The sequence below is a fragment of the Triturus cristatus genome, chromosome 8 (genome assembly GCF_964204655.1).
Source record: "Triturus cristatus chromosome 8, aTriCri1.1, whole genome shotgun sequence".
Classification (NCBI taxonomy): Eukaryota; Metazoa; Chordata; class Amphibia; order Caudata; family Salamandridae; genus Triturus; species Triturus cristatus.
The window spans coordinates 54,664,249-54,720,464 of record NC_140591.1 but is presented as its reverse complement, the minus strand read 5'-3'; the positions used below and the strand labels follow the sequence as shown (position 1 = coordinate 54,720,464).

The 56,216-nt window shown below is 38.5% G+C and overlaps 9 non-coding genes across 9 annotated transcripts; all 9 read left to right on the top strand.

The window, feature by feature from the left end:
• Nucleotides 1–11,080: 11,080 nt before the first annotated feature.
• TRNAF-GAA (transfer RNA phenylalanine (anticodon GAA)) lies at nt 11,081–11,153 on the top strand. The gene has a single exon. It is a non-coding gene; the product is annotated as a tRNA-Phe (tRNA).
• Nucleotides 11,154–32,591: 21,438 nt separating this feature from the next.
• TRNAF-GAA (transfer RNA phenylalanine (anticodon GAA)) lies at nt 32,592–32,664 on the top strand. The gene has a single exon. It is a non-coding gene; the product is annotated as a tRNA-Phe (tRNA).
• Nucleotides 32,665–33,760: 1,096 nt separating this feature from the next.
• Nucleotides 33,761–33,833, top strand: TRNAF-GAA (transfer RNA phenylalanine (anticodon GAA)). The gene has a single exon. It is a non-coding gene; the product is annotated as a tRNA-Phe (tRNA).
• A 4,591-nt stretch (nt 33,834–38,424) lies between these two features.
• On the top strand, nt 38,425–38,497 carry TRNAF-GAA (transfer RNA phenylalanine (anticodon GAA)). The gene has a single exon. It is a non-coding gene; the product is annotated as a tRNA-Phe (tRNA).
• Nucleotides 38,498–39,593: 1,096 nt separating this feature from the next.
• TRNAF-GAA (transfer RNA phenylalanine (anticodon GAA)) lies at nt 39,594–39,666 on the top strand. The gene has a single exon. It is a non-coding gene; the product is annotated as a tRNA-Phe (tRNA).
• A 1,675-nt stretch (nt 39,667–41,341) lies between these two features.
• On the top strand, nt 41,342–41,414 carry TRNAF-GAA (transfer RNA phenylalanine (anticodon GAA)). The gene has a single exon. It is a non-coding gene; the product is annotated as a tRNA-Phe (tRNA).
• A 1,094-nt stretch (nt 41,415–42,508) lies between these two features.
• TRNAF-GAA (transfer RNA phenylalanine (anticodon GAA)) lies at nt 42,509–42,581 on the top strand. Its single transcript has one exon. It is a non-coding gene; the product is annotated as a tRNA-Phe (tRNA).
• A 1,675-nt stretch (nt 42,582–44,256) lies between these two features.
• Nucleotides 44,257–44,329, top strand: TRNAF-GAA (transfer RNA phenylalanine (anticodon GAA)). Its single transcript has one exon. It is a non-coding gene; the product is annotated as a tRNA-Phe (tRNA).
• A 6,904-nt stretch (nt 44,330–51,233) lies between these two features.
• On the top strand, nt 51,234–51,306 carry TRNAF-GAA (transfer RNA phenylalanine (anticodon GAA)). Its single transcript has one exon. It is a non-coding gene; the product is annotated as a tRNA-Phe (tRNA).
• Nucleotides 51,307–56,216: the final 4,910 nt, after the last annotated feature.

Sequence of the window (56,216 nt, the reverse complement as noted above, 5' to 3'; positions counted from 1 at the left end):
GCTGAAATATCTCAGTTGGGAGATCGTTAGACTGAAGAGCTTAAGGTACCTGATTCAATCCTGACTTTCAGCACAGTGCGAGGGGATCCTACATTCTTGCAAAATATTTCTTGAAATCAGCTCTAGTTTTTTTCTTTATTTCTCAAAATATTTTATCAACTGATCAACAACATGATAACTTCAACAAAAAGTTGTCTTTCTGTCCTCCTTCTAAACTTGCTTCCACCTCTCTTGCCATCAGCTTTGATGACGAATTTATCCCATTTTATACTTTTTTCAAAGTAAACTCTTGTCTGCATCAGCTTTCACTTCTCCTTGAACAAAGTTGTCAGTATTGAGATGACATAGCTTACCTACTCAGGCGACATACGTCTGTGTAATACAGTGCTGGTCCACTGAGAGTTTTAAAAGAAAAACGACCTAACATTTATCCCAAAAACGCTACTCACCCATTTCACCAGTTAGCTGCTGAACAATGCAGGACACATTAAAACACAGCTCTAACCTCAGATTGAAAATCCAGGTTCTGTATCTCTGTTCTGGGATTGTTCAAAAAAAGAGGCTGAATACTATAGCTGCTGGCAGGCCGAAATAGCTCAGTTGGGAGAGCGTTAGACTGAAGATCCAAAGGTCCCTGGTTCGATCCCGTGTTTCGGCACATTTTGAACTTCTGCTTTGCATGCCACAAAGACTATTTGGAGTCAACTCATATTGACTTTGTTTATAATGATCAAAACCTTTTATCAAGATAATCGACAATACAATTAATTCAACATATTATTTACTTTCTGTCTTTCTTTCAAACTTGCTTCCACCTCTCTTGTATTCAACTTTGCCTCCCTTATTTCCCAATTCTTCCTTTAATTGAAAGTAAAGCTTTGCCTGCATCAGCCTCCAGTTCCCCTTATACAAAACTGTTAGTAGTCAGATGACCTAGCTTGCCGACCCTCGCCATATAGGTCTGTGTTTCTGAGTATAAGTCCATTCATAGTTTACAAACATCATCTAACTAACTTGGCTCCTAAAAAGGAAATTCACCCATCAGACCAATTTAGCTACTGAATAATACTGGACAATTTAACACATAACTGCACATGCAGATAGAGTGACCAGGTTCTGCATTTTTCTTTAACAATTATAAAAAATACAACAGAAAGCCAAAATTGCCAGCTGGATGAAATAGCTCAGTTGGGAGAGCAGTAGACTGAAGATCTAAAGGTCCCTGGTTCAATCCCGGGTTTAGGCACATTTTGAACTTCTGCTTTGCATGCCACAAATGCTATTTGGAGTCAACTCATATTGACGTTGTTTATAATGATCAAAACCTTTTATCAAGCTGATCGATAAGACAACCATTTCAACATATTTTTTACATTCTGTCTTTCTGTCAAACTTGCTTCCACCTCTCTTGTATTCAACTTTACCTGCTTTATTTGCCAATTCTTCCTTTAATTGAAAGTAAAGCTTTGCCTGCATCAGCCTCGAGTTCCCCTTATACAAAACTGTTAGTAGTCAGATAACCTAGTTTGCCTACCCTCGCCATATAGGTCTGTGTGTCTGAGTATAAGTCCATTCATAGTTTACAAACATCTTCTAACTAACTTGGCTCCTAAAAAGGAAATTCACCCATCAGACCAATTTAGCTGCTGAATAATATTGGACAATTTAACACATAACTGCACATGCAGATAGAATGACCAGGGTCTGCATTTATCTTTAACAATTATCAAAAATACAACAGAAAGCCAAAATGGCCAGCTGGATGAAATAGCTCAGTTGGGAGAGTGTTAGATTGAAAATCTAAAAGTCCCTTGTTCAATGCTGGGTTTCGGAAAAGTCTGAGAGGTTTCTTGCTTCTCACAAAATATTTCTTGGTATCAGCTCAAGTTTTTCTTTCTTTATTTATCAAAATATTTGATCAACTGATCGACAACATGATCAATTCAACATAGAATTGTCTTTCTGTCCTCCTTCTAAATTTGCTTCCACCTCTCTTGCATTCAGCTTCGACTACAAATGTTTCCTATTTCATGCTTTTTTGTAAAGTAAACTCTTGTCTGCATCAGCTTCCACTTCTCCTTGAACACAGATTTCAGTATTCAGATGACATAGCTTACCTACTCAGGCCAAATACCTCTGTGTAATATGGTGCTAGTCAATTCAGAGTAAAAAACAAAAGCTACCTAACCTGGATCCGAAAAATGCTATTTACCTATTGCACCCGTTAACTGATGAATGATACAGGACATCTTAAAACATAGCTCTAGCATGAGGTTGAGCATCTATTTTCTTGGGAAGTTTAAAAGAAAGGATGAAGACCCAAACTACCAGCAGGCCGAAATAACTCAGTTGGGAGAGGGTTAGACTGAAGATCTAAAGGTCCCTGGTTCAATCCCGTGTTTCGGCACAATTTCAACTTCTGCTTTTCATGTCACAAAAGCTGTTTGGAGTTAAATCAACGCTCTTCTTTATCAAAACCTTTTATCAATCTGATCAACAACACAATCAATTCAACATATTATTTACTTTCTGTCTTCCTTTCAAACTTGCTTCCACCTCTCTTGTATTCAACTATGCCTCATTTATTTGCAACTTCTTGCTTTATTTTAAAGTAAAGCTTTGCCTGCATCAGCCTCCAATTCCCCTTATACAAAACTGTCAGTAGTCAGATGACATAGCTTGTACACCCTGGCCATATAGGTCTGTGTTTCAGAGTATAAGTCAATTCAGAGTTTAGAAAAAAAAATTCTACCTACCTTGTCCCCTAAAAAGGATATTCACTCATCAGACCAAGTTACCTGCTGAATGATACTGGACACTTTAACACATAACTATAAACGAAAATAGAATGACCTGGTTCTGTATGTATCGTCTACAATTATTAATAATACATCAGGAGGCCACAGGGACTTGTTGGCTGAAATATCTCAGTTGGGAGATCGTTAGACTGAAGAGCTTAAGGTACCTGATTCAATCCTGACTTTCAGCACAGTGCGAGGGGATCCTACATTCTTGCAAAATATTTCTTGAAATCAGCTCTAGTTTTTTTTTCTTTATTTCTCAAAATATTTTATCAACTGATCAACAACATGATAACTTCAACAAAAAGTTGTCTTTCTGTCCTCCTTCTAAACTTGCTTCCACCTCTCTTGCCATCAACTTTGATGACGAATTTATCCCATTTTATACTTTTTTCAAAGTAAACTCTTGTCTGCATCAGCTTTCACTTCTCCTTGAACAAAGTTGTCAGTATTGAGATGACATAGCTTACCTACTCAGGCGACATACGTCTGTGTAATACAGTGCTGGTCCAGTCAGAGTTTTAAAAGAAAAACAACCTAACATTTATCCCAAAAACGCTACTCACCCATTTCACCAGTTAGCTGCTGAACAATGCAGGACACATTAAAACACAGCTCTAACCTCAGATTGAAAATCCAGGTTCTGCATCTCTGTTCTGGGATTGTTCAAAAAAAGAGGCTGAATACTATAGCTGCTGGCAGGCCGAAATAGCTCAGTTGGGAGAGTGTTAGACTGAAGATCTAAAGGTCCCTGGGTCGATCCCGGGTTTCGGCACATTTTGAACTTCTGCTTTGCATGCCACAAAGACTATTTTGAGTCAACTCATATTGACTTTGTTTATAATGATCAAAACCTTTTATCAAGATAATCGACAATACAATTAATTCAACATATTATTTACTTTCTGTCTTTCTTTCAAACTTGCTTCCACCTCTCTTGTATTCAACTTTGCCTCCTTTATTTCCCAATTCTTCCTTTAATTGAAAGTAAAGCTTTGCCTGCATCAGCCTCCAGTTCCCCTTATACAAAACTGTTAGTAGTCAGATGACCTAGCTTGCCGACCCTCGCCATATAGGTCTGTGTTTCTGAGTATAAGTCCATTCATAGTTTACAAACATCATCTAACTAACTTGGCTCCTAAAAAGGAAATTCACCCATCAGACCAATTTAGCTACTGAATAATACTGGACAATTTAACACATAACTGCACATGCAGATAGAGTGACCAGGTTCTGCATTTATCTTTAACAATTATAAAAAATACAACAGAAAGCCAAAATTGCCAGCTGGATGAAATAGCTCAGTTGGGAGAGCAGTAGACTGAAGATCTAAAGGTCCCTGGTTCAATCCCGGGTTTAGGCACATTTTGAACTTCTGCTTTGCATGCCACAAATGCTATTTGGAGTCAACTCATATTGACGTTGTTTATAATGATCAAAACCTTTTATCAAGCTGATCGATAAGACAACCATTTCAACATATTTTTTACATTCTGTCTTTCTGTCAAACTTGCTTCCACCTCTCTTGTATTCAACTTTACCTGCTTTATTTGCCAATTCTTCCTTTAATTGAAAGTAAAGCTTTGCCTGCATCAGCCTCGAGTTCCCCTTATACAAAACTGTTAGTAGTCAGATGACCTAGTTTGCCTACCCTCGCCATATAGGTCTGTGTGTCTGAGTATAAGTCCATTCATAGTTTACAAACATCTTCTAACTAACTTGGCTCCTAAAAAGGAAATTCACCCATCAGACCAATTTAGCTGCTGAATAATATTGGACAATTTAACACATAACTGCACATGCAGATAGAATGACCAGGGTCTGCATTTATCTTTAACAATTATCAAAAATACAACAGAAAGCCAAAATGGCCAGCTGGATGAAATAGCTCAGTTGGGAGAGTGTTAGATTGAAAATCTAAAAGTCCTTTGTTCAATGCTGGGTTTCGGAAAAGTCTGAGAGGTTTCTTGCTTCTCACAAAATATTTCTTGGTATCAGCTCAAGTTTTTCTTTCTTTATTTATCAAAATATTTGATCAACTGACCGACAACATGATCAATTCAACATAGAATTGTCTTTCTGTCCTCCTTCTAAATTTGCTTCCACCTCTCTTGCATTCAGCTTCGACTACAAATGTTTCCTATTTCATGCTTTTTTGTAAAGTAAACTCTTGTCTGCATCAGCTTCCACTTCTCCTTGAACACAGATTTCAGTATTCAGATGACATAGCTTACCTACTCAGGCCAAATACCTCTGTGTAATATGGTGCTAGTCCATTCAGAGTAAAAAAAAAAGCTACCTAACCTGGATCCGAAAAATGCTATTTACCTATTGCACCCGTTAACTGATGAATGATACAGGACATCTTAAAACATAGCTCTAGCATGAGGTTGAGCATCTATTTTCTTGGGAAGTTTAAAAGAAAGGATGAAGACCCAAACTACCAGCAGGCCGAAATAGCTCAGTTGGGAGAGTGTTAAACTGAAGATCTAAAGGTCCCTGAATCAATCCTGGCTTTCGGCACAATTTCAACTTCTGCTTTTCAGTCACAAAAGCTGTTTGGAGTTAAATCAACGCTCTTCTTTATCAAAACCTTTTATCAATCTGATCAACAACACAATCAATTCAACATATTATTTACTTTCTGTCTTCTTTTCAAACTTGCTTCCACCTCTCTTGTATTCAACTATGCCTCATTTATTTGCAACTTCTTGCTTTATTTTAAAGTAAAGCTTTGCCTGCATCAGCCTCCAATTCCCCTTATACAAAACTGTCAGTAGTCAGATGACATAGCTTGTACACCCTGGCCATATAGGTCTGTGTTTCAGAGTATAAGTCAATTCAGAGTTTAGAAAAAAAAATTCTACCTACATTGTCCCCTAAAAAGGATATTCACTCATCAGACCAAGTTACCTGCTGAATGATACTGGACACTTTAACACATAACTATAAACGAAAATAGAATGACCAGGTTCTGTATGTATCGTCTACAATTATTAATAATACATCAGGAGGCCACAGGGACTTGTTGGCTGAAATATCTCAGTTGGGAGATCGTTAGACTGAAGAGCTTAAGGTACCTGATTCAATCCTGACTTTCAGCACAGTGCGAGGGGATCCTACATTCTTGCAAAATATTTCTTGAAATCAGCTCTAGTTTTTTTCTTTATTTCTCAAAATATTTTATCAACTGATCAACAACATGATAACTTCAACAAAAAGTTGTCTTTCTGTCCTCCTTCTAAACTTGCTTCCACCTCTCTTGCCATCAGCTTTGATGACGAATTTATCCCATTTTATACTTTTTTCAAAGTAAACTCTTGTCTGCATCAGCTTTCACTTCTCCTTGAACAAAGTTGTCAGTATTGAGATGACATAGCTTACCTACTCAGGCGACATACGTCTGTGTAATACAGTGCTGGTCCACTGAGAGTTTTAAAAGAAAAACGACCTAACATTTATCCCAAAAACGCTACTCACCCATTTCACCAGTTAGCTGCTGAACAATGCAGGACACATTAAAACACAGCTCTAACCTCAGATTGAAAATCCAGGTTCTGCATCTCTGTTCTGGGATTGTTCAAAAAAAGAGGCTGAATACTATAGCTGCTGGCAGGCCGAAATAGCTCAGTTGGGAGAGCGTTAGACTGAAGATCCAAAGGTCCCTGGTTCGATCCCGTGTTTCGGCACATTTTGAACTTCTGCTTTGCATGCCACAAAGACTATTTTGAGTCAACTCATATTGACTTTGTTTATAATGATCAAAACCTTTTATCAAGATAATCGACAATACAATTAATTCAACATATTATTTACTTTCTGTCTTTCTTTCAAACTTGCTTCCACCTCTCTTGTATTCAACTTTGCCTCCCTTATTTCCCAATTCTTCCTTTAATTGAAAGTAAAGCTTTGCGTGCATCAGCCTCCAGTTCCCCTTATACAAAACTGTTAGTAGTCAGATGACCTAGCTTGCCGACCCTCGCCATATAGGTCTGTGTTTCTGAGTATAAGTCCATTCATAGTTTACAAACATCATCTAACTAACTTGGCTCCTAAAAAGGAAATTCACCCATCAGACCAATTTAGCTACTGAATAATACTGGACAATTTAACACATAACTGCACATGCAGATAGAGTGACCAGGTTCTGCATTTATCTTTAACAATTATAAAAAATACAACAGAAAGCCAAAATTGCCAGCTGGATGAAATAGCTCAGTTGGGAGAGCAGTAGACTGAAGATCTAAAGGTCCCTGGTTCAATCCCGGGTTTAGGCACATTTTGAACTTCTGCTTTGCATGCCACAAATGCTATTTGGAGTCAACTCATATTGACGTTGTTTATAATGATCAAAACCTTTTATGAAGCTGATCGATAAGACAACCATTTCAACATATTTTTTACATTCTGTCTTTCTGTCAAACTTGCTTCCACCTCTCTTGTATTCAACTTTACCTGCTTTATTTGCCAATTCTTCCTTTAATTGAAAGTAAAGCTTTGCCTGCATCAGCCTCGAGTTCCCCTTATACAAAACTGTTAGTAGTCAGATTACCTAGTTTGCCTACCCTCGCCATATAGGTCTGTGTGTCTGAGTATAAGTCCATTCATAGTTTACAAACATCTTCTAACTAACTTGGCTCCTAAAAAGGAAATTCACCCATCAGACCAATTTAGCTGCTGAATAATATTGGACAATTTAACACATAACTGCACATGCAGATAGAATGACCAGGGTCTGCATTTATCTTTAACAATTATCAAAAATACAACAGAAAGCCAAAATGGCCAGCTGGATGAAATAGCTCAGTTGGGAGAGTGTTAGATTGAAAATCTAAAAGTCCCTTGTTCAATGCTGGGTTTCGGAAAAGTCTGAGAGGTTTCTTGCTTCTCACAAAATATTTCTTGGTATCAGCTCAAGTTTTTCTTTCTTTATTTATCAAAATATTTGATCAACTGACCGACAACATGATCAATTCAACATAGAATTGTCTTTCTGTCCTCCTTCTAAATTTGCTTCCACCTCTCTTGCATTCAGCTTCGACTACAAATGTTTCCTATTTCATGCTTTTTTGTAAAGTAAACTCTTGTCTGCATCAGCTTCCACTTCTCCTTGAACACAGATTTCAGTATTCAGATGACATAGCTTACCTACTCAGGCCAAATACCTCTGTGTAATATGGTGCTAGTCCATTCAGAGTAAAAAAAAAAGCTACCTAACCTGGATCCGAAAAATGCTATTTACCTATTGCACCCGTTAACTGATGAATGATACAGGACATCTTAAAACATAGCTCTAGCATGAGGTTGAGCATCTATTTTCTTGGGAAGTTTAAAAGAAAGGATGAAGACCCAAGCTACCAGCAGGCCGAAATAGCTCAGTTGGGAGAGTGTTAGACTGAAGATCTAAAGGTCCCTGGTTCAATCCCGGATTTCGGCACAATTTCAACTTCTGCTTTTCAGTCACAAAAGCTGTTTGGAGTTAAATCAACGCTCTTCTTTATCAAAACCTTTTATCAATCTGATCAACAACACAATCAATTCAACATATTATTTACTTTCTGTCTTCTTTTCAAACTTGCTTCCACCTCTCTTGTATTCAACTATGCCTCATTTATTTGAAACTTCTTGCTTTATTTTAAAGTAAAGCTTTGCCTGCATCAGCCTCCAATTCCCCTTATACAAAACTGTCAGTAGTCAGATGACATAGCTTGTACACCCTGGCCATATAGGTCTGTGTTTCAGAGTATAAGTCAATTCAGAGTTTAGAAAAAAAAATTCTACCTACATTGTCCCCTAAAAAGGATATTCACTCATCAGACCAAGTTACCTGCTGAATGATACTGGACACTTTAACACATAACTATAAACGAAAATAGAATGACCAGGTTCTGTATGTATCGTCTACAATTATTAATAATACATCAGGAGGCCACAGGGACTTGTTGGCTGAAATATCTCAGTTGGGAGATCGTTAGACTGAAGAGCTTAAGGTACCTGATTCAATCCTGACTTTCAGCACAGTGCGAGGGGATCCTACATTCTTGCAAAATATTTCTTGAAATCAGCTCTAGTTTTTTTCTTTATTTCTCAAAATATTTTATCAACTAATCAACAACATGATAACTTCAACAAAAAGTTGTCTTTCTGTCCTCCTTCTAAACTTGCTTCCACCTCTCTTGCCATCAGCTTTGATGACGAATTTATCCCATTTTATACTTTTTTCAAAGTAAACTCTTGTCTGCATCAGCTTTCACTTCTCCTTGAACAAAGTTGTCAGTATTGAGATGACATAGCTTACCTACTCAGGCGACATACATCTGTGTAATACAGTGCTGGTCCACTGAGAGTTTTAAAAGAAAAACGACCTAACATTTATCCCAAAAACGCTACTCACCCATTTCACCAGTTAGCTGCTGAACAATGCAGGACACATTAAAACACAGCTCTAACCTCAGATTGAAAATCCAGGTTCTGCATCTCTGTTCTGGGATTGTTCAAAAAAAGAGGCTGAATACTATAGCTGCTGGCAGGCCGAAATAGCTCAGTTGGGAGAGCGTTAGACTGAAGATCCAAAGGTCCCTGGTTCGATCCCGTGTTTCGGCACATTTTGAACTTCTGCTTTGCATGCCACAAAGACTATTTTGAGTCAACTCATATTGACTTTGTTTATAATGATCAAAACCTTTTATCAAGATAATCGACAATACAATTAATTCAACATATTATTTACTTTCTGTCTTTCTTTCAAACTTGCTTCCACCTCTCTTGTATTCAACTTTGCCTCCCTTATTTCCCAATTCTTCCTTTAATTGAAAGTAAAGCTTTGCCTGCATCAGCCTCCAGTTCCCCTTATACAAAACTGTTAGTAGTCAGATGACCTAGCTTGCCGACCCTCGCCATATAGGTCTGTGTTTCTGAGTATAAGTCCATTCATAGTTTACAAACATCATCTAACTAACTTGGCTCCTAAAAAGGAAATTCACCCATCAGACCAATTTAGCTACTGAATAATACTGGACAATTTAACACATAACTGCACATGCAGATAGAGTGACCAGGTTCTGCATTTTTCTTTAACAATTATAAAAAATACAACAGAAAGCCAAAATTTCCAGCTGGATGAAATAGCTCAGTTGGGAGAGCAGTAGACTGAAGATCTAAAGGTCCCTGGTTCAATCCCGGGTTTAGGCACATTTTGAACTTCTGCTTTGCATGCCACAAATGCTATTTGGAGTCAACTCATATTGACGTTGTTTATAATGATCAAAACCTTTTATCAAGCTGATCGATAAGACAACCATTTCAACATATTTTTTACATTCTGTCTTTCTGTCAAACTTGCTTCCACCTCTCTTGTATTCAACTTTACCTGCTTTATTTGCCAATTCTTCCTTTAATTGAAAGTAAAGCTTTGCCTGCATCAGCCTCGAGTTCCCCTTATACAAAACTGTTAGTAGTCAGATAACCTAGTTTGCCTTCCCTCGCCATATAGGTCTGTGTGTCTGAGTATAAGTCCATTCATAGTTTACAAACATCTTCTAACTAACTTGGCTCCTAAAAAGGAAATTCACCCATCAGACCAATTTAGCTGCTGAATAATATTGGACAATTTAACACATAACTGCACATGCAGATAGAATGACCAGGGTCTGCATTTATCTTTAACAATTATCAAAAATACAACAGAAAGCCAAAATGGCCAGCTGGATGAAATAGCTCAGTTGGGAGAGTGTTAGATTGAAAATCTAAAAGTCCCTTGTTCAATGCTGGGTTTCGGAAAAGTCTGAGAGGTTTCTTGCTTCTCACAAAATATTTCTTGTTATCAGCTCAAGTTTTTCTTTCTTTATTTATCAAAATATTTGATCAACTGATCGACAACATGATCAATTCAACATAGAATTGTCTTTCTGTCCTCCTTCTAAATTTGCTTCCACCTCTCTTGCATTCAGCTTCGACTACAAATGTTTCCTATTTCATGCTTTTTTGTAAAGTAAACTCTTGTCTGCATCAGCTTCCACTTCTCCTTGAACACAGATTTCAGTATTCAGATGACATAGCTTACCTACTCAGGCCAAATACCTCTGTGTAATATGGTGCTAGTCCATTCAGAGTAAAAAACAAAAGCTACCTAACCTGGATCCGAAAAATGCTATTTACCTATTGCACCCGTTAACTGATGAATGATACAGGACATCTTAAAACATAGCTCTAGCATGAGGTTGAGCATCTATTTTCTTGGGAAGTTTAAAAGAAAGGATGAAGACCCAAACTACCAGCAGGCCGAAATAGCTCAGTTGGGAGAGTGTTAGACTGAAGATCTAAAGGTCCCTGGTTCAATCCCGGGTTTCGGCACAATTTCAACTTCTGCTTTTCATGTCACAAAAGCTGTTTGGAGTTAAATCAACGCTCTTCTTTATCAAAACCTTTTATCAATCTGATCAACAACACAATCCATTCAACATATTATTTACTTTCTGTCTTCCTTTCAAACTTGCTTCCACCTCTCTTGTATTCTACTATGCCTCATTTATTTGCAACTTCTTGCTTTATTTTAAAGTAAAGCTTTGCCTGCATCAGCCTCCAATTCCCCTTATACAAAACTGTCAGTAGTCAGATGACATAGCTTGTACACCCTGGCCATATAGGTCTGTGTTTCAGAGTATAAGTCAATTCAGAGTTTAGAAAAAAAAATTCTACCTACCTTGTCCCCTAAAAAGGATATTCACTCATCAGACCAAGTTACCTGCTGAATGATACTGGACACTTTAACACATAACTATAAACGAAAATAGAATGACCAGGTTCTGTATGTATCGTCTACAATTATTAATAATACATCAGGAGGCCACAGGGACTTGTTGGCTGAAATATCTCAGTTGGGAGATCGTTAGACTGAAGAGCTTAAGGTACCTGATTCAATCCTGACTTTCAGCACAGTGCGAGGGGATCCTACATTCTTGCAAAATATTTCTTGAAATCAGCTCTAGTTTTTTTTTCTTTATTTCTCAAAATATTTTATCAACTGATCAACAACATGATAACTTCAACAAAAAGTTGTCTTTCTGTCCTCCTTCTAAACTTGCTTCCACCTCTCTTGCCATCAACTTTGATGACGAATTTATCCCATTTTATACTTTTTTCAAAGTAAACACTTGTCTGCATCAGCTTTCACTTCTCCTTGAACAAAGTTGTCAGTATTGAGATGACATAGCTTACCTACTCAGGCGACATACGTCTGTGTAATACAGTGCTGGTCCACTCAGAGTTTTAAAAGAAAAACGACCTAACATTTATCCCAAAAACGCTACTCACCCATTTCACCAGTTAGCTGCTGAACAATGCAGGACACATTAAAACACAGTTCTAACCTCAGATTGAAAATCCAGGTTCTGCATCTCTGTTCTGGGATTGTTCAAAAAAAGAGGCTGAATACTATAGCTGCTGGCAGGCCGAAATAGCTCAGTTGGGAGAGTGTTAGACTGAAGATCTAAAGGTCCTTGGTTCGATCCCGGGTTTCGGCACATTTTGAACTTCTGCTTTGCATGCCACAAAGACTATTTTGAGTCAACTCATATTGACTTTGTTTATAATGATCAAAACCTTTTATCAAGATAATCGACAATACAATTAATTCAACATATTATTTACTTTCTGTCTTTCTTTCAAACTTGCTTCCACCTCTCTTGTATTCAACTTTGCCTCCTTTATTTCCCAATTCTTCCTTTAATTGAAAGTAAAGCTTTGCCTGCATCAGCCTCGAGTTCCCCTTATACAAAACTGTTAGTAGTCAGATGACCTAGCTTGCCGACCCTCGCCATATAGGTCTGTGTTTCTGAGTATAAGTCCATTCATAGTTTACAAACATCATCTAACTAACCTGGCTCCTAAAAAGGAAATTCACCCATCAGACCAATTTAGCTACTGAATAATACTGGACAATTTAACACATAACTGCACATGCAGATAGAGTGACCAGGTTCTGCATTTATCTTTAACAATTATAAAAAATACAACAGAAAGCCAAAATTGCCAGCTGGATGAAATAGCTCAGTTGGGAGAGCAGTAGACTGAAGATCTAAAGGTCCCTGGTTCAATCCCGGGTTTAGGCACATTTTGAACTTCTGCTTTGCATGCCACAAATGCTATTTGGAGTCAACTCATATTGACGTTGTTTATAATGATCAAAACCTTTTATCAAGCTGATCGAAAAGACAACCATTTCAACATATTTTTTACATTCTGTCTTTCTGTCAAACTTGCTTCCACCTCTCTTGTATTCAACTTTACCTGCTTTATTTGCCAATTCTTCCTTTAATTGAAAGTAAAGCTTTGCCTGCATCAGCCTCGAGTTCCCCTTATACAAAACTGTTAGTAGTCAGATGACCTAGTTTGCCTACCCTCGCCACATAGGTCTGTGTGTCTGAGTATAAGTCCATTCATAGTTTACAAACATCTTCTAACTAACTTGGCTCCTAAAAAGGAAATTCACCCATCAGACCAATTTAGCTGCTGAATAACATTGGACAATTTAACACATAACTGCACATGCAGATAGAATGACCAGGGTCTGCATTTATCTTTAACAATTATCAAAAATACAACAGAAAGCCAAAATGGCCAGCTGGATGAAATAGCTCAGTTGGGAGAGTGTTAGATTGAAAATCTAAAAGTCCCTTGTTCAATGCTGGGTTTCGGAAAAGTCTGAGAGGTTTCTTGCTTCTCACAAAATATTTCTTGGTATCAGCTCAAGTTTTTCTTTCTTTATTTATCAAAATATTTGATCAACTGACCGACAACATGATCAATTCAACATAGAATTGTCTTTCTGTCCTCCTTCTAAATTTGCTTCCACCTCTCTTGCATTCAGCTTCGACTACAAATGTTTCCTATTTCATGCTTTTTTGTAAAGTAAACTCTTGTCTGCATCAGCTTCCACTTCTCCTTGAACACAGACTTCAGTATTCAGATGACATAGCTTACCTACTCAGGCCAAATACCTCTGTGTAATATGGTGCTAGTCCATTCAGAGTAAAAAACAAAAGTTACCTAACCTGGATCCGAAAAATGCTATTTACCTATTGCACCCGTTAACTGATGAATGATACAGGACATCTTAAAACATAGCTCTAGCATGAGGTTGAGCATCTATTTTCTTGGGAAGTTTAAAAGAAAGGATGAAGACCCAAACTACCAGCAGGCCGAAATAGCTCAGTTGGGAGAGTGTTAGACTGAAGATCTAAAGGTCCCTGGTTCAATCCTGGGTTTCGGCACAATTTCAACTTCTGCTTTTCAGTCACAAAAGCTGTTTGGAGTTAAATCAACGCTCTTCTTTATCAAAACCTTTTATCAATCTGATCAACAACACAATCAATTCAACATATTATTTACTTTCTGTCTTCTTTTCAAACTTGCTTCCACCTCTCTTGTATTCAACTATGCCTCATTTATTTGCAACTTCTTGCTTTATTTTAAAGTAAAGCTTTGCCTGCATCAGCCTCCAATTCCCCTTATACAAAACTGTCAGTAGTCAGATGACATAGCTTGTACACCCTGGCCATATAGGTCTGTGTTTCAGAGTATAAGTCAATTCAGAGTTTAGAAAAAAAAATTCTACCTACATTGTCCCCTAAAAAGGATATTCACTCATCAGACCAAGTTACCTGCTGAATGATACTGGACACTTTAACACATAACTATAAACGAAAATAGAATGACCAGGTTCTGTATGTATCGTCTACAATTATTAATAATACATCAGGAGGCCACAGGGACTTGTTGGCTGAAATATCTCAGTTGGGAGATCGTTAGACTGAAGAGCTTAAGGTACCTGATTCAATCCTGACTTTCAGCACAGTGCGAGGGGATCCTACATTCTTGCAAAATATTTCTTGAAATCAGCTCTAGTTTTTTTCTTTATTTCTCAAAATATTTTATCAACTGATCAACAACATGATAACTTCAACAAAAAGTTGTCTTTCTGTCCTCCTTCTAAACTTGCTTCCACCTCTCTTGCCATCAGCTTTGATGACGAATTTATCCCATTTTATACTTTTTTCAAAGTAAACTCTTGTCTGCATCAGCTTTCACTTCTCCTTGAACAAAGTTGTCAGTATTGAGATGACATAGCTTACCTACTCAGGCGACATACGTCTGTGTAATACAGTGCTGGTCCACTGAGAGTTTTAAAAGAAAAACGACCTAACATTTATCCCAAAAACGCTACTCACCCATTTCACCAGTTAGCTGCTGAACAATGCAGGACACATTAAAACACAGCTCTAACCTCAGATTGAAAATCCAGGTTCTGTATCTCTGTTCTGGGATTGTTCAAAAAAAGAGGCTGAATACTATAGCTGCTGGCAGGCCGAAATAGCTCAGTTGGGAGAGCGTTAGACTGAAGATCCAAAGGTCCCTGGTTCGATCCCGTGTTTCGGCACATTTTGAACTTCTGCTTTGCATGCCACAAAGACTATTTTGAGTCAACTCATATTGACTTTGTTTATAATGATCAAAACCTTTTATCAAGATAATCGACAATACAATTAATTCAACATATTATTTACTTTCTGTCTTTCTTTCAAACTTGCTTCCACCTCTCTTGTATTCAACTTTGCCTCCCTTATTTCCCAATTCTTCCTTTAATTGAAAGTAAAGCTTTGCCTGCATCAGCCTCCAGTTCCCCTTATACAAAACTGTTAGTAGTCAGATGACCTAGCTTGCCGACCCTCGCCATATAGGTCTGTGTTTCTGAGTATAAGTCCATTCATAGTTTACAAACATCATCTAACTAACTTGGCTCCTAAAAAGGAAATTCACCCATCAGACCAATTTAGCTACTGAATAATACTGGACAATTTAACACATAACTGCACATGCAGATAGAGTGACCAGGTTCTGCATTTTTCTTTAACAATTATAAAAAATACAACAGAAAGCCAAAATTGCCAGCTGGATGAAATAGCTCAGTTGGGAGAGCAGTAGACTGAAGATCTAAAGGTCCCTGGTTCAATCCCGGGTTTAGGCACATTTTGAACTTCTGCTTTGCATGCCACAAATGCTATTTGGAGTCAACTCATATTGACGTTGTTTATAATGATCAAAACCTTTTATCAAGCTGATCGATAAGACAACCATTTCAACATATTTTTTACATTCTGTCTTTCTGTCAAACTTGCTTCCACCTCTCTTGTATTCAACTTTACCTGCTTTATTTGCCAATTCTTCCTTTAATTGAAAGTAAAGCTTTGCCTGCATCAGCCTCGAGTTCCCCTTATACAAAACTGTTAGTAGTCAGATAACCTAGTTTGCCTACCCTCGCCATATAGGTCTGTGTGTCTGAGTATAAGTCCATTCATAGTTTACAAACATCTTCTAACTAACTTGGCTCCTAAAAAGGAAATTCACCCATCAGACCAATTTAGCTGCTGAATAATATTGGACAATTTAACACATAACTGCACATGCAGATAGAATGACCAGGGTCTGCATTTATCTTTAACAATTATCAAAAATACAACAGAAAGCCAAAATGGCCAGCTGGATGAAATAGCTCAGTTGGGAGAGTGTTAGATTGAAAATCTAAAAGTCCCTTGTTCAATGCTGGGTTTCGGAAAAGTCTGAGAGGTTTCTTGCTTCTCACAAAATATTTCTTGGTATCAGCTCAAGTTTTTCTTTCTTTATTTATCAAAATATTTGATCAACTGATCGACAACATGATCAATTCAACATAGAATTGTCTTTCTGTCCTCCTTCTAAATTTGCTTCCACCTCTCTTGCATTCAGCTTCGACTACAAATGTTTCCTATTTCATGCTTTTTTGTAAAGTAAACTCTTGTCTGCATCAGCTTCCACTTCTCCTTGAACACAGATTTCAGTATTCAGATGACATAGCTTACCTACTCAGGCCAAATACCTCTGTGTAATATGGTGCTAGTCCATTCAGAGTAAAAAACAAAAGCTACCTAACTGTGGAAATGTGGATTTTCCTGGTCAGTTATGTCCCCTATCTTGGACCCCAACGGTTCTATGTGCATGTCACAAGTACATGTATGTTCCCTCCAGTTCCAGTTTTGATGACGCAAACACATGTGCGTCCACCGTCAACATGTCCTCTGTCAGATCCGCCATGAATGGGCTGGATATTCGCTTCCTAAGTATGAAAGGCCACCGACTTTATATGGCTCAGTTACTCCATTTTTACAGTTCAGGCGAGTAGGCCCGATTCTGTCCTCAAGCCTTTCCCTGCTCTCTGCCTCTGACAGCTTCAGCTTGAGCTCGCATCTGTATCCATGAACTTTGTCCTACTCCCTGTGCGGCTAACGGTGCCTGCCTCGGCCAGTTTTGCCTGCCTGCCAAGAAACCGTATTTCACCTTCGAATTATCTACTTTGCTCCTCAGCCGATGCATTCCTGTCTAGTAGTTTAAGTAAACATTCTTCCAGCTACCGAGCAAAAGGGCCCGGCCTCGCTGTCTTCATGCAAGTAATTCATAGCCCTGTTACCATGGAAAGTTTCTGCCCCTTGCATCTCATATAGACACTTAGACGCTTGTACACGCACTCACAGTCAGTATAGAATAGATTTTGTCCGAGAGCCCTTCCCTTGTGGATAACACAGTTCTTTAAACATAGGATATTAGATATGATTTGGGATTAGGTTGACATAACCCCAGACTTTTGTCTCCACATGTAGAGCTAAATGTCAAGTCCCTTTCTCCCTCTAGTTGCACGTCTATCACACGTCATGCTGCTGCGCACGCATCTCTGCCAAGTATTTCTGCTGACATTGCGAAATCATCTCCAGGTATCCACCCACACATGAAAAATTACCCATTATCATCAAGTGGACGCCCACATGGACGCCCACCTTCACGCCTACTTACACGCCCACATGCTCTTATCTCATTCTCTCTTGCTCTCTTGCTTACGTACAATTGAGAAATGTATATATACTGTACTCTGTGAATAATGTTTTGAGAATATTGAGAATACTTTTCAGCCCCGTCCAGATCCTTTTTGGTGATGGAAATATTCTCCCTTTGACTCGAGTTATTGGAATAAAGCCCTTTATGAATCTGATACCACAGACTCAGCCTCTTGCTTTATGCATGATCTTATTGATATCTGAAAAATTATGACAGCGTGATATTTTATTTACCACAGAATGGCGCCCGAACAGTTTAATCTCTTTCCCCACACGCCGGAGATGAAGGTCCAGTTTTGCCCCCTTCCATGGCCGTGATGGACTTCAAGCGCGCACGTCGCGGGTTTTCCCGCCAACTCCCTCAGGCCAATGAAGGGGACAGACTGCGACCAGGCATCCATACGAGGCGGTGAGGAACGCAGATTGTCTACCCAGAGCCCACCTGCGAGAGAGCTGTGTCCGAGGTATACAGAGGCCCACCAGGTTTTCGAAGTCCCGATGTCCAGAGGGTCCGATGTCCGCAGTCGTCGAGTCCAGTCCATTCTCCGAGGCCTTCCGTTTCAAGGAGCTACCCGGTGAGTACCATCGCCGGGGAGGCGTGTTGACGCGCACATAGGTTGTGCCGGTCAAGACGGATTTGGGTACACAAATCCGGTCTGCACTGTTTAGCAGTGTATATGTACTGTTTAGCAGTATATCAAGTATTCCGAAGTATCTAGTTATTGTCAAGAATTCTGCTTGGTGATTAGTTATGCAGACTGTCATCATTGTTGGTCATTTTTAAAGGTTAAAATGTTTTATGTTCAATGTTTAATGTGTTAAAATGTCCTGCATATTGTGGTATGAATGATTGTTCATTATTGTGCTTTTTGTATTAAGTGTGTTCAAGACCAGGTGTCAGATCAGTTGTCAATATGCCGCTCTTTTCGAAGTTAAGACAGATTACTACTAGAAAAGGGGTGCTTGAAGAAGCAGTTCCTATTCCTCCTAGGGACACTCCAGGGCACTTTATGTATCACAAGCATGGCTTAGACGCCATATTATTCCTTGATCTATGGGTGGACTACACCAAAGAGTTACCAGAAAGTCAGAGATGGCCCGTAGCTGGGACCTGGGATGCCGAATGTATCATGAAAGTCGAAGAAGAGTTGTGGAAGAGGAAAGCTAGACAGTCACAGAAAGACGCTGTTGAATTATGGCGTAAAGAATAGCATAGACGCACAGAGTAAGCGCTCAGAAAAATAGAGAAAAAGTAGGGAGGATTCAGACAAAACCCGAGAAAGCGTATTAGTTGAGGAAGGTATCTGAGTAAAAGCAGAACAAGTAGACAGACAACGAAACACTCTTATGAAAGAGGAAATGTAGACCAGCTTGGAAGGATGCCATTGAGTTTTTGGCGCAAGGAGTGACATAGAAGGACAGAGTAAGTGTTTCACGAAGCAGAGAGAAGTGGACTGGTGTCTGGAAAAGCCAAGGATGAGATGTTACAGGAGGTATTAGAGCTGGTAAAATGAGCGTAGGCTGACAGAAAAAGAAATACTGACGTTGCTGGTATTTATCCCGTCCTTTCAGAGGACCTAGCAAGAGTGGCCCCAGTAGAAAGACCAGTTATAATACATATAATAATTACATAGTAGCCCAAAGGTTCTTGAGCCACCCACCAAATGAACAGCGCATAGCTGGTGTTTACATGGTCCAACATTTGACTACGTTGTCAATAGGAAATTGAGAGGGGTGCAGCTAGAGAAGGAGCAACTCCTGTGATTTGATGACACCCCTAATGTACAAAGTGTTAACGGAAAATAATTAGTGAAAAGTTTAGCTTGAAAAAAGAATTGTGGGTATTTCGAATTTGCAAATTGTTCATGAATACAGGTTTGTGTTCTTGGTGGTCCAGTGAGCCAATGTGCTGGGTCAAGTCGGTAAGATTATGACCCCCTGAGTGCAAATTGTATGTAAAAATAATTTTTCAATTGAGCGAATTATTGCAGTTTTTATGGAATTGAGTAGTCTTTTTGTCTTTGACAGCTTCAGAGTGAGGAGAAGGTGGGGGCCGTGTAGAGCAGAATGTGATACAGAAATCGGAGTCAGATTCTGACCTTGTAGCCAGTGTAGGTGGGGGCCGGTGAGAGGAGCAGAACAAAGGCACTGCTTAGAAGGCTTCTCTGACATCGCATCTGTGTAATGCCTGCAGCTGGAGAGCCTTGGGGCCAGGAGTAGGAAAAACAAAAAAAAAGATGGCTGGCAGCCCAGGCTCAGGCCGCGCTGAGGGGCTATTTTTAGCTTCTCTGATAAGACAGGGCAGCTGAGAAATGTAAGTCGAGAAAGATTCCCTTGTTCTATTCTGTGCAAACCAAGTGCCCCGAGGAAATGTCTATGGAGAAGATTTGTTTTATTTTTTAGCAATTGTTATATTGCTTCTGGCCAGAAAGTAAAATGTTGCTCTTGTTTGGAATTTTAAGGGCTATGTGCCTATATAAAAACGATTTTCAAATTCAGACATTTTTGAATTGTGGCCACAAGCTGCCACCAGTTGCATTGGATAAATGATCCAGTGGTTACGGGTCTGTGAGGAAAGATGTGAGATGCATCTTCGACTAGGACATGAGGGTACATTGTGTACAAAGAAGCATAGCACATTTTTATAAAAAAAAAAAAAAAAAAAAAAAGAGACAGGTTCGTGTGTTCGTCATTTTTTGATTATTGTTGCTGATCCTGTGTGTCAGACTTGACGCGGTCATCATTGGGATGACCCACTGCCAGATGGGGTTGTATAGGGCAGGTAAATAAGTTATTGATTATAAGCCTGACAAATTAAGCAGGCCAGAATGTTGGCATCTGAGCTGTAGGTACTGTAATTGCGCATCGCTGCTCATTTATATATGTTAGTGTAATTGTCTATGCTTTCTGTGCCTGGTATACTGATGGCTTGGCATATGTATTTTATATATGTTTTGTTTTTGTGTTGTATTGACCAGTCTGTTTAGCGTTTAATACCAAGTTCTCCTGTGCAAGTACAGAGATAGTCGTGACGACGGCGATCTTTGCACAGCGCTTGGCTGGAACTTGTTCACAATTACTAAATTTCACAGACGTGATATTACCTTTATCATGCTGTCAAAATAAGCAGACAACACGTTATCAGTGTATGTCTAATTGGTGTTGGAGATGAATGAAATAAAAGGAAAAATTATGCAAGACTAAAATATTTTTCACATGACTGCCTTTCTCTTATAGACAGGCAGCCTCGGTCATATGTTTCCAGATTGGACATTAAGGAACACTTATGATCTGTGCACTCGCATCTTAACTCTTGAAGGCCTGTTTTAAATAAGGACTGCCACCACAGAGTGACAAATGAGGCCCGGTATTTAGGGTAATGAGAAAATATCTGACAGAATTTCCTTTTTAAAGTTTGCTTTAGTAAGCTCATTCTTGTGAGTGGTGGCCCCAAAAGTTGACTTGTTTTTGAATTAGGCTATTTATTGTATAGGTGGAAATTATTGCACAATGACTGATTTCTTTAGCAGATAAATTATTAATTATCAACATTAACAACTGTTCTTAAACTTGGTTTTCCGAATATTTAGGTAATTTAGCATTCCTATTAGGGCCTCCTAGCATTAATATTGACTTCAGGTTGGTGTAGGTTCATGTAATAGGGACATTTGCATATGAGATGTCATTTGGCCAGCTTATGAGCTAACACAATGAGGTTTGTACATTAATTTGAAGGATTTCTCGCCGTTTCAAATACGCTGTGTATCTCCTATAATTTTGCTTACGCCCAGTAGCTACACACAGGGATTAATAGTGTTGACAAGACACAGGGTTTGATAGTGTTTGACAGCAGTGAAATCTGTTTCAGATTTCCTCCTGTCAAAAAGGGGGGGAAGGAGGAGAATATTGGTTTTCTGCTGGCCCCTGAGGAGGTTCGCTTCCCGCTAGCCCCTTAAGAAATTAAGGGTGACATGCACATAGAACCGTTGGGGTCCAAGATAGGGGACATAACTGACCAGGAAAATCCACATTTCCACATTCCCTCCTTGTCCCCTACTTGCCCTTCAAGAGATATCAATCTTCATCAATCCATTGATCTGTTCATATAGCATCATTTGTTCTTTCTTCTTCTTCCGTGATCTTGAATGAAATCTTGGTGGTGGAATACACGATGTGGCACACAGACCACAGATCGCTGGTCCACATTGTAGACATAGACAGCAACTGAATAGTATGAGAAGGCCAATACCTAGGAAGGATAAAACTCTCCATCCCCAGGCTGATATCACACTCCAAAACCAACTGGACCAAGTCCAAGTGCCTGGGTTCTGGTGTATCTGGTTTACAATCTTATGAAGGTGAGTTATGGCTTTATATACAGATGGCGAATTTTCTGGTATGAAAAATGCAACAGCTTGATTTGATGACCCTACAAGCTCCGCCCCTATCGGCCAGGATAACGTCAAGGACAAGACTATTTGAAGCACAACAATCCGCATAGCAGACTGCTCTTCTGTTAAATTGCCTAAGGCGAAAATAGTTTCGTTCACTACTGCTTCAAGGGTTCTGGTTAATCTACGTATCAGCTTACTATTGGTAACTGTACCTATATAGGGAAAGAAACCTTTATTGAAATCTGTGTATTTTTCCCATGCTGTTTCAGTGTAATCGACAATTGGGAGATCTCTCTTCTGTCTATTGTGTACTAAATGAGTATTTCTATGAGAATCAGGAGGAGCTAGGAAAACAGGTGGTAGGAGGAATGCTATGTAACAGGTACCATCCCAATCTAGAGGTAGGCGTATATATGCGGTCTGGCCACATATAAAGTAGGAATGACGAGAAGCTCTAAATGTAGACTTGCCTTGATCACTGAATTTTATTACAGTGGTGCATTTACTATGGCCCATGTGTATGGAGCCATTCTTTCTTATACATAATTCCCCTTTTACTGGGAATACGGACATGGCGGGCAATATTGGTGTAGCTTCAGATTCAACGTTCAGGATCATGAGGTTAAGTGTAAAATTACCTAATCCATATACTTCATTTCTTAGATCAGTTCCTGTTCTTTTTGGAAAGTCCCTCCTTGTTAGGGTAGCAGACTTTAAGCAAAACTAAGTTCAGGTTTCCCCATACCCAGTTGTCTTGATAAACTGCGGAATTCGAATCTAGGGAATTAATCAAACTAAACCATGCTCCACAGGAGCCATTGTGTGTGAACGGATAGAGAATGAAGGGGCAAAACTCCCTTATAGTTCTGATAGGGGGGAAGTCGGCCACAGACCCAGCAGTCTGTAGCATTGCTAGTCTGATATGAATGGTGCAGCATCTGAATAAAGGTATTGTTGCGTAAGGCAAGTCGATATGATAGCTCATAGGATGGCAGATCACTAAATGTGTGCTTTATGGTATCATTAGTGGAGGAGTGTAAAAGTGAGGCAATAGGAGGAAAAATAGCATGTAGTATTAAGCTGATACATATTATCGTGATGTACATAAGAGATTGAAAAATTACAGTCACTATACATCTATTTGCTTCTTATCTAGCTCTCTTATTTTTGCTTTATGTTATTGTCCAAGATCTTATGCGAGCCAGAATACATGTTCAACCGCTTCACCACCTAGTGGACTTAATTGATCAAACGGGTTCTGACTTCTTGGATCACAATTTAGCTTTGTGGAAACTTCTGGGCATTCTCCTCTAGAAAATGTTGTTCAAAATCCAAAATCCAAGTTCAAAGTTTTTTTTTCCTTTGTAAAAGAGTGGTGAAGGTGCAATCATCCTTTCCGCCTTTTGACTTTAACGGCCGTCCCCGTGGTCCAGAGCACTGACTTTGGCGCCTTCCATCCAGGAGCGATGGAGTATTCTTTGACCTGGGTGTTGTCAGGGAAGGCGGCAGCAACCTGCGAACAACAAGAGAGTAGTGCAGACATCAAGGAAGCCAGGTAATCTGTCAGCATGTTACTGTCAACATAAGTAATCTTTTAGGCATTGTAGTGCCCACATATTTTGGTGGTCTACCAAAGACCACTTCATAGGGAGATAAGCCTGTTCTAGAATGAGCTACCATTCGCATGTAAAAGAGGGCAACCGGCAGGGCTACCATCCAGTCTATACCTTTGTCTGCGCAAAATTTTAATGTCTGATTATGTCTTTCTACAAGGCCTGCTGCTTCAGGATGTCGCACACAATGGAATTTCCAGGTATACCCTAACAGAAGGGACACCTGCTTCATTAGTACCAGGACATATTTGTAACCTCTACATCTGTTTATTTGGATGTAATCCATTTGGAGCACTTCAAAAGGGTGGTCAGGTGGATGGAATCCACCTTGTTCCATCGGAATGCCTTTACCTGGATTGAATTGGCAACAGATCATACATGTTCTGACCTTTTGTTGCGCTGCTGCACGCAGGTGCTTGTTGAACCATATATTCTGTAAGCTATCTATCATTGCTTTCTCTCCTAAGTGTGCAGGACTATGTGTGGTATTTATAATCACTTGTACCCTTGAATCAGAAAGAAACCATGTGGATTTGCCCTTTGTCATCCAACCTTGATCAGTCAGTACCCCTCCTTGTTCCGATCATTTCTTTAATTCGTTTACAGTAGCATGTGTCTGAATGTCTTGTACATCCCTGGAAGGATCCCTAACTGTCATGGCTTTGGACACTTATTGAACCTGTAACTTTGTCATGTCTAGTGGGGTCTGAGCTGTCTGTTTAGCTGTTCGGTCTGCCAGATCATTGCCTTGGGAAAATGGTATCTGTGGCTCTAGTATGTGCTTTACATTTTAGGATAGCTATGGCTGTTAGTAAATGTATCGCTTCCAGAAGGGCTTGAATATGGGGGCCATGCTGTATCTTGGCCCCATGAGAGGTCAAGAAACCTCTTTCTCGCCGGAAAATCGGTGTAAATGTTTACTCTCAGGTGCTTAGCTCTTATGCACGCTTGTGTCAGGGCGATGAGCTCTGCTGCTTGTGCTGACAATATGTCTATTCTTTTAGTCTCTATTATTACAGTATCAGCAGTCACTGCATATGCTGCCACTAATTCTCCCGCCCCTGTCCTCATGCATGAGCCGTCAACATATAGTGTTAGGTCGGGGTCTGGGAGTGCAACATCTGTCAAGTCTTGTCTTGGTTTAGTCACGGTATGTATTACTTCAACACAGTTGTGTGGTGAAACGCTTTCTGTACTGGAGGGCAAAAGGGTAGCAGGATTCAGTATGTTGCATCGTCTGATCTCTATGTGTGGTTGAAATAACGTTGGCTCATAATCCGTCAGTCTAGCTACAGTCAGGTGTTGTGTTTGTGTCCGGTTCAAGAGAACCTCTACTGCGTGTGGTACTTGTACTGTCAGAGGGTGGCCCAGCACTATCGAGTCACTTTGTCTTATGGCTAAGGCCGTTACTGCAACTGATTTAGGCACGCAGGCAAAGCCTGTGCTACTGGGTCTAATGTACTAGAAAGATAAGCACAGGGCTCGTGTTTTCCTGCATGATCTTGTATTAGGACAGATAGTGCTGTTCCATCCCGCTCTGTCACAAAAAGCATAAACGATTTGTTGTAATCAGGGTTTGCTAAAACTGGTGCTTGGCATAAAGCTCTCTTTAATTCTTCAAATGCCACAGTGTGTTCTTGAGGACTTTAGTCTTTTTGTGTCTTGGGCTGTGAAAAACCAGAAATCAATTGAATACGTTCCGGTGCCCACAACTAATTCCCCTGAAAGATCACAATAAAACATGAGAAAAAGGGGAAAGCACCATACCTATTTCCTCGGCTTAATTTCTAAGGGGGCTAATTTCTAAGGGGCTTAATTTCTTAAGGGGCTAGCGGGAAGCGAACCTCCTCAGGGGCCAGCAGAAAACCAATATTCTCCTCCTTCCCCCGACTTTATATGGCTCAGTTACTCCATTTTTACAGTTCAGGCGAGTAGGCCCGATTCTGTCCTCAAGCCTTTCCCTGCTCTCTGCCTCTGACAGCTTCAGCTTGAGCTCGCATCTGTATCCATGAACTTTGTCCTACTCCCTGTGCGGCTAACGGTGCCTGCCTCGGCCAGTTTTGCCTGCCTGCCAAGAAACCGTATTTCACCTTCGAATTATCTACTTTGCTCCTCAGCCGATGCATTCCTGTCTAGTAGTTTAAGTAAACATTCTTCCAGCTACCGAGCAAAAGGGCCCGGCCTCGCTGTCTTCATGCAAGTAATTCATAGCCCTGTTACCATGGAAAGTTTCTGCCCCTTGCATCTCATATAGACACTTAGACGCTTGTACACGCACTCACAGTCAGTATAGAATAGATTTTGTCCGAGAGCCCTTCCCTTGTGGATAACACAGTTCTTTAAACATAGGATATTAGATATGATTTGGGATTAGGTTGACATAACCCCAGACTTTTGTCTCCACATGTAGAGCTAAATGTCAAGTCCCTTTCTCCCTCTAGTTGCACGTCTATCACACGTCATGCTGCTGCGCACGCATCTCTGCCAAGTATTTCTGCTGACATTGCGAAATCATCTCCAGGTATCCACCCACACATGACAAATTACCCATTATCATCAAGTGGACGCCCACATGGACGCCCACCTTCACGCCTACTTACACGCCCACATGCTCTTATCTCATTCTCTCTTGCTCTCTTGCTTACGTACAATTGAGAAATGTATATATACTGTACTCTGTGAATAATGTTTTGAGAATATTGAGAATACTTTTCAGCCCCGTCCAGATCCTTTTTGGTGATGGAAATATTCTCCCTTTGACTCGAGTTATTGGAATAAAGCCCTTTATGAATCTGATACCACAGACTCAGCCTCTTGCTTTATGCATGATCTTATTGATATCTGAAAAATTATGACAGCGTGATATTTTATTTACCACATAACCTGGATCCGAAAAATGCTATTTACCTATTGCACCCGTTAACTGATGAATGATACAGGACATCTTAAAACATAGCTCTAGCATGAGGTTGAGCATCTATTTTCTTGGGAAGTTTAAAAGAAAGGATGAAGACCCAAACTACCAGCAGGCCGAAATAACTCAGTTGGGAGAGCGTTAGACTGAAGATCTAAAGGTCCCTGGTTCAATCCCGTGTTTCGGCACAATTTCAACTTCTGCTTTTCATGTCACAAAAGCTGTTTGGAGTTAAATCAACGCTCTTCTTTATCAAAACCTTTTATCAATCTGATCAACAACACAATCAATTCAACATATTATTTACTTTCTGTCTTCCTTTCAAACTTGCTTCCACCTCTCTTGTATTCAACTATGCCTCATTTATTTGCAACTTCTTGCTTTATTTTAAAGTAAAGCTTTGCCTGCATCAGCCTCCAATTCCCCTTATACAAAACTGTCAGTAGTCAGATGACATAGCTTGTACACCCTGGCCATATAGGTCTGTGTTTCAGAGTATAAGTCAATTCAGAGTTTAGAAAAAAAAATTCTACCTACCTTGTCCCCTAAAAAGGATATTCACTCATCAGACCAAGTTACCTGCTGAATGATACTGGACACTTTAACACATAACTATAAACGAAAATAGAATGACCTGGTTCTGTATGTATCGTCTACAATTATTAATAATACATCAGGAGGCCACAGGGACTTGTTGGCTGAAATATCTCAGTTGGGAGATCGTTAGACTGAAGAGCTTAAGGTACCTGATTCAATCCTGACTTTCAGCACAGTGCGAGGGGATCCTACATTCTTGCAAAATATTTCTTGAAATCAGCTCTAGTTTTTTTTTCTTTATTTCTCAAAATATTTTATCAACTGATCAACAACATGATAACTTCAACAAAAAGTTGTCTTTCTGTCCTCCTTCTAAACTTGCTTCCACCTCTCTTGCCATCAACTTTGATGACGAATTTATCCCATTTTATACTTTTTTCAAAGTAAACTCTTGTCTGCATCAGCTTTCACTTCTCCTTGAACAAAGTTGTCAGTATTGAGATGACATAGCTTACCTACTCAGGCGACATACGTCTGTGTAATACAGTGCTGGTCCACTCAGAGTTTTAAAAGAAAAACAACCTAACATTTATCCCAAAAACGCTACTCACCCATTTCACCAGTTAGCTGCTGAACAATGCAGGACACATTAAAACACAGCTCTAACCTCAGATTGAAAATCCAGGTTCTGCATCTCTGTTCTGGGATTGTTCAAAAAAAGAGGCTGAATACTACAGCTGCTGGCAGGCCGAAATAGCTCAGTTGGGAGAGTGTTAGACTGAAGATCTAAAGGTCCCTGGGTCGATCCCGGGTTTCGGCACATTTTGAACTTCTGCTTTGCATGCCACAAAGACTATTTTGAGTCAACTCATATTGACTTTGTTTATAATGATCAAAACCTTTTATCAAGATAATCGACAATACAATTAATTCAACATATTATTTACTTTCTGTCTTTCTTTCAAACTTGCTTCCACCTCTCTTGTATTCAACTTTGCCTCCTTTATTTCCCAATTCTTCCTTTAATTGAAAGTAAAGCTTTGCCTGCATCAGCCTCCAGTTCCCCTTATACAAAACTGTTAGTAGTCAGATGACCTAGCTTGCCGACCCTCGCCATATAGGTCTGTGTTTCTGAGTATAAGTCCATTCATAGTTTACAAACATCATCTAACTAACTTGGCTCCTAAAAAGGAAATTCACCCATCAGACCAATTTAGCTACTGAATAATACTGGACAATTTAACACATAACTGCACATGCAGATAGAGTGACCAGGTTCTGCATTTATCTTTAACAATTATAAAAAATACAACAGAAAGCCAAAATTGCCAGCTGGATGAAATAGCTCAGTTGGGAGAGCAGTAGACTGAAGATCTAAAGGTCCCTGGTTCAATCCCGGGTTTAGGCACATTTTGAACTTCTGCTTTGCATGCCACAAATGCTATTTGGAGTCAACTCATATTGACGTTGTTTATAATGATCAAAACCTTTTATCAAGCTGATCGATAAGACAACCATTTCAACATATTTTTTACATTCTGTCTTTCTGTCAAACTTGCTTCCACCTCTCTTGTATTCAACTTTACCTGCTTTATTTGCCAATTCTTCCTTTAATTGAAAGTAAAGCTTTGCCTGCATCAGCCTCGAGTTCCCCTTATACAAAACTGTTAGTAGTCAGATGACCTAGTTTGCCTACCCTCGCCATATAGGTCTGTGTGTCTGAGTATAAGTCCATTCATAGTTTACAAACATCTTCTAACTAACTTGGCTCCTAAAAAGGAAATTCACCCATCAGACCAATTTAGCTGCTGAATAATATTGGACAATTTAACACATAACTGCACATGCAGATAGAATGACCAGGGTCTGCATTTATCTTTAACAATTATCAAAAATACAACAGAAAGCCAAAATGGCCAGCTGGATGAAATAGCTCAGTTGGGAGAGTGTTAGATTGAAAATCTAAAACTCCCTTGTTCAATGCTGGGTTTCGGAAAAGTCTGAGAGGTTTCTTGCTTCTCACAAAATATTTCTTGGTATCAGCTCAAGTTTTTCTTTCTTTATTTATCAAAATATTTGATCAACTGACCGACAACATGATCAATTCAACATAGAATTGTCTTTCTGTCCTCCTTCTAAATTTGCTTCCACCTCTCTTGCATTCAGCTTCGACTACAAATGTTTCCTATTTCATGCTTTTTTGTAAAGTAAACTCTTGTCTGCATCAGCTTCCACTTCTCCTTGAACACAGATTTCAGTATTCAGATGACATAGCTTACCTACTCAGGCCAAATACCTCTGTGTAATATGGTGCTAGTCCATTCAGAGTAAAAAACAAAAGCTACCTAACCTGGATCCGAAAAATGCTATTTACCTATTGCACCCGTTAACTGATGAATGATACAGGACATCTTAAAACATAGCTCTAGCATGAGGTTGAGCATCTATTTTCTTGGGAAGTTTAAAAGAAAGGATGAAGACCCAAACTACCAGCAGGCCGAAATAGCTCAGTTGGGAGAATGTTAGACTGAAGATCTAAAGGTCCCTGGTTCAATCCTGGGTTTCGGCACAATTTCAACTTCTGCTTTTCAGTCACAAAAGCTGTTTGGAGTTAAATCAACGCTCTTCTTTATCAAAACCTTTTATCAATCTGATCAACAACACAATCAATTCAACATATTATTTACTTTCTGTCTTCTTTTCAAACTTGCTTCCACCTCTCTTGTATTCAACTATGCCTCATTTATTTGCAACTTCTTGCTTTATTTTAAAGTAAAGCTTTGCCTGCATCAGCCTCCAATTCCCCTTATACAAAACTGTCAGTAGTCAGATGACATAGCTTGTACACCCTGGCCATATAGGTCTGTGTTTCAGAGTATAAGTCAATTCAGAGTTTAGAAAAAAAAATTCTACCTACATTGTCCCCTAAAAAGGATATTCACTCATCAGACCAAGTTACCTGCTGAATGATACTGGACACTTTAACACATAACTATAAACGAAAATAGAATGACCAGGTTCTGTATGTATCGTCTACAATTATTAATAATACATCAGGAGGCCACAGGGAATTGTTGGCTGAAATATCTCAGTTGGGAGATCGTTAGACTGAAGAGCTTAAGGTACCTGATTCAATCCTGACTTTCAGCACAGTGCGAGGGGATCCTACATTCTTGCAAAATATTTCTTGAAATCAGCTCTAGTTTTTTTCTTTATTTCTCAAAATATTTTATCAACTGATCAACAACATGATAACTTCAACAAAAAGTTGTCTTTCTGTCCTCCTTCTAAACTTGCTTCCACCTCTCTTGCCATCAGCTTTGATGACGAATTTATCCCATTTTATACTTTTTTCAAAGTAAACTCTTGTCTGCATCAGCTTTCACTTCTCCTTGAACAAAGTTGTCAGTATTGAGATGACATAGCTTACCTACTCAGGCGACATACGTCTGTGTAATACAGTGCTGGTCCACTGAGAGTTTTAAAAGAAAAACGACCTAACATTTATCCCAAAAACGCTACTCACCCATTTCACCAGTTAGCTGCTGAACAATGCAGGACACATTAAAACACAGCTCTAACCTCAGATTGAAAATCCAGGTTCTGCATCTCTGTTCTGGGATTGTTCAAAAAAAGAGGCTGAATACTATAGCTGCTGGCAGGCCGAAATAGCTCAGTTGGGAGAGCGTTAGACTGAAGATCCAAAGGTCCCTGGTTCGATCCCGTGTTTCGGCACATTTTGAACTTCTGCTTTGCATGCCACAAAGACTATTTTGAGTCAACTCATATTGACTTTGTTTATAATGATCAAAACCTTTTATCAAGATAATCGACAATACAATTAATTCAACATATTATTTACTTTCTGTCTTTCTTTCAAACTTGCTTCCACCTCTCTTGTATTCAACTTTGCCTCCCTTATTTCCCAATTCTTCCTTTAATTGAAAGTAAAGCTTTGCCTGCATCAGCCTCCAGTTCCCCTTATACAAAACTGTTAGTAGTCAGATGACCTAGCTTGCCGACCCTCGCCATATAGGTCTGTGTTTCTGAGTATAAGTCCATTCATAGTTTACAAACATCATCTAACTAACTTGGCTCCTAAAAAGGAAATTCACCCATCAGACCAATTTAGCTACTGAATAATACTGGACAATTTAACACATAACTGCACATGCAGATAGAGTGACCAGGTTCTGCATTTATCTTTAACAATTATAAAAAATACAACAGAAAGCCAAAATTGCCAGCTGGATGAAATAGCTCAGTTGGGAGAGCAGTAGACTGAAGATCTAAAGGTCCCTGGTTCAATCCCGGGTTTAGGCACATTTTGAACTTCTGCTTTGCATGCCACAAATGCTATTTGGAGTCAACTCATATTGACGTTGTTTATAATGATCAAAACCTTTTATCAAGCTGATCGATAAGACAACCATTTCAACATATTTTTTACATTCTGTCTTTCTGTCAAACTTGCTTCCACCTCTCTTGTATTCAACTTTACCTGCTTTATTTGCCAATTCTTCCTTTAATTGAAAGTAAAGCTTTGCCTGCATCAGCCTCGAGTTCCCCTTATACAAAACTGTTAGTAGTCAGATTACCTAGTTTGCCTACCCTCGCCATATAGGTCTGTGTGTCTGAGTATAAGTCCATTCATAGTTTACAAACATCTTCTAACTAACTTGGCTCCTAAAAAGGAAATTCACCCATCAGACCAATTTAGCTGCTGAATAATATTGGACAATTTAACACATAACTGCACATGCAGATAGAATGACCAGGGTCTGCATTTATCTTTAACAATTATCAAAAATACAACAGAAAGCCAAAATGGCCAGCTGGATGAAATAGCTCAGTTGGGAGAGTGTTAGATTGAAAATCTAAAAGTCCCTTGTTCAATGCTGGGTTTCGGAAAAGTCTGAGAGGTTTCTTGCTTCTCACAAAATATTTCTTGGTATCAGCTCAAGTTTTTCTTTCTTTATTTATCAAAATATTTGATCAACTGACCGACAACATGATCAATTCAACATAGAATTGTCTTTCTGTCCTCCTTCTAAATTTGCTTCCACCTCTCTTGCATTCAGCTTCGACTACAAATGTTTCCTATTTCATGCTTTTTTGTAAAGTAAACTCTTGTCTGCATCAGCTTCCACTTCTCCTTGAACACAGATTTCAGTATTCAGATGACATAGCTTACCTACTCAGGCCAAATACCTCTGTGTAATATGGTGCTAGTCCATTCAGAGTAAAAAACAAAAGCTACCTAACCTGGATCCGAAAAATGCTATTTACCTATTGCACCCGTTAACTGATGAATGATACAGGACATCTTAAAACATAGCTCTAGCATGAGGTTGAGCATCTATTTTCTTGGGAAGTTTAAAAGAAAGGATGAAGACCCAAACTACCAATAGGCCGAAATAGCTCAGTTGGGAGAGTGTTAGACTGAAGATCTAAAGGTCCCTGGTTCAATCCCGGGTTTCGGCACAATTTCAACTTCTGCTTTTCATGTCACAAAAGCTGTTTGGAGTTAAATCAACGCTCTTCTTTATCAAAACCTTTTATCAATCTGATCAACAACACAATCAATTCAACATATTATTTACTTTCTGTCTTCCTTTCAAACTTGCTTCCACCTCTCTTGTATTCAACTATGCCTCATTTATTTGCAACTTCTTGCTTTATTTTAAAGTAAAGCTTTGCCTGCATCAGCCTCCAATTCCCCTTATACAAAACTGTCAGTAGTCAGATGACATAGCTTGTACACCCTGGCCATATAGGTCTGTGTTTCAGAGTATAAGTCAATTCAGAGTTTAGAAAAAAAAATTCTACCTACCTTGTCCCCTAAAAAGGATATTCACTCATCAGACCAAGTTACCTGCTGAATGATACTGGACACTTTAACACATAACTATAAACGAAAATAGAATGACCAGGTTCTGTATGTATCGTCTACAATTATTAATAATACATCAGGAGGACACAGGGACTTGTTGGCTGAAATATCTCAGTTGGGAGATCGTTAGACTGAAGAGCTTAAGGTACCTGATTCAATCCTGACTTTCAGCACAGTGCGAGGGGATCCTACATTCTTGCAAAATATTTCTTGAAATCAGCTCTAGTTTTTTTTTCTTTATTTCTCAAAATATTTTATCAACTGATCAACAACATGATAACTTCAACAAAAAGTTGTCTTTCTGTCCTCCTTCTAAACTTGCTTCCACCTCTCTTGCCATCAACTTTGATGACGAATTTATCCCATTTTATACTTTTTTCAAAGTAAACACTTGTCTGCATCAGCTTTCACTTCTCCTTGAACAAAGTTGTCAGTATTGAGATGACATAGCTTACCTACTCAGGCGACATACGTCTGTGTAATACAGTGCTGGTCCACTCAGAGTTTTAAAAGAAAAACGACCTAACATTTATCCCAAAAACGCTACTCACCCATTTCACCAGTTAGCTGCTGAACAATGCAGGACACATTAAAACACAGTTCTAACCTCAGATTGAAAATCCAGGTTCTGCATCTCTGTTCTGGGATTGTTCAAAAAAAGAGGCTGAATACTATAGCTGCTGGCAGGCCGAAATAGCTCAGTTGGGAGAGTGTTAGACTGAAGATCTAAAGGTCCCTGGTTCGATCCCGGGTTTCGGCACATTTTGAACTTCTGCTTTGCATGCCACAAAGACTATTTTGAGTCAACTCATATTGACTTTGTTTATAATGATCAAAACCTTTTATCAAGATAATCGACAATACAATTAATTCAACATATTATTTACTTTCTGTCTTTCTTTCAAACTTGCTTCCACCTCTCTTGTATTCAACTTTGCCTCCTTTATTTCCAAATTCTTCCTTTAATTGAAAGTAAAGCTTTGCCTGCATCAGCCTCGAGTTCCCCTTATACAAAACTGTTAGTAGTCAGATGACCTAGCTTGCCGACCCTCGCCATATAGGTCTGTGTTTCTGAGTATAAGTCCATTCATAGTTTACAAACATCATCTAACTAACTTGGCTCCTAAAAAGGAAATTCACCCATCAGACCAATTTAGCTACTGAATAATACTGGACAATTTAACACATAACTGCACATGCAGATAGAGTGACCAGGTTCTGCATTTATCTTTAACAATTATAAAAAATACAACAGAAAGCCAAAATTGCCAGCTGGATGAAATAGCTCAGTTGGGAGAGCAGTAGACTGAAGATCTAAAGGTCCCTGGTTCAATCCCGGGTTTAGGCACATTTTGAACTTCTGCTTTGCATGCCACAAATGCTATTTGGAGTCAACTCATATTGACGTTGTTTATAATGATCAAAACCTTTTATCAAGCTGATCGATAAGACAACCATTTCAACATATTTTTTACATTCTGTCTTTCTGTCAAACTTGCTTCCACCTCTCTTGTATTCAACTTTACCTGCTTTATTTGCCAATTCTTCCTTTAATTGAAAGTAAAGCTTTGCCTGCATCAGCCTCGAGTTCCCCTTATACAAAACTGTTAGTAGTCAGATGACCTAGTTTGCCTACCCTCGCCATATAGGTCTGTGTGTCTGAGTATAAGTCCATTCATAGTTTACAAACATCTTCTAACTAACTTGGCTCCTAAAAAGGAAATTCACCCATCAGACCAATTTAGCTGCTGAATAATATTGGACAATTTAACACATAACTGCACATGCAGATAGAATGACCAGGGTCTGCATTTATCTTTAACAATTATCAAAAATACAACAGAAAGCCAAAATGGCCAGCTGGATGAAATAGCTCAGTTGGGAGAGTGTTAGATTGAAAATCTAAAACTCCCTTGTTCAATGCTGGGTTTCGGAAAAGTCTGAGAGGTTTCTTGCTTCTCACAAAATATTTCTTGGTATCAGCTCAAGTTTTTCTTTCTTTATTTATCAAAATATTTGATCAACTGACCGACAACATGATCAATTCAACATAGAATTGTCTTTCTGTCCTCCTTCTAAATTTGCTTCCACCTCTCTTGCATTCAGCTTCGACTACAAATGTTTCCTATTTCATGCTTTTTTGTAAAGTAAACTCTTGTCTGCATCAGCTTCCACTTCTCCTTGAACACAGATTTCAGTATTCAGATGACATAGCTTACCTACTCAGGCCAAATACCTCTGTGTAATATGGTGCTAGTCCATTCAGAGTAAAAAACAAAAGCTACCTAACCTGGATCCGAAAAATGCTATTTACCTATTGCACCCGTTAACTGATGAATGATACAGGACATCTTAAAACATAGCTCTAGCATGAGGTTGAGCATCTATTTTCTTGGGAAGTTTAAAAGAAAGGATGAAGACCCAAACTACCAGCAGGCCGAAATAGCTCAGTTGGGAGAATGTTAGACTGAAGATCTAAAGGTCCCTGGTTCAATCCTGGGTTTCGGCACAATTTCAACTTCTGCTTTTCAGTCACAAAAGCTGTTTGGAGTTAAATCAACGCTCTTCTTTATCAAAACCTTTTATCAATCTGATCAACAACACAATCAATTCAACATATTATTTACTTTCTGTCTTCTTTTCAAACTTGCTTCCACCTCTCTTGTATTCAACTATGCCTCATTTATTTGCAACTTCTTGCTTTATTTTAAAGTAAAGCTTTGCCTGCATCAGCCTCCAATTCCCCTTATACAAAACTGTCAGTAGTCAGATGACATAGCTTGTACACCCTGGCCATATAGGTCTGTGTTTCAGAGTATAAGTCAATTCAGAGTTTAGAAAAAAAAATTCTACCTACATTGTCCCCTAAAAAGGATATTCACTCATCAGACCAAGTTACCTGCTGAATGATACTGGACACTTTAACACATAACTATAAACGAAAATAGAATGACCAGGTTCTGTATGTATCGTCTACAATTATTAATAATACATCAGGAGGCCACAGGGAATTGTTGGCTGAAATATCTCAGTTGGGAGATCGTTAGACTGAAGAGCTTAAGGTACCTGATTCAATCCTGACTTTCAGCACAGTGCGAGGGGATCCTACATTCTTGCAAAATATTTCTTGAAATCAGCTCTAGTTTTTTTCTTTATTTCTCAAAATATTTTATCAACTGATCAACAACATGATAACTTCAACAAAAAGTTGTCTTTCTGTCCTCCTTCTAAACTTGCTTCCACCTCTCTTGCCATCAGCTTTGATGACGAATTTATCCCATTTTATACTTTTTTCAAAGTAAACTCTTGTCTGCATCAGCTTTCACTTCTCCTTGAACAAAGTTGTCAGTATTGAGATGACATAGCTTACCTACTCAGGCGACATACGTCTGTGTAATACAGTGCTGGTCCACTGAGAGTTTTAAAAGAAAAACGACCTAACATTTATCCCAAAAACGCTACTCACCCATTTCACCAGTTAGCTGCTGAACAATGCAGGACACATTAAAACACAGCTCTAACCTCAGATTGAAAATCCAGGTTCTGCATCTCTGTTCTGGGATTGTTCAAAAAAAGAGGCTGAATACTATAGCTGCTGGCAGGCCGAAATAGCTCAGTTGGGAGAGCGTTAGACTGAAGATCCAAAGGTCCCTGGTTCGATCCCGTGTTTCGGCACATTTTGAACTTCTGCTTTGCATGCCACAAAGACTATTTTGAGTCAACTCATATTGACTTTGTTTATAATGATCAAAACCTTTTATCAAGATAATCGACAATACAATTAATTCAACATATTATTTACTTTCTGTCTTTCTTTCAAACTTGCTTCCACCTCTCTTGTATTCAACTTTGCCTCCCTTATTTCCCAATTCTTCCTTTAATTGAAAGTAAAGCTTTGCCTGCATCAGCCTCCAGTTCCCCTTATACAAAACTGTTAGTAGTCAGATGACCTAGCTTGCCGACCCTCGCCATATAGGTCTGTGTTTCTGAGTATAAGTCCATTCATAGTTTACAAACATCATCTAACTAACTTGGCTCCTAAAAAGGAAATTCACCCATCAGACCAATTTAGCTACTGAATAATACTGGACAATTTAACACATAACTGCACATGCAGATAGAGTGACCAGGTTCTGCATTTATCTTTAACAATTATAAAAAATACAACAGAAAGCCAAAATTGCCAGCTGGATGAAATAGCTCAGTTGGGAGAGCAGTAGACTGAAGATCTAAAGGTCCCTGGTTCAATCCCGGGTTTAGGCACATTTTGAACTTCTGCTTTGCATGCCACAAATGCTATTTGGAGTCAACTCATATTGACGTTGTTTATAATGATCAAAACCTTTTATCAAGCTGATCGATAAGACAACCATTTCAACATATTTTTTACATTCTGTCTTTCTGTCAAACTTGCTTCCACCTCTCTTGTATTCAACTTTACCTGCTTTATTTGCCAATTCTTCCTTTAATTGAAAGTAAAGCTTTGCCTGCATCAGCCTCGAGTTCCCCTTATACAAAACTGTTAGTAGTCAGATTACCTAGTTTGCCTACCCTCGCCATATAGGTCTGTGTGTCTGAGTATAAGTCCATTCATAGTTTACAAACATCTTCTAACTAACTTGGCTCCTAAAAAGGAAATTCACCCATCAGACCAATTTAGCTGCTGAATAATATTGGACAATTTAACACATAACTGCACATGCAGATAGAATGACCAGGGTCTGCATTTATCTTTAACAATTATCAAAAATACAACAGAAAGCCAAAATGGCCAGCTGGATGAAATAGCTCAGTTGGGAGAGTGTTAGATTGAAAATCTAAAAGTCCCTTGTTCAATGCTGGGTTTCGGAAAAGTCTGAGAGGTTTCTTGCTTCTCACAAAATATTTCTTGGTATCAGATCAAGTTTTTCTTTCTTTATTTATCAAAATATTTGATCAACTGACCGACAACATGATCAATTCAACATAGAATTGTCTTTCTGTCCTCCTTCTAAATTTGCTTCCACCTCTCTTGCATTCAGCTTCGACTACAAATGTTTCCTATTTCATGCTTTTTTGTAAAGTAAACTCTTGTCTGCATCAGCTTCCACTTCTCCTTGAACACAGATTTCAGTATTCAGATGACATAGCTTACCTACTCAGGCCAAATACCTCTGTGTAATATGGTGCTAGTCCATTCAGAGTAAAAAACAAAAGCTACCTAACCTGGATCCGAAAAATGCTATTTACCTATTGCACCCGTTAACTGATGAATGATACAGGACATCTTAAAACATAGCTCTAGCATGAGGTTGAGCATCTATTTTCTTGGGAAGTTTAAAAGAAAGGATGAAGACCCAAACTACCAATAGGCCGAAATAGCTCAGTTGGGAGAGTGTTAGACTGAAGATCTAAAGGTCCCTGGTTCAATCCCGGGTTTCGGCACAATTTCAACTTCTGCTTTTCATGTCACAAAAGCTGTTTGGAGTTAAATCAACGCTCTTCTTTATCAAAACCTTTTATCAATCTGATCAACAACACAATCAATTCAACATATTATTTACTTTCTGTCTTCCTTTCAAACTTGCTTCCACCTCTCTTGTATTCAACTATGCCTCATTTATTTGCAACTTCTTGCTTTATTTTAAAGTAAAGCTTTGCCTGCATCAGCCTCCAATTCCCCTTATACAAAACTGTCAGTAGTCAGATGACATAGCTTGTACACCCTGGCCATATAGGTCTGTGTTTCAGAGTATAAGTCAATTCAGAGTTTAGAAAAAAAAATTCTACCTACCTTGTCCCCTAAAAAGGATATTCACTCATCAGACCAAGTTACCTGCTGAATGATACTGGACACTTTAACACATAACTATAAACGAAAATAGAATGACCAGGTTCTGTATGTATCGTCTACAATTATTAATAATACATCAGGAGGACACAGGGACTTGTTGGCTGAAATATCTCAGTTGGGAGATCGTTAGACTGAAGAGCTTAAGGTACCTGATTCAATCCTGACTTTCAGCACAGTGCGAGGGGATCCTACATTCTTGCAAAATATTTCTTGAAATCAGCTCTAGTTTTTTTTTCTTTATTTCTCAAAATATTTTATCAACTGATCAACAACATGATAACTTCAACAAAAAGTTGTCTTTCTGTCCTCCTTCTAAACTTGCTTCCACCTCTCTTGCCATCAACTTTGATGACGAATTTATCCCATTTTATACTTTTTTCAAAGTAAACACTTGTCTGCATCAGCTTTCACTTCTCCTTGAACAAAGTTGTCAGTATTGAGATGACATAGCTTACCTACTCAGGCGACATACGTCTGTGTAATACAGTGCTGGTCCACTCAGAGTTTTAAAAGAAAAACGACCTAACATTTATCCCAAAAACGCTACTCACCCATTTCACCAGTTAGCTGCTGAACAATGCAGGACACATTAAAACACAGTTCTAACCTCAGATTGAAAATCCAGGTTCTGCATCTCTGTTCTGGGATTGTTCAAAAAAAGAGGCTGAATACTATAGCTGCTGGCAGGCCGAAATAGCTCAGTTGGGAGAGTGTTAGACTGAAGATCTAAAGGTCCCTGGTTCGATCCCGGGTTTCGGCACATTTTGAACTTCTGCTTTGCATGCCACAAAGACTATTTTGAGTCAACTCATATTGACTTTGTTTATAATGATCAAAACCTTTTATCAAGATAATCGACAATACAATTAATTCAACATATTATTTACTTTCTGTCTTTCTTTCAAACTTGCTTCCACCTCTCTTGTATTCAACTTTGCCTCCTTTATTTCCAAATTCTTCCTTTAATTGAAAGTAAAGCTTTGCCTGCATCAGCCTCGAGTTCCCCTTATACAAAACTGTTAGTAGTCAGATGACCTAGCTTGCCGACCCTCGCCATATAGGTCTGTGTTTCTGAGTATAAGTCCATTCATAGTTTACAAACATCATCTAACTAACTTGGCTCCTAAAAAGGAAATTCACCCATCAGACCAATTTAGCTACTGAATAATACTGGACAATTTAACACATAACTGCACATGCAGATAGAGTGACCAGGTTCTGCATTTATCTTTAACAATTATAAAAAATACAACAGAAAGCCAAAATTGCCAGCTGGATGAAATAGCTCAGTTGGGAGAGCAGTAGACTGAAGATCTAAAGGTCCCTGGTTCAATCCCGGGTTTAGGCACATTTTGAACTTCTGCTTTGCATGCCACAAATGCTATTTGGAGTCAACTCATATTGACGTTGTTTATAATGATCAAAACCTTTTATCAAGCTGATCGAAAAGACAACCATTTCAACATATTTTTTACATTCTGTCTTTCTGTCAAACTTGCTTCCACCTCTCTTGTATTCAACTTTACCTGCTTTATTTGCCAATTCTTCCTTTAATTGAAAGTAAAGCTTTGCCTGCATCAGCCTCGAGTTCCCCTTATACAAAACTGTTAGTAGTCAGATGACCTAGTTTGCCTACCCTCGCCACATAGGTCTGTGTGTCTGAGTATAAGTCCATTCATAGTTTACAAACATCTTCTAACTAACTTGGCTCCTAAAAAGGAAATTCACCCATCAGACCAATTTAGCTGCTGAATTACATTGGACAATTTAACACATAACTGCACATGCAGATAGAATGACCAGGGTCTGCATTTATCTTTAACAATTATCAAAAATACAACAGAAAGCCAAAATGGCCAGCTGGATGAAATAGCTCAGTTGGGAGAGTGTTAGATTGAAAATCTAAAAGTCCCTTGTTCAATGCTGGGTTTCGGAAAAGTCTGAGAGGTTTCTTGCTTCTCACAAAATATTTCTTGGTATCAGCTCAAGTTTTTCTTTCTTTATTTATCAAAATATTTGATCAACTGATCGACAACATGATCAATTCAACATAGAATTGTCTTTCTGTCCTCCTTCTAAATTTGCTTCCACCTCTCTTGCATTCAGCTTCGACTACAAATGTTTCCTATTTCATGCTTTTTTGTAAAGTAAACTCTTGTCTGCATCAGCTTCCACTTCTCCTTGAACACAGATTTCAGTATTCAGATGACATAGCTTACCTACTCAGGCCAAATACCTCTGTGTAATATGGTGCTAGTCCATTCAGAGTAAAAAAAAAAGCTACCTAACCTGGATCCGAAAAATGCTATTTACCTATTGCACCCGTTAACTGATGAATGATACAGGACATCTTAAAACATAGCTCTAGCATGAGGTTGAGCATCTATTTTCTTGGGAAGTTTAAAAGAAAGGATGAAGACCCAAACTACCAGCAGGCCGAAATAGCTCAGTTGGGAGAGCGTTAGACTGAAGATCTAAAGGTCCCTGGTTCAATCCCGGGTTTCGGCACAATTTCAACTTCTGCTTTTCATGTCACAAAAGCTGTTTGGAGTTAAATCAACGCTCTTCTTTATCAAAACCTTTTATCAATCTGATCAACAACACAATCAATTCAACATATTATTTACTTTCTGTCTTCTTTTCAAACTTGCTTCCACCTCTCTTGTATTCAACTATGCCTCATTTATTTGAAACTTCTTGCTTTATTTTAAAGTAAAGCTTTGCCTGCATCAGCCTCCAATTCCCCTTATACAAAACTGTCAGTAGTCAGATGACATAGCTTGTACACCCTGGCCATATAGGTCTGTGTTTCAGAGTATAAGTCAATTCAGAGTTTAGAAAAAAAAATTCTACCTACATTGTCCCCTAAAAAGGATATTCACTCATCAGACCAAGTTACCTGCTGAATGATACTGGACACTTTAACACATAACTATAAACGAAAATAGAATGACCAGGTTCTGTATGTATCGTCTACAATTATTAATAATACATCAGGAGGCCACAGGGACTTGTTGGCTGAAATATCTCAGTTGGGAGATCGTTAGACTGAAGAGCTTAAGGTACCTGATTCAATCCTGACTTTCAGCACAGTGCGAGGGGATCCTACATTCTTGCAAAATATTTCTTGAAATCAGCTCTAGTTTTTTTCTTTATTTCTCAAAATATTTTATCAACTGATCAACAACATGATAACTTCAACAAAAAGTTGTCTTTCTGTCCTCCTTCTAAACTTGCTTCCACCTCTCTTGCCATCAGCTTTGATGACGAATTTATCCCATTTTATACTTTTTTCAAAGTAAACTCTTGTCTGCATCAGCTTTCACTTCTCCTTGAACAAAGTTGTCAGTATTGAGATGACATAGCTTACCTACTCAGGCGACATACGTCTGTGTAATACAGTGCTGGTCCACTGAGAGTTTTAAAAGAAAAACGACCTAACATTTATCCCAAAAACGCTACTCACCCATTTCACCAGTTAGCTGCTGAACAATGCAGGACACATTAAAACACAGCTCTAACCTCAGATTGAAAATCCAGGTTCTGCATCTCTGTTCTGGGATTGTTCAAAAAAAGAGGCTGAATACTATAGCTGCTGGCAAGCCGAAATAGCTCAGTTGGGAGAGCGTTAGACTGAAGATCTAAAGGTCCCTGGTTCGATCCCGGGTTTCGGCTTATTTTGAACTTCTGCTTTGCATGCCACAAAGACTATTTTGAGTCAACTCATATTGACTTTGTTTATAATGATCAAAACCTTTTATCAAGATAATCGACAATACAATTAATTCAACATATTATTTACTTTCTGTCTTTCTTTCAAACTTGCTTCCACCTCTCTTGTATTCAACTTTGCCTCCTTTATTTCCCAATTCTTCCTTTAATTGAAAGTAAAGCTTTGCCTGCATCAGCCTCCAGTTCCCCTTATACAAAACTGTTAGTAGTCAGATGACCTAGCTTGCCGACCCTCGCCATATAGGTCTGTGTTTCTGAGTATAAGTCCATTCATAGTTTACAAACATCATCTAACTAACTTGGCTCCTAAAAAGGAAATTCACCCATCAGACCAATTTAGCTACTGAATAATACTGGACAATTTAACACATAACTGCACATGCAGATAGAGTGACCAGGTTCTGCATTTTTCTTTAACAATTATAAAAAATACAACAGAAAGCCAAAATTGCCAGCTGGATGAAATAGCTCAGTTGGGAGAGCAGTAGACTGAAGATCTAAAGGTCCCTGGTTCAATCCCGGGTTTAGGCACATTTTGAACTTCTGCTTTGCATGCCACAAATGCTATTTGGAGTCAACTCATATTGACGTTGTTTATAATGATCAAAACCTTTTATCAAGCTGATCGATAAGACAACCATTTCAACATATTTTTTACATTCTGTCTTTCTGTCAAACTTGCTTCCCCCTCTCTTGTATTCAACTTTACCTGCTTTATTTGCCAATTCTTCCTTTAATTGAAAGTAAAGCTTTGCCGGCATCAGCCTCGAGTTCCCCTTATACAAAACTGTTAGTAGTCAGATGACCTAGTTTGCCTACCCTCGCCATATAGGTCTGTGTGTCTGAGTATAAGTCCATTCATAGTTTACAAACATCTTCTAACTAACTTGGCTCCTAAAAAGGAAATTCACCCATCAGACCAATTTAGCTGCTGAATAATATTGGACAATTTAACACATAACTGCACATGCAGATAGAATGACCAGGGTCTGCATTTATCTTTAACAATTATCAAAAATACAACAGAAAGCCAAAATGGCCAGCTGGATGAAATAGCTCAGTCGGGAGAGTGTTAGATTGAAAATCTAAAAGTCCCTTGTTCAATGCTGGGTTTCGGAAAAGTCTGAGAGGTTTCTTGCTTCTCACAAAATATTTCTTGGTATCAGCTCAAGTTTTTCTTTCTTTATTTATCAAAATATTTGATCAACTGATCGACAACATGATCAATTCAACATAGAATTGTCTTTCTGTCCTCCTTCTAAATTTGCTTCCACCTCTCTTGCATTCAGCTTCGACTACAAATGTTTCCTATTTCATGCTTTTTTGTAAAGTAAACTCTTGTCTGCATCAGCTTCCACTTCTCCTTGAACACAGATTTCAGTATTCAGATGACATAGCTTACCTACTCAGGCCAAATACCTCTGTGTAATATGGTGCTAGTCCATTCAGAGTAAAAAAAAAAGCTACCTAACCTGGATCCGAAAAATGCTATTTACCTATTGCACCCGTTAACTGATGAATGATACAGGACATCTTAAAACCTAGCTCTAGCATGAGGTTGAGCATCTATTTTCTTGGGAAGTTTAAAAGAAAGGATGAAGACCCAAACTACGAGCAGGCTGAAATAGCTCAGTTGGGAGAGCGTTAGACTGAAAATCTAAAGGTCCCTGGTTCAATCCCGGGTTTCGGCACAATTTCAACTTCTGCTTTTCATGTCACAAAAGCTGTTTGGAGTTAAATCAACGCTCTTCTTTATCAAAACCTTTTATCAATCTGATCAACAACACAATCAATTCAACATATTATTTACTTTCTGTCTTCCTTTCAGACTTGCTTCCACCTCTCTTGTATTCAACTATGCCTCATTTATTTGCAACTTCTTGCTTTATTTTAAAGTAAAGCTTTGCCTGCATCAGCCTCCAATTCCCCTTATACAAAACTGTCAGTAGTCAGATGACATAGCTTGTACACCCTGGCCATATAGGTCTGTGTTTCAGAGTATAAGTCAATTTAGAGTTTAGAAAAAAAAATTCTACCTACCTTGTCCCCTAAAAAGGATATTCACTCATCAGACCAAGTTACCTGCTGAATGATACTGGACACTTTAACACATAACTATAAACGAAAATAGAATGACCAGGTTCTGTATGTATCGTCTACAATTATTAATAATACATCAGGAGGCCACAGGGACTTGTTGGCTGAAATATCTCAGTTGGGAGATCGTTAGACTGAAGAGCTTAAGGTACCTGATTCAATCCTGACTTTCAGCACAGTGCGAGGGGATCCTACATTCTTGCAAAATATTTCTTGAAATCAGCTCTATTTTTTTTTTCTTTATTTCTCAAAATATTTTATCAACTGATCAACAACATGATAACTTCAACAAAAAGTTGTCTTTCTGTCCTCCTTCTAAACTTGCTTCCACCTCTCTTGCCATCAACTTTGATGATGAATTTATCCCATTTTATACTTTTTTCAAAGTAAACTCTTGTCTGCATCAGCTTTCACTTCTCCTTGAACAAAGTTGTCAGTATTGAGATGACATAGCTTACCTACTCAGGCGACATACGTCTGTGTAATACAGTGCTGGTCCACTCAGAGTTTTAAAAGAAAAACGACCTAACATTTATCCCAAAAACGCTACTCACCCATTTCACCAGTTAGCTGCTGAACAATGCAGGACACATTAAAACACAGCTCTAACCTCAGATTGAAAATCCAGGTTCTGCATCTCTGTTCTGGGATTGTTCAAAAAAAGAGGCTGTATACTATAGCTGCTGGCAGGCCGAAATAGCTCAGTTGGGAGAGCGTTAGACTGAAGATCTAAAGATCCCGGGTTTCGGCACATTTTGAACTTCTGCTTTGCATGCCACAAAGACTATTTTGAGTCAACTCATATTGACTTTGTTTATAATGATCAAAACCTTTTATCAAGATAATCGACAATACAATTAATTCAACATATTATTTACTTTCTGTCTTTCTTTCAAACTTGCTTCCACCTCTCTTGTATTCAACTTTGCCTCCTTTATTTCCCAATTCTTCCTTTAATTGAAAGTAAAGCTTTGCCTGCATCAGCCTCGAGTTCCCCTTATACAAAACTGTTAGTAGTCAGATGACCTAGCTTGCCGACCCTCGCCATATAGGTCTGTGTTTCTGAGTATAAGTCCATTCATAGTTTACAAACATCATCTAACTAACTTGGCTCCTAAAAAGGAAATTCACCCATCAGACCAATTTAGCTACTGAATAATACTGGACAATTTAACACATAACTGCACATGCAGATAGAGTGACCAGGTTCTGCATTTATCTTTAACAATTATAAAAAATACAACAGAAAGCCAAAATTGCCAGCTGGATGAAATAGCTCAGTTGGGAGAGCAGTAGACTGAAGATCTAAAGGTCCCTGGTTCAATCCCGGGTTTAGGCACATTTTGAACTTCTGCTTTGCATGCCACAAATGCTATTTGGAGTCAACTCATATTGACGTTGTTTATAATGATCAAAACCTTTTATCAAGCTGATCGATAAGACAACCATTTCAACATATTTTTTACATTCTGTCTTTCTGTCAAACTTGCTTCCACCTCTCTTGTATTCAACTTTACCTGCTTTATTTGCCAATTCTTCCTTTAATTGAAAGTAAAGCTTTGCCTGCATCAGCCTCGAGTTCCCCTTATACAAAACTGTTAGTAGTCAGATGACCTAGTTTGCCTACCCTCGCCATATAGGTCTGTGTGTCTGAGTATAAGTCCATTCATAGTTTACAAACATCTTCTAACTAACTTGGCTCCTAAAAAGGAAATTCACCCATCAGACCAATTTAGCTGCTGAATAATATTGGACAATTTAACACATAACTGCACATGCAGATAGAATGACCAGGGTCTGCATTTATCTTTAACAATTATCAAAAATACAACAGAAAGCCAAAATGGCCAGCTGGATGAAATAGCTCAGTTGGGCGAGTGTTAGATTGAAAATCTAAAAGTCCCTTGTTCAATGCTGGGTTTCGGAAAAGTCTGAGAGGTGTCTTGCTTCTCACAAAATATTTCTTGGTATCAGCTCAAGTTTTTCTTTCTTTATTTATCAAAATATTTGATCAACTGATCGACAACATGATCAATTCAACATAGAATTGTCTTTCTGTCCTCCTTCTAAATTTGCTTCCACCTCTCTTGCATTCAGCTTCGACTACAAATGTTTCCTATTTCATGCTTTTTTGTAAAGTAAACTCTTGTCTGCATCAGCTTCCACTTCTCCTTGAACACAGATTTCAGTATTCAGATGACATAGCTTACCTACTCAGGCCAAATACCTCTGTGTAATATGGTGCTAGTCCATTCAGAGTAAAAAAAAAAGCTACCTAACCTGGATCCGAAAAATGCTATTTACCTATTGCACCCGTTAACTGATGAATGATACAGGACATCTTAAAACATAGCTCTAGCATGAGGTTGAGCATCTATTTTCTTGGGAAGTTTAAAAGAAAGGATGAAGACCCAAACTACCAGCAGGCCGAAATAGCTCAGTTGGGAGAGCGTTAGACTGAAGATCTAAAGGTCCCTGGTTCAATCCTGGGTTTTGGCACAATTTCAACTTCTGCTTTTCATGTCACAAAAGCTGTTTGGAGTTAAATCAACGCTCTTCTTTATCAAAACCTTTTATCAATCTGATCAACAACACAATCAATTCAACATATTATTTACTTTCTGTCTTCCTTTCAAAGTTGCTTCCACCTCTCTTGTATTCAACTATGCCTCATTTATTTGAAACTTCTTGCTTTATTTTAAAGTAAAGCTTTGCCTGCATCAGCCTCCAATTCCCCTTATACAAAACTGTCAGTAGTCAGATGACATAGCTTGTACACCCTGGCCATATAGGTCTGTGTTTCAGAGTATAAGTCAATTCAGAGTTTAGAAAAAAAATTCTACCTACCTTGTCCCCTAAAAAGGATATTCACACATCAGACCAAGTTACCTGCTGAATGATACTGGACACTTTAACACATAACTATAAACGAAAATAGAATGACCAGGTTCTGTATGTATCGTCTACAATTATTAATAATACATCAGGAGGCCACAGGGACTTGTTGGCTGAAATATCTCAGTTGGGAGATCGTTAGACTGAAGAGCTTAAGGTACCTGATTCAATCCTGACTTTCAGCACAGTGCGAGGGGATCCTACATTCTTGCAAAATATTTCTTGAAATCAGCTCTGGTTTTTTTTACTTTATTTCTCAAAATATTTTATCAACTGATCAACAACATGATAACTTCAACAAAAAGTTGTCTTTCTGTCCTCCTTCTAAACTTGCTTCCACCTCTCTTGCCATCAGCTTTGATGACGAATTTATCCCATTTCATACTTTTTTCAAAGTAAACTCTTGTCTGCATCAGCTTTCACTTCTCCTTGAACAAAGTTGTCAGTATTGAGATGACATAGCTTACCTACTCAGGCGACATACGTCTGTGTAATACAGTGCTGGTCCACTCAGAGTTTTAAAAGAAAAACGACCTAACATTTATCCCAAAAACGCTACTCCCCATTTCACCAGTTAGCTGCTGAACAATGCAGGACACATTAAAACACAGCTCTAACCTCAGATTGAAAATCCAGGTTCTGCATCTCTGTTCTGGGATTGTTCAAAAAAAGAGGCTGAATACTATAGCTGCTGGCAGGCCGAAATAGCTCAGTTGGGAGAGCGTTAGACTGAAGATCTAAAGATCCCGGGTTTCGGCACATTTTGAACTTCTGCTTTGCATGCCACAAAGACTATTTTGAGTCAACTCATATTGACTTTGTTTATAATGATCAAAACCTTTTATCAAGATAATCGACAATACAATTAATTCAACATATTATTTACTTTCTGTCTTTCTTTCAAACTTGCTTCCACCTCTCTTGTATTCAACTTTGCCTCCTTTATTTCCCAATTCTTCCTTTAATTGAAAGTAAAGCTTTGCCTGCATCAGCCTCGAGTTCCCCTTATACAAAACTGTTAGTAGTCAGATGACCTAGCTTGCCGACCCTCGCCATATAGGTCTGTGTTTCTGAGTATAAGTCCATTCATAGTTTACAAACATCATCTAACTAACTTGGCTCCTAAAAAGGAAATTCACCCATCAGACCAATTTAGCTACTGAATAATACTGGACAATTTAACACATAACTGCACATGCAGATAGAGTGACCAGGTTCTGCATTTATCTTTAACAATTATAAAAAATACAACAGAAAGCCAAAATTGCCAGCTGGATGAAATAGCTCAGTAGGGAGAGCAGTAGACTGAAGATCTAAAGGTCCCTGGTTCAATCCCGGGTTTAGGCACATTTTGAACTTCTGCTTTGCATGCCACAAATGCTATTTGGAGTCAACTCATATTGACGTTGTTTATAATGATCAAAACCTTTTATCAAGCTGATCGATAAGACAACCATTTCAACATATTTTTTACATTCTGTCTTTCTGTCAAACTTGCTTCCACCTCTCTTGTATTCAACTTTACCTGCTTTATTTGCCAATTCTTCCTTTAATTGAAAGTAAAGCTTTGCCTGCATCAGCCTCGAGTTCCCCTTATACAAAACTGTTAGTAGTCAGATGACCTAGTTTGCCTACCCTCGCCATATAGGTCTGTGTGTCTGAGTATAAGTCCATTCATAGTTTACAAACATCTTCTAACTAACTTGGCTCCTAAAAAGGAAATTCACCCATCAGACCAATTTAGCTGCTGAATAATATTGGACAATTTAACACATAACTGCACATGCAGATAGAATGACCAGGGTCTGCATTTATCTTTAACAATTATCAAAAATACAACAGAAAGCCAAAATGGCCAGCTGGATGAAATAGCTCAGTTGGGCGAGTGTTAGATTGAAAATCTAAAAGTCCCTTGTTCAATGCTGGGTTTCGGAAAAGTCTGAGAGGTTTCTTGCTTCTCACAAAATATTTCTTGGTATCAGCTCAAGTTTTTCTTTCTTTATTTATCAAAATATTTGATCAACTGATCGACAACATGATCAATTCAACATAGAATTGTCTTTCTGTCCTCCTTCTAAATTTGCTTCCACCTCTCTTGCATTCAGCTTCGACTACAAATGTTTCCTATTTCATGCTTTTTTGTAAAGTAAACTCTTGTCTGCATCAGCTTCCACTTCTCCTTGAACACAGATTTCAGTATTCAGATGACATAGCTTACCTACTCAGGCCAAATACCTCTGTGTAATATGGTGCTAGTCCATTCAGAGTAAAAAAAAAAGCTACCTAACCTGGATCCGAAAAATGCTATTTACCTATTGCACCCGTTAACTGATGAATGATACAGGACATCTTAAAACATAGCTCTAGCATGAGGTTGAGCATCTATTTTCTTGGGAAGTTTAAAAGAAAGGATGAAGACCCAAACTACCAGCAGGCCGAAATAACTCAGTTGGGAGAGCGTTAGACTGAAGATCTAAAGGTCCCTGGTTCAATCCTGGGTTTTGGCACAATTTCAACTTCTGCTTTTCATGTCACAAAAGCTGTTTGGAGTTAAATCAACGCTCTTCTTTATCAAAACCTTTTATCAATCTGATCAACAACACAATCAATTCAACATATTATTTACTTTCTGTCTTCCTTTCAAAGTTGCTTCCACCTCTCTTGTATTCAACTATGCCTCATTTATTTGAAACTTCTTGCTTTATTTTAAAGTAAAGCTTTGCCTGCATCAGCCTCCAATTCCCCTTATACAAAACTGTCAGTAGTCAGATGACATAGCTTGTACACCCTGGCCATATAGGTCTGTGTTTCAGAGTATAAGTCAATTCAGAGTTTAGAAAAAAAAATTCTACCTACATTGTCCCCTAAAAAGGATATTCACTCATCAGACCAAGTTACCTGCTGAATGATACTGGACACTTTAACACATAACTATAAACGAAAATAGAATGACCAGGTTCTGTATGTATCGTCTACAATTATTAATAATACATCAGGAGGCCACAGGGACTTGTTGGCTGAAATATCTCAGTTGGGAGATCGTTAGACTGAAGAGCTTAAGGTACCTGATTCAATCCTGACTTTCAGCACAGTGCGAGGGAATCCTACATTCTTGCAAAATATTTCTTGAAATCAGCTCTAGTTTTTTTTTCTTTATTTCTCAAAATATTTTATCAACTGATCAACAACATGATAACTTCAACAAAAAGTTGTCTTTCTGTCCTCCTTCTAAACTTGCTTCCACCTCTCTTGCCATCAGCTTTGATGACGAATTTATCCCATTTTATACTTTTTTCAAAGTAAACTCTTGTCTGCATCAGCTTTCACTTCTCCTTGAACAAAGTTGTCAGTATTGAGATGACATAGCTTACCTACTCAGGCGACATACGTCTGTGTAATACAGTGCTGGTCCACTTAGAGTTTTAAAAGAAAAACGACCTAACATTTATCCCAAAAACGCTACTCACCCATTTCACCAGTTAGCTGCTGAACAATGCAGGACACATTAAAACACAGCTCTAACCTCAGATTGAAAATCCAGGTTCTGCATCTCTGTTCTGGGATTGTTCAAAAAAAGAGGCTGAATAATATAGCTGCTGGCAGGCCGAAATAGCTCAGCTGGGAGAGTGTTAGACTGAAGATCTAAAGGTCCCTGGTTCGATCCCGGGTTTCGGCACATTTTGAACTTCTGCTTTGCATGCCACAAAGACTATTTTGAGTCAACTCATATTGACTTTGTTTATAATGATCAAAACCTTTTATCAAGATAATCGACAACACAATTAATTCAACATATTATTTACTTTCTGTCTTTCTTTCAAACTTGCTTCCACCTCTCTTGTATTCAACTTTGCCTCCTTTATTTCCCAATTCTTCCTTTAATTGAAAGTAAAGCTTTGCCTGCATCAGCCTCCAGTTCCCCTTATACAAAACTGTTAGTAGTCAGATGACCTAGCTTGCCGACCCTCGCCATATAGGTCTGTGTTTCTGAGTATAAGTCCATTCATAGTTTACAAACATCATCTAACTAACTTGGCTCCTAAAAAGGAAATTCACCCATCAGACCAATTTAGCTACTGAATAATACTGGACAATTTAACACATAACTGCACATGCAGATAGAGTGACCAGGTTCTGCATTTATCTTTAACAATTATAAAAAATACAACAGAAAGCCAAAATTGCCAGCTGGATGAAATAGCTCAGTTGGGAGAGCAGTAGACTGAAGATCTAAAGGTCCCTGGTTCAATCCCGGGTTTAGGCACATTTTGAACTTCTGCTTTGCATGCCACAAATGCTATTTGGAGTCAACTCATATTGACGTTGTTTATAATGATCAAAACCTTTTATCAAGCTGATCGATAAGACAACCATTTCAACATATTTTTTACATTCTGTCTTTCTGTCAAACTTGCTTCCACCTCTCTTGTATTCAACTTTACCTGCTTTATTTGCCAATTCTTCCTTTAATTGAAAGTAAAGCTTTGCCTGCATCAGCCTCGAGTTCCCCTTATACAAAACTGTTAGTAGTCAGATGACCTAGTTTGCCTACCCTCGCCATATAGGTCTGTGTGTCTGAGTATAAGTCCATTCATAGTTTACAAACATCTTCTAACTAACTTGGCTCCTAAAAAGGAAATTCACCCATCAGACCAATTTAGCTGCTGAATAATATTGGACAATTTAACACATAACTGCACATGCAGATAGAATGACCAGGGTCTGCATTTATCTTTAACAATTATCAAAAATACAACAGAAAGCCAAAATGGCCAGCTGGATGAAATAGCTCAGTCGGGAGAGTATTAGATTGAAAATCTAAAAGTCCCTTGTTCAATGCTGGGTTTCGGAAAAGTCTGAGAGGTTTCTTGCTTCTCACAAAGTATTTCTTGGTATCAGCTCAAGTTTTTCTTTCTTTATTTATCTAAATATTTGATCAACTGATCGACAACATGATCAATTCAACATAGAATTGTCTTTCTGTCCTCCTACTAAATTTGCTTCCACCTCTCTTGCATTCAGCTTCGACTACAAATGTTTCCTATTTTATGCTTTTTTGTAAAGTAAACTCTTGTCTGCATCAGCTTCCACTTCTCCTTGAACACAGATTTCAGTATTCAGATGACATAGCTTACCTACTCAGGCCAAATACCTCTGTGTAATATGGTGCTAGTCCATTCAGAGTAAAAAAAAAAGCTACCTAACCTGGATCCGAAAAATGCTATTTACCTATTGCACCCGTTAACTGATGAATGATACAGGACATCTTAAAACATAGCTCTAGCATGAGGATGAGCATCTATTTTCTTGGGAAGTTTAAAAGAAAGGATGAATACCCAAACTACCAGCAGGCTGAAATAGCTCAGTTGGGAGAGCGTTAGAGTGAAGATCTAAAGGTCCCTGGTTCAATCCCGGGTTTCGGCACAATTTCAACTTCTGCATTTCATGTCACAAAAGCTGTTTGGAGTTAAATCAAAGCTCTTCTTTATCAAAACCTTTCATCAATCTGATCAACAACACAATCAATTCAACATATTATTTACTTTCTGTCTTCCTTTCAAACTTGCTTCCACCTCTCTTGTATTCAACTATGCCTCATTTATTTGCAACTTCTTGCTTTATTTTAAAGTAAAGCTTTGCCTGCATCAGCCTCCAATTCCCCTTATACAAAACTGTCAGTAGTCAGATGACATAGCTTGTACACCCTGGCCATATAGGTCTGTGTTTCAGAGTATAAGTCAATTCAGAGTTTAGAAAAAAAATTCTACCTACCTTGTCCCCTAAAAAGGATATTCACACATCAGACCAAGTTACCTGCTGAATGATACTGGACACTTTAACACATAACTATAAACGAAAATAGAATGACCAGGTTCTGTATGTATCGTCTACAATTATTAATAATACATCAGGAGGCCACAGGGACTTGTTGGCTGAAATATCTCAGTTGGGAGATCGTTAGACTGAAGAGCTTAAGGTACCTGATTCAATCCTGACTTTCAGCACAGTGCGAGGGGATCCTACATTCTTGCAAAATATTTCTTGAAATCAGCTCTGGTTTTTTTTACTTTATTTCTCAAAATATTTTATCAACTGATCAACAACATGATAACTTCAACAAAAAGTTGTCTTTCTGTCCTCCTTCTAAACTTGCTTCCACCTCTCTTGCCATCAGCTTTGATGACGAATTTATCCCATTTCATACTTTTTTCAAAGTAAACTCTTGTCTGCATCAGCTTTCACTTCTCCTTGAACAAAGTTGTCAGTATTGAGATGACATAGCTTACCTACTCAGGCGACATACGTCTGTGTAATACAGTGCTGGTCCACTCAGAGTTTTAAAAGAAAAACGACCTAACATTTATCCCAAAAACGCTACTCACCCATTTCACCAGTTAGCTGCTGAACAATGCAGGACACATTAAAACACAGCTCTAACCTCAGATTGAAAATCCAGGTTCTGCATCTCTGTTCTGGGATTGTTCAAAAAAAGAGGCTGAATACTATAGCTGCTGGCAGGCCGAAATAGCTCAGTTGGGAGAGCGTTAGACTGAAGATCTAAAGATCCCGGGTTTCGGCACATTTTGAACTTCTGCTTTGCATGCCACAAAGACTATTTTGAGTCAACTCATATTGACTTTGTTTATAATGATCAAAACCTTTTATCAAGATAATCGACAATACAATTAATTCAACATATTATTTACTTTCTGTCTTTCTTTCAAACTTGCTTCCACCTCTCTTGTATTCAACTTTGCCTCCTTTATTTCCCAATTGTTCCTTTAATTGAAAGTAAAGCTTTGCCTGCATCAGCCTCGAGTTCCCCTTATACAAAACTGTTAGTAGTCAGATGACCTAGCTTGCCGACCCTCGCCATATAGGTCTGTGTTTCTGAGTATAAGTCCATTCATAGTTTACAAACATCATCTAACTAACTTGGCTCCTAAAAAGGAAATTCACCCATCAGACCAATTTAGCTACTGAATAATACTGGACAATTTAACACATAACTGCACATGCAGATAGAGTGACCAGGTTCTGCATTTATCTTTAACAATTATAAACAATACAACAGAAAGCCAAAATTGCCAGCTGGATGAAATAGCTCAGTTGGGAGAGCAGTAGACTGAAGATCTAAAGGTCCCTGGTTCAATCCCGGGTTTAGGCACATTTTGAACTTCTGCTTTGCATGCCACAAATGCTATTTGGAGTCAACTCATATTGACGTTGTTTATAATGATCAAAACCTTTTATCAAGCTGATCGATAAGACAACCATTTCAACATATTTTTTACATTCTGTCTTTCTGTCAAACTTGCTTCCACCTCTCTTGTATTCAACTTTACCTGCTTTATTTGCCAATTCTTCCTTTAATTGAAAGTAAAGCTTTGCCTGCATCAGCCTCGAGTTCCCCTTATACAAAACTGTTAGTAGTCAGATGACCTAGTTTGCCTACCCTCGCCATATAGGTCTGTGTGTCTGAGTATAAGTCCATTCATAGTTTACAAACATCTTCTAACTAACTTGGCTCCTAAAAAGGAAATTCACCCATCAGACCAATTTAGCTGCTGAATAATATTGGACAATTTAACACATAACTGCACATGCAGATAGAATGACCAGGGTCTGCATTTATCTTTAACAATTATCAAAAATACAACAGAAAGCCAAAATGGCCAGCTGGATGAAATAGCTCAGTCGGGAGAGTGTTAGATTGAAAATCTAAAAGTCCCTTGTTCAATGCTGGGTTTCGGAAAAGTCTGAGAGGTTTCTTGCTTCTCACAAAGTATTTCTTGGTATCAGCTCAAGTTTTTCTTTCTTTATTTATCAAAATATTTGATCAACTGATCGACAACATGATCAATTCAACATAGAATTGTCTTTCTGTCCTCCTACTAAATTTGCTTCCACCTCTCTTGCATTCAGCTTCGCCTATAAATGTTTCCTATTTCATGCTTTTTTGTAAAGTAAACTCTTGTCTGCATCAGCTTCCACTTCTCCTTGAACACAGATTTCAGTATTCAGATGACATAGCTTACCTACTCAGGCCAAATACCTCTGTGTAATATGGTGCTAGTCCATTCAGAGTAAAAAAAAAAGCTACCTAACCTGGATCCGAAAAATGCTATTTACCTATTGCACCCGTTAACTGATGAATGATACAGGACATCTTAAAACATAGCTCTAGCATGAGGTTGAGCATCTATTTTCTTGGGAAGTTTAAAAGAAAGGATGAAGACCCAAACTACCAGCAGGCTGAAATAGCTCAGTTGGGAGAGCGTTAGACTAAAGGTCCCTGGTTCAATCCCGGGTTTCGGCACAATTTCAACTTCTGCTTTTCATGTCACAAAAGCTGTTTGTGTTGTTGATGAGATTGATAAAAGGTTTTGATAAAGAAGAGCGTTGATTTAACTCCAATCAATTCAACATATTATTTACTTTCTGTCTTCCTTTCAAACTTGCTTCCACCTCTCTTGTATTCAACTATGCCTCATTTATTTTAAACTTCTTGCTTTATTTTAAAGTAAAGCTTTGCCTGCATCAGCCTCCAATTCCCCTTATACAAAACTGTCAGTAGTCAGATGA